General features: G+C 49.5%; 4 protein-coding genes across 9 annotated transcripts; 1 reads left to right on the top strand and 3 right to left on the bottom strand.

Moving 5' to 3' along the window:
- Nucleotides 1-14026: 14026 nt before the first annotated feature.
- LMF2 (lipase maturation factor 2) lies at nt 14027-21532 on the bottom strand. Its single transcript, XM_043969047.1, has 14 exons — nt 21360-21532; nt 20349-20602; nt 19988-20016; nt 19381-19577; nt 18988-19166; nt 17359-17500; nt 17136-17270; nt 16868-16973; nt 16555-16651; nt 16283-16465; nt 15566-15734; nt 15298-15409; nt 14995-15091; nt 14027-14697 (listed from the first exon to the last, which is right to left on the bottom strand). The coding sequence occupies exons 1-14, from the start codon at nt 21451-21453 to the stop codon at nt 14395-14397; spliced, it is 2097 nt and encodes a 698-aa protein (XP_043824982.1). The 5' UTR covers nt 21454-21532; the 3' UTR covers nt 14027-14394.
- Nucleotides 21533-21947: 415 nt separating this feature from the next.
- Nucleotides 21948-32477, top strand: NCAPH2 (non-SMC condensin II complex subunit H2). Of its 4 annotated transcripts, none has more exons than XM_043965938.1 (20): nt 21948-22193; nt 24224-24325; nt 24421-24476; nt 24748-24832; nt 24951-25019; nt 25204-25283; nt 25445-25578; nt 29143-29238; nt 29420-29523; nt 30064-30141; nt 30325-30391; nt 30692-30799; nt 30901-30954; nt 31076-31146; nt 31357-31447; nt 31538-31594; nt 31722-31774; nt 31864-31965; nt 32085-32234; nt 32337-32477. In XM_043965938.1, exons 1-20 carry the CDS (start codon nt 22086-22088, stop codon nt 32475-32477), a joined length of 1806 nt encoding a protein of 601 aa, XP_043821873.1. In that variant the 5' UTR covers nt 21948-22085. The 4 variants fall into 4 exon arrangements, with proteins under 4 accessions (XP_043821873.1, XP_043821874.1, XP_043821876.1 ...); XM_043965939.1 differs by lacking the exon at nt 21948-22193 and adding an exon at nt 22253-22393; XM_043965941.1 differs by lacking the exon at nt 21948-22193 and adding an exon at nt 22270-22504.
- A 231-nt stretch (nt 32478-32708) lies between these two features.
- LOC122727982 (protein SCO2 homolog, mitochondrial) lies at nt 32709-34969 on the bottom strand. Its single transcript, XM_043965946.1, has 2 exons — nt 34380-34969; nt 32709-33599 (listed from the first exon to the last, which is right to left on the bottom strand). The coding sequence occupies exon 2, from the start codon at nt 33583-33585 to the stop codon at nt 32839-32841; it is 747 nt and encodes a 248-aa protein (XP_043821881.1). The 5' UTR covers nt 33586-33599; nt 34380-34969; the 3' UTR covers nt 32709-32838.
- Nucleotides 34970-35100: 131 nt separating this feature from the next.
- LOC122727981 (thymidine phosphorylase) lies at nt 35101-44180 on the bottom strand. 3 transcript variants are annotated; one of them, XM_043965943.1, is made up of 11 exons: nt 43981-44180; nt 43843-43882; nt 43593-43706; nt 43244-43446; nt 42811-42909; nt 42504-42633; nt 42238-42356; nt 38202-38364; nt 37880-38110; nt 37519-37659; nt 35101-35576 (listed from the first exon to the last, which is right to left on the bottom strand). In XM_043965943.1, the coding sequence occupies exons 2-11, from the start codon at nt 43868-43870 to the stop codon at nt 35422-35424; spliced, it is 1383 nt and encodes a 460-aa protein (XP_043821878.1). In that variant the 5' UTR covers nt 43871-43882; nt 43981-44180; the 3' UTR covers nt 35101-35421. The 3 variants fall into 3 exon arrangements, with proteins under 3 accessions (XP_043821878.1, XP_043821879.1, XP_043821880.1); XM_043965944.1 differs by having other exon boundaries at nt 43843-43879; nt 43981-44154; XM_043965945.1 differs by having other exon boundaries at nt 43843-43879; nt 44097-44154.
- Nucleotides 44181-68383: the final 24203 nt, after the last annotated feature.

Raw genomic sequence — 68383 nt, 5'->3', positions numbered from 1 at the left:
CAGTCATCTCAAATGAAACACTCTCAAAACAGAATTTATTATCCTCCTTCCCCTAAACCATCTGTCCCCTCAAATCTCCACCTTTCTATTGAGGGCACCAGCATCTTTCTAGTCACCCTGTTTTGTTACATCAGATTCAGCCTTCACTCTTCCTTCTCTCTCACCCCAAATACCTAGTTGTTACTACCTCCACAATATTGCTATCATTTATTCTCTTCTCTCTATTTGTATGGCTCTCACCTTCATTCAGACCCTCATCACCCTTATCTAGATTATTGCAATTGACCTAAGTTGGTTTCCTTTCTAATCTTTCCAATCCACTCCATGCATTCCACAAAGTAATATTCCTAAAACATAGGACTATGTTACTCCTCTTTCTCTATACTCAAAAATGTTCAGAATTTCAATATTACCTCCAGGAAAAAGTACAAATTCCTCACTCTGACATTTAACCCCCTAGACAAACTCTTTCCTGCCTATATTTCCAGACTTGTTTCATGTTGTTTTTCTTTAAGTGCTACATTTTTATTAGCTGGCCTTTTTCTTAGCCTTCTGTGATTTGGTTTTCATTGTTTAGTAGTTTTCAGTCATGTTCAACTCTTCATGAAAACTTTTTGAGATTTTCTCAGTAAAGATACTGGCATGATTTGCTATTTCCTTCTCTAGCTCATTTTACAGATGAGGAAATTGAGGTAAAATGCATTAAGTGACTTGCCCAGAATCACACGGGTAAGTATCTCAGGTTGGATTTGAACACAGAACCTCCTGACTCAAGGCCTGACACTCTATCCACTTATCCACTGCACCTAGGTTGAAGGCATTAGAGTTCAACTATGGTGGTTCCACTGTGACTAATGATGAAAATTTTTTGCTGAATACATCTAATGCCATCAAAGACAAAACAAACAAGCAAACAAAACCAAGTTCTTATATGTGCCAAAAGATTTATAGTACTACTTTAAAAAATCATAAAAGTATTTTATTATTTTCCAGTTACATGTAAAGATAATTATCAATACTTGTTTTCATAAGATTTTAGTTCCAAATTTTTCTCCTTCCCTCCCTTCCCTCTCCCCTCCCCAAGGCAGAAAGCAATTTGATATGGGTTATATATGTAGAATGATATCAAACATATTTCTGCATCAGTCATGTTGTGAAAGAAACATCGGAACAAAAGGGAAAAACCTCAAAAAACAAAAAAACAAAAACAAAAGTAGAAACAGCCTGGTTCAATCTGCATTCAGAATCTTTTTCTGCATGTGGAGAACATTTTCCATCCTGAGTCCTTTGACATTGTCTTGGACCATTGTATTACTGAGAAGAGCCAAGTCTATCACAGATGATCATCACACAATGTTGCTGTTATTGTGTACAATGTTCTCCTGGTTCTGCTCACTTCACTCAGCATCGGTCCACTTAGGTCTTTGCAGGTTTTTCTGAAATCTTCCTGCTCATCATTTCTTACAGCACAATAGTATTCCATTATATTCATATACCACAACTTGTTCAGCCATTCCCCAATGGATGAGCATCCCCTTGATTTCCAATTCTTTGCCACCACAAAGAGAGCTGCTAGAAATATTTTTGTACATGTGGTTCCTGTCCTCTTTTTATGACCTCTTTGGGATACAGACCTAGTAGTGGCATTGCTGGGTCACAGGGTATCATAATGCTTTTTGTACCAGTAAAGAACAGGAAACAAAATTCCCTTCAAAGAAGTGATGACTAAACAAATTGTAGTACATGAGCATAATGGGCTGTTGTTGTGTATCAGAAGCAGTGATTGGGATGAATCCAGAGAAGCAGGAGAAGATTTATGTGAAATAAACAAAATCAGGAAACAATAGATTCACTATAACTGCAGAAATGTAAATGGAAAGAATGTATAAGAACACTGTGAACACTGTGTAACTCTAGTGTTGAAGCAAGGCCCAGAAGAAGAAAATAGACCTTCCTGCCTTGTTTGCAGAAGTAGAAGAGAATTACTGTAGAACACTGTATCAATCCTTAGATTCAGCTTTGCTGCACTGCTTCTGTCTGTCCATCTGTCCGTTGTCTCTGTTATCTCTCTGTCCTCTTTCTCTCTCTTCTGTCTCTCCCCCCTCACTTTTATTTCTGTTTCTTTCTTCTCTCTCTCCTTATGTCTTTCCATATCTCTCCTCTCTGTCTCTCCTCTTTTTATTTCTATATCTCACTCATCTCTTTGTCTCTTTCCTCCTTCTGTCTCTGTATCTTTCTTTCTCTGTTTCTCTCTTCTCTGTTTCTTTTTAAAATATTTTCTCTGTCCCTTTCTTTGTCTCCTCTATTTCTTTCTATGCCTCTCCTCCCTCCCTCCCACTCCCTTCTTCTCTCTTTTCTCTATCTCCCCTTTCTCTCCTCTATCTCTCCTCTCTCTATCTCTTTATCCCTTTTCCTCTCTCCATCTCTGTCTCTCTGTGGAGGGAGAGCAATAATTGGAAATGAAGGTGATGTAAAAATAAGGATATCAATTTTTAAAAGAAAGAATAGGGGCAGCTAGGTGGTGCAGTGGATAGGGCACTGGCCCTGGATTCAGGAGGACCTGAGTTCAAATCCAGCCTCAGACACTTGACACATGCTAGCTGTGTGACTCTGGGCAAGTCACTTAACTCTCATTGCCCTGCAAAAAAACAAAAATAGCAAAAACAACAACAAAAACCAAAACAAAAGAAAGAATATAGTTTGCTGGAGAAATGTTGATCAATCTGTTTCATTTTTCATTTGTTTGTTGTCCTCCTTCCTCCTCTTACTTCCATATGTAAATACTCTTAGATTGATTGGGTCTGTTGTTTTCCTTCTGTAGACATGTTTTCCTTTCAGCATTCTTCATTGTGTTGTGAAATCATATTGCTCATAACCATATTCTCTCTTCCTCTATAATATTTCACAATTGAGTTTATCTTTTAAACAAGTGTTGTCCTGAGCTGCCACAAGCTTGCTTGGCAAGAGGATCAAAGATTTGTTGTCTGAGGTAATCTCTGAGGTTTTTTTTGGCTTCCTTGTTGTGATAATTGTTTTATGTCTCTTTAACTTCTCTAGGAAATGTTGATAATCAGAACCAATGTCTTATCCATTTCCCATTTTTTAGCATGAATGATTCATTTGAACAGGTCAGTCTGGACTTGTTATAATTGGCTAGAATGTCTTCTCTGTTCTTCCAGATTAATGTCAATTTTGTAAAACCTTTGCTGTATTCATTGATGGTCTGAGTACAGAAAGACAGCTAATTCAGAAATTACTCTAGCCTCAGTATCCAATTGTTTGCTGTCTATCTGTTCAGTCTGTCTTCAATTTCATTATTTTGGCGATGCATGGAGCTTGTCATGTTCCAAGAAGACTGTTCATCCTCTCCAGGAATTTGGATTCTGTTTGGTCTAGAGACTCTTGGCACCTTTGATTTCTTAATCTCAAATCATGTTTTCCAGAACATTTGTCAAAACCCTTTACTTCAAAGTCCTTAAGTATCAATATATATGTCGGCTTGGTTTTGGAGAGTGTTTGTTTGTTGCATTTCTATCTCTTTACTCTCTGCAATATATGTTGGTTCATGAGGCAAATAACCTTGTCGGTCATCTTCTTGCTTGCTTTGTGGGAATGATACTAGATGAGATTGCCAAGAGTCAGGTAAAATGATGTCTTCATGACTCTGGGTGTGCCATCAATCAATCAACATTTATTAAGCAACTATTGTGTTTTGTGCAAGTTAATCAGTTCCTGACTTTGAGGAGATTACACAGTAACAAGGAGATAGCACACACACATGTGTACACACATGTGTATAGTCATACTTATATGTAGTACACACATATGTGTATATATGTATGTGTACACACATGGGAACATACAAAATAGACACAAGGCAAGGCCCAACCATTCCATTCTGCCCCCTCCAAGTAGGACCTGAGAGCCTTCCTTCTGTCTAAGCCAGCTTCCTTTTGTCACCTGGCTTCCCTTAGACTGAGGATGGCAATATGGATATAGCTAGATTCTATCAGTAGGACATGAACTCATTGGTTGTTGGACAGGAATCTCAGAGGGCCAACAGTTATAGATGATCCAAAGAATGTAACTCTTAACATCTTCTGCTGCCTTTCTACTCACTCATCCACCATCCCTCAGAGATCTTCTCTGGGGGCAGGGGGAAGAGTCCCCAGAGTCTGAGGACTAGGATTGTATTTTTCTTTGTTTCTTGGGTTGCTATGGATAAGGAATTGATCTCCTTATGGTCAATCTCCTGGTGATGAGCCTTGGAAAGCAGACAGGGACTATACTGCAAGCCTTTCCAGCTTGGCCAAAACCATCACCCTAGACTCCCAGGTTTGTAAATATAGTGTCATCCATGACTCCTCACTCTCCCCCTACCCCCACTACACACAATCAACTGTCCTTTTCTCAAGTCTCCCCACTCCAGTTCATCCTCATTGAGCTGCCAAAATGTTCTTCCTAAAGCACAGGTCTGACTATGCCATTCCCTCCACCCCCACCACCTGTATTCAGTAACCTGCTGTGGCTACCTATCACCTCCAGGATGAAATATAAACTCCTATGTGTGACGTTTGAAGCTCTTTGTCATGTAGTCCTTTCCCATCTTTTGAATCTTCTTATATATCGCTGTCCTTCACATACTCTACCATTCATCTACACTAGCCTACATGCCATTCATGACACAATACTTCTGTCTTCCATCTCTCACCTTCATGCCTTTGCTCTGGCCATCCCCTGTGGCTGTAATGCTCTTCCTCTTCCCCTCTGCCTCTTTCAAAGCAGAGCTCAAGCACCAACCCCTATACAAAGCCTTTCCTTATCACTGTCCATTCCTCCCCAAACCTCCTTGTATTCATTTGGTCCATGTTCTACATATACTTATATCTGGACATGTTGGCTCCTCCATTAAAACGTAAGCTTCATTGCTGTCTAGGCCTGGTCATGCCTAGCATAGTTGCTGGCACAGAGGAGATGCTTAATAAGTGCTTGCTTGATGAATGGATCAAAAACTTGCAGTGCTTGCACTCCCCTGGTAGCACAGCGGGGTCACCTCCAGGCCATGATGGAGTCAAAGTCATGTGGCTGATTAACATTAGGATTTGAACTCAAGTATTCTGACTCCAAAGCCTCCAATGGGCTCTCTCCACTGTGCTTCTTAAGCCATTCCATTTAGTTGAATGAAGACCTGCACTAGGCTAGGGGACTTGGGGATGGAGAAGAGAGAACAGATGGTAGAAGGTTCTCTTACATTCCCTCCCATGATCCCGTGACCCCTAGGGCTTCTCAGCTGGAAGGCAAAGGGATGGGTGAGGGATGTCCCATCTTGTGTTGGTTTATGAGTGGATGGGAACTCCTAGTGCAGAGAAAGGGGCTCTCAGTGTTCCCACTTTGCCTAGTTGAGTGAACCCCTCCCTTTGACACCCCCTCCCTTGGGTCACTGATATTTCTGAACTGACTGGGCTTCTTCCCTGCGATGGGGACTCTGGGTCCTTGCCCAGGGCTATGAAGGGGAAGGCGAGGAGAAGGACTGGTGGGTTTGGACGTGACTCCAATGCAGTTATTCCCAGTCTCCTAATTCCTGTGCCCACCCAAACATCTGGTAGCCCCCTTCCCATGTGCCCCATCTAGACTTTCCCTTCTGAGGGGTCATTTCCCCCATGCCTCCCCAGTTCTCATGTCAGTTCTGCCCCCCAGCCCTGAGGGTAAGTCCTCTCTCAGATTATTTGTCTTCTCTGAAATTCCCCCCCTTGGATAATGGGTGATGAGTGTGGAGTCTGGGGAGGGTGAAGCCTGGGGCTGACAGGTGCAGATGAGGATGGTGATCACAGGAGCCTAGCTCTTGAGCTGGAAGTAGTCCACCCCCTCCCCCATTTTACAGATGAGGAGAGTGGGACATAGGGAGGTTAGATAACTTGCCCAGATTAACTCATAAGATCAGAGATCGAATGATTAATAATAATTAATTGGGAGCCTGGGGCTCAGAAGGTTCAGGGCAAAAGGCTCCAGTGGTCCTGGTATTAGTGAGCCCTGGGCCAGGAGTCCCATGGCATGGGGGCTTGGCTAGGGAGGTGGTCAACAAAGAGATGCTGGGAAGACAAAGAACAACAAAAGACAGTCTTTGCTTTCAAGGAACTCATACTTTAATGGGGTAGAGAACAGTCAAACAACTATGAACAAACAAGCTATATTCAAGAGAAATTGGAAATAATTAATAGATAGAAGGTACTAGAATTGGGGGGCTCAGGAAAGGCTTCCTGTAGAAGGTAAGCTTTTATAAAGACTTGATCCTCAAATGAAATTATTACCCCGGGGCAGCTAGGTAGCACAGTGGATAGAGCACTGGTCCTGGAGTCAGGAGGACCTGAGTTCAAATCCAGCTTCAGACACTTAACACTTACTTGGCTGCATGACCCCGGGTAAGTCAGAACCCCAATTGCCTCACCAAAACAAATTTATTACCTCCTTTTTACAGATGAGGAAACTGAGGCAGATGGTGGTTAAGTGATTTGCCCAGGGTCATATAGCTACTAAGACAGGATTTGAACCCAAGACTCCCTGATTCCAGGTACAGTGCTCTACTCGCTGCTCCTCTTAGCTTCTTAGTCCTCCCCCAGCCCATCCTAGTACCACTTTACAGAAGATGGAAACCAAGGTACAAAGAGATTAAACCACTCGCCAAAGGTTACAGAGGGAGTAAACACCAGAAAGGGGATTTGAATCCAGGCCCTTATTTTATTCTTATTCCCTGTGTGAATTCTCTGGCAAGTGGTTTTAATCTCCTTCCACCCAAGCTTCCCTATCTGTAAAGAAGGATGAGGCTCATCTGGGAGCTGGGATTTGAGTTGGGATCCTCTGGCCCCCAGTTCCCCCCTCCTTCATTGGCTAATGATTCTCGTGACCTGCCATGTCTTCTGGACTCAGAGATGCTAGGGCCTAGAATCATCTCCTTCCCCTCTCATTGTCCTCATGCTGGAGAGACCTCTGGGGATGGGCTGGGCTGGACGACTCAGCTCCAGAGAGCCTAGCTCTGGGTGGGGAGCTCTTGTTCTGTTCTTCCCTCCTCTCTCTAGCCCCAGGGGTAGAGAAAGCATTTATAGAGCACCTACTGTATGTCAGGCACCGGGCTAAGGACTTTACAAATATGATCTCATTTGACCCCCCCCCATCACCTCTTCCAAGTAATTATCAATGGGGATGAATGGAGGTGGGGGTCAGGGAGTCCCCACAGCAAATCCAGACACCTCCAGAAGAGAAGATTCCCCCCTTCCAGTGCCTGATCACCACTTCCTCTCCCCTGGACGACCTCCCCTTCTTCCTCATTGTTTGCCTTTCCCAGGACCTCCCCCACTCCTACTCCCATCCCTAACAGCTTCTGAGGTTCTGGATTAGTGGGCCCTGAAGGGGGAAGCAGTGATGGGTCTGGAGCCAGGGGACTGGCCTACATGACCCTAGATAGGGGAGGGGGAATCTGTAACCCAAAGTCAAGGGAGGCAAGGTCTAGCTCCGCCCCCCACAAAGGAGTATTTCTGGGCTGCTCTAGTTTGGGAGGTGTGAAATCCTCCCGTGAAGAGAAGGAAGGGCACAGCACTGAGAAGCTCAGGTATCACTTCTGGCAGTTTCTGCCCCTTTGCTCTCCACCTCTCCCCCCACTGCCCCATTGCCCATCCTGTCCTCCCTGCTCCCCTGTCATCTCATTTATCCCCACTCATTGCCCACCTTGTCTTCACTGCCCCTGTGTCCTGTCATTAATCTCACTCCTCATCCTCTGATCCCTATGATTTCACTTACCCCAGGCCCCTGTCCTCACCAACCTCCCATCATCCCTCTAACCTCCCTACTCCTTAGTCCCTCCTTTCTAGTGGGATGGGGGAGGGCAACTCCCTAGGCTAGGGGGTCGAAGAGACAGGGACTTTTAGGAAGTTGAAGGAAGGAGGTTTGGGACCCAAGCCTATGAACCCCTCTCTACCCTCCCACACCCATTCTGTCCCCAAACTTTCCCTCCAGAGCAGCCTGTGGACCTGACACCTGTAAGCCTCCAGGCCCCTTTGCCTTGACCATGATACGGTCTCTTCCGTTGTCCATCCTCCTCCTGGGCCTTCTGAGCCTGTCACTGTTTGGAGTCCGGACCAGGTCAGTCCAGCCCCATTGTGCCCCTCAGGCCTTGGGACCCCGAGAAATTTAATCTCTCATTCTAGAGATACCAAGGACCTTCCCCCGGCCCCCTTCCCCCAAGAGTCTCCTTTTCTTCCCTGTTAAGACAGTTGGTTCCCCCAAACCTTCCCCCAGTCTTGGCTGCAGAGGTACCATGTCCCCATTACCCAGAGCTGAGGATTGGGGGGACAAGGCAGGGATGGGAAAGTGGGGGTGAGCAGGGGGCTATGGGTCCAGTGATACCTTTAGGAGGCCTGCCCATTTTGGGGTAGACAGGGCAGACCAGTGGTAGATACAGGCTCACAGAGGATGGAAGGAAGGCTGGACACTTAGAGAGAGTGAGGATGAAGGGGCTCAGAGACCAGAACAAGGGCCCTGCAGATCCTGGATCCAACCCCGCGTCTGGCCCATGCTGTCCCGCCTCTCGAAGACGGGCCCAAAGGATTGGATGGGAGGAGGGCAGAGGATGGGAACAATAGCAGCAGCAGGTCTGAGGCCCCGCTGCCTCCCTGCCTCTGCTACACCTCCTCTGGGGGCCCTACCCGGGGGACTGGATGGGAGGCTATTCCTGGAGGTTGGGGCCCATGTGCAAATGAGCCTGGAAGCCCAGGGGCTGGAGGCCTGCCCACAAGAGGCTGGGAGTGAGCTGGAGACTGCCCTGCCCCTCCAAGGTAGGCTGACACAGCATGCTGAGGGGCTGTGGAGTTCAGAGACCTGGGAGATTTACCCCTGGAGGCTGGACAGCAGGGAAGAGAGTTGGAGCCTAGGCCAAGGGGAGGAGCCGGTTCTGTGAAGGAGGCCTGGCCCGAGGTGCTGATGGAAAGGGCCTGTGGGCCTCCTTTCCCTCCCAGCCCTCTCCCAGAGAAGGCGCTGGATGATGCTACCAACTACCTCCCAGCTAGTGCCCTTGAGTTGGCTGAAATGCCCCCCCTTCCTGAAGGAGGCCGAGAAAAACGCTCCTCCAAGAAGGGCTGCTTCTTCGAGATATGTGATTCCGAAGACCCAGCCAGCGACTGAGTGGGGCCTGAGCCCTGACGCTCCTGCTCCCGGTGACCTCGGCAGCCCCAAATCCTTTGGCTAAGGTGCCTCCAGAACCTGGCTCTGGCTCCTCAGCTCAGGTGGGGAGCTGGGCCCAAACGGGATGAGCCACTCTGGGCTGACCCAGAGCAACCCGTCAATAAAGACTCACCTGTGTGTATGCATAAACATGAGTGTCTTGGGGAGACTTGGTAACTTGGTGGGGGAGGGGCTCAGGGTGCTTGGGCATCCAGGGATGGGGGGGGGAGGTCAGGAATCAGGTGTCTAAGGGAACAGGAGGCTCAGGGGGTTTAGGGGATCATGGCTTAGGGGGCCCAGGGGCCTTGGGGGTTCAGGGAGCAGGAGCTCAGGGCTCAGGGGACTTGGGGGATCATGGATCAGGTGTTTGAAGGAACAGGGGACTCAGGGATTAGAAATTAGGAGGCTCAGGGGATTTAGGGGATCAGGCGGCTTGGGGGTTCAGATAGCAGTGGGTATAGGGAGCAGGGGACTCAGGACTTGGGGTCAGGGACAAGCAGTTTGAGAGAGCAGGGAGCTGAAGGATGGATTATGGGGCTCAGGGGGTTTGGAGCTTCAAAGTTTGGGGGATTAGGAATCAGATATCTGAGGGAGTGGGGGCTCAGGACTTGGGGGGGTCAGGGGGTTGGGGGAGCCCCATAGAATGAGAGCTTGGCTGGGTAAGTGGAGTCGTGGGTCAGGAAGGGATCAGAGGGAGGTGGTCTAGACATGACCATTATTCTTATTTCCTAGAACAAGAAACACAAAGCTGGCAGCTGGGAGGGAGGCAGAGCCTCAAGCCACTGCAAGGCCTCCTCAGGAAAGGCTGCTGGCTTTGGGCTGGGGCTGGGGGGTAGGGCAGAGAAGGGGCAGAGGCAGGGGTCTACAAGGTTGTGGGAAACATGAGCCATTTGCTATCTTCCTCTTTTACTTAATTATTCTTGCTAAGGAGGTACTAAGCTCAGGTCTGCTATTTATACCTGAAAAAACTTCTTGTAGTCAGGCCCCTTTAGATGTTGGTGTCCTTGGGCAGAGGCTCAGTTGCCTCCCCTAGGTATGTCTCTGATGGGGCTTGATACACACAGAGAAGTGGGCTATGGGAGACACACAGTGGAAGACTTTTGACAGATAGAACGCTGGTCAAGTTTGTGTTTTGTCCCAGAGGCAAAGGGGAGGCCTTGAGGGCTGAGGAGTGAGGGAGTGCTATGATCGCACGTGTGCCTCCGAAGACTGTTTTAGAAGCTTTGTGGAGGATGGATTGGGGGGCGGGGGAGACTGGAAGTAGGGAGTCCAAGGAGGAGGCAATCGTAGTCGTGCAGGCAGGAAGAGGGGAGGGAGTTGGTAAAGTCCTGGCTGGCTGGTGAGGGAAAGGGAAGAGGCTGAGGTTAGCAAGTCAGGTGACTAGGAGCATGGGGGTGCCCTGTATGGAAGAGGGGAGCTGTGGGGGGAGGCTGGGGAGTATGACCGCTTATGTTCAGGATGTGCTGACTGTGAGAGATCCATGACACACGTTGTGTGTGGGGGTGTCGAACAGGCCTTGGTGACCTTGGCCTGGAGCTCAGGAGAGAGGTGCCATGTGCATTTGCAGGGCTGGGAGCTAACTCGGAGGGAAGCCCCTTCAGCAGCCTTTCCCTGATCAATCCAATCCGTTCAACAGAACGTGCATCGATGGACGTGTGCTCCGTCTGTCCCAGGGGCTGGGGGTTTCTCAGACAAAATCAAAACGGCCCCTCCCCAGAAGAAGTTTGAATTCTTCTGGGGGGAGCAGCCTCTCCCAGAGTCATGGAGCTCAGAGGCTTTCAGCCAACTCTCGTGTGACCTCCCTGGGCCTCAGTTTCCCTAACTGTAAAACGCAGAGACTGGACTGGATGACTTCTGAGGTGCCTCCGAGGAGCCTCTATATGTGGATGGTTCTTGTCCCCTGGGGCCAATAACTCGCCCACATGACAGTGGCCTCTATCCTGGAAGATGGCTCTCACATTATCTGTGCTCCTATAGGCCGTGGGAGATGGTGGTACTGAGTGATACTAAGGAGTTTTTTGAGGGACGAGTCTTGTGTACCCATTGTATATACCACCAAGTCTATCATTACTTTACATCCTGCCCCACCTCCAGCAAGGCTCTGTACCCAGAAAGAGCTAAGTTAGTGTTGCTTATCACATAAGGGCTCCGGCTGTGGGACGGAGGGGGGGATATGCAGCTGCTGAGACCAGAGCCAGCTGGGCCACCGTGGGCAAAGGCAGAGGTGGGAGCCCCCAACAACGCAGGTGGGAGGGAAGCTTTCTCTGTGCACTCCCTGCCTTCCTCTCCCAACACTGTGTGACCCCTCCCTCCTCTTAGCGTTCAGCTGCATTCTAATGTAGCGGCTTCTCTTTCTTCAGCCTACACACTGTAGGATTTTTTTTTTTTTTTTAGTGAGGCAATTGGGGTTAAGTGACTTGCCCAGGGTCACACAGCTAGTAAGTATTAAGTGTCTGAGGCCGGATTTGAACTCAGGTCCTCCTGACTCCAGGGCCAGTGCTCTATCCACTGCGCCATCTAGCTGCCCAACACTGTAGGATTTTAAAGCCTGTTGAATTGAACCTCGATGGGACTGGCTCCCACCCCCACCCCCGCAGCAAAGCAGCTGACTGGGGACCTTGAAGCCCAGGGTGGGCAATGACTTGGCTCAGGCACAGCAGCTCCTGGGGAGAGAGAGAGAGAGAGAGAGAATGTGTACACACACACGTGTATGTCTGTTACAGGGGGTGAGGTCTGAACGAAAACTGGGACTGGTTAGACAAGGTGGCAGGGCACAGTGCCTCCCCTGAGGCAAGCATTGGGTCCAGAGGAGGCTCTGAACCCTCTAGGCCGAGGTCACGGTTGAGAGCTGGCATCCCCTAGGCTGCTTCCCTCTCTTGCCTTGAGGCTCAGACTCTCAGGCATATCCTAAACACTTCCTGGGGACTTGGTCCCTTTATCCATCTGGTTCTGAAACCACACTGACTTTGCCAGTGGCTCCCAGGAGCAGCTGCCCATGGGTCTCGCGCTGGGTTTAAATGGGTAACTCTTGCCAGGGTGCCCCAGGGACCTGGATCAGAGATGCCCAAACCCAAGGCCCCTAAGTCTAACCTCATGGAGGTGGGGCACCAAGGACTCCAAGCCTGTAGGAGGGCCCAGATCAGAGCCCCTCCTTGGCCCCACGAGGCTAGCCCTGTTTGGGCTTCCTGGGTCTGGTGAGGAGTTTTGCAGAGCCTAGACTGGGCAGTATCATCCCCACTTTTTTCTTTCCTTCTCACCTCTGCACCTCGACTGAACCCCACTGCAAAGGCTCCTTGCTACTGTGTCCTCAAGTCCCATGCTTCCCAAGCCAGCACGGCTAGGCCCCATGCCCACTTATGCCCTGGGGCACAGCCTCCCTGAATTGTCTTGAGTGTGCTTGGCCCAGCCACCCTTGTGGGTGACCCAGGTCTTGTAGAGGCCCTTCTGGGCTCTGAGCTCTGTGGAAAGGCTGGGGCAAAGCAGCTGCCTGAGTGCACTCAGTCGCTGGCCTCAAGCCTTGGGCAGGGCTGCCTAGCCCAGGGCTTTCACATTTAGGGACCCCAACAGCCCTTCCAGCCTAATGGATACAGGGTTGACCCCCTCTTCACAATGCAGTCAAGTTCATTTGTCCTCTGTGTGTGTGAGAGACCCAGAGAGATGCAGGGGAGAGAGGAAGAGACAGAGACGGACCGCTTCCCTCTGCCTCTCTGGTGGCAAGGTTGGCTGCAGAGGATAGACAGAAAACCAGACTGATGCAGTCTGTCTCCAAGACATGGCTGGAATCTTCCCAGGCCAGAGCCACAGAGACCAGCATGGGGGTAGAGGGGTGGGGGCATCGTGTGCCAATCACATGAGCCATTGTGGATTGACTCAACAGGCTGAACTTGCAGGTCCGGGGTGGTCCGACGGCCCCTTTGCCCTGGTTGGGCCATCTCTGGACGTCTTCAGTTCCGGGGGACACCTTTTGGGGAGGATGCTGGGCAGCTAGAGAGATCAGAAGGTGGCTGGCGGAGAAAAGGCCTTCAGCCCATTCCACACGAGGGTGTCTGGCCTGGTGAAGAGAAAGCTCAGGGCGGGAATCCTACCTAGCATTGCCGGCAGGGCTGTCTCGTGGCAGACACAGACTTGTTCTGCTTGATCCGAGGGCGACCCAGGAGCAATGGGGAGGAGGGAGGTAGCTGCGGATTTAGGCTGAATGGTGTCTGAAAGAACTGCCTAATAACTAAAGCTGTTCCAAAGTAGGAGTTGCCTAGGGAGGGAGGGAGGGATCCCCATCCCCAGGGATCATTTATGGGATGGGCACTTGCCAGGGAGATTGCAGTGTTGGACTAACTGTGCCCTGGACTCTCTTCTATCACATAACTATCTTTTATCTGATATGCACAGAGATGGGGCTCCTGACTTGAGCCCGGTCCCCTTTACACTCAACTGTGTGATGACGCTGGTCTGTCACCAGCCTGGACGCCCCCCCCCCAAGTTCAGGCCCTTGTCCTTGACCCCCACAGTGATGTGGGGCCTGAAAGCCTGCACCTCTTCAAAGCCCATGCTCCAAGACCCTGGGTAGGCTGGCAGAGAGGCCCAGAGGCTGAGGAGAGCAGAGAGCTCTAGCTCCGGCGTCAGGCAGAGATGGGACCGAAGCAGGCCTTGTGTGGTCCTGTCCTGCCCTGTTCAGGCAGCAAAGGCCCCGGCTGAGGGAGAGAGGCGCCAGCTAGCTCCTAGGCAGCCCAAGCCGTCTCTTACTCCCCAGAGGCCTGACTGGCTTTTCTCCCCTCCTAGGCCTGCTCCACCCTCCTCCGCCCACAGGCCTAAGGCTGGATAAAGGCCAAAGATGTTTCTTTCTTTATTTAGAAAACTTGAGGAAGATTCCGTTCCTCCATCTTACACGCCAGCAGGAAGGGAGGGTGTCTGGCCTGGGTCCAGAGAGCCCTGGGCATCCCAGGCCAGCCCAGGGCAGTCAGACAGTCTCACTAAGGCATTTAAGCTGGTCCTGAGGAGCTGGCCCAGAGCGCAGCGGCCGGGAGGGGCTGAGCAGGTCCTGAGCTGAGTGGGGGCTGCTGGTGGTACCCTGACCACACAGATGCCCCAAGAGCACTCCGTCCTCACCCTTCCAGCCCCTCAGGCCCCCGCTACCAGGGGCAGGGGAGCCACACCTGAGAAGCAGCCCGAGATCCAGGCTGGCCAACGTCACTTCTTCCTCCGGGTGCCCCTGGAGTTGTTTCCAGCCCCCTCTGAGCTCTGGGCTTGGGACCGTTCCTTGCCCCCCTTCTCCTTTTGGGAAGGCAGCTTATTCTTCTCCCCAGCTGCTGCTTCAGACCTCCGGGGCCCAGGAAGCAGCAGCGCCCGCAGGAGGTGGATGGTGCCCACCGAGCATATGAGGCCCCAGAGCAGCGCTGGGGCAGCCAGGGGGGTCAGCTGTTCCCGCAGCCCGCGCAGGGCTCGAGGCAGCAGGCCAGCTGAGCCGTGCGGGGCACGGCCTGAGCTCTTGTCCTGGAGGGGAGAGGGAGATGGAGATCCTGCCAACAGCCCCCAGTGCCCACAGGAATAAGGATGGGCATTGGGGTGAGCTCCGAAGGCTTACCCAAACTGTCTCCATTTTCCATTTGGAGAAACAGAGGGCACTTGCTCTAAGTCAGACAGTAAGGGGCGGAGCTGGGGTGCCTGGCTAATACTCTCTGCCTGCTTTTGCTGGGCCCAGCTCTGGCCTTGCCGCACAAAGGGGTGCTTTCCCAGGCATCTGTCCTGCCTCCCTTCCAGCCCAGCTCCAGTCCCTGACTCCCTCCCTACCTGGAGGCCAAACTGTGTGAGCAGTGACTCCAGCTTCGGGTCCCCCAGGGATACCGGGGGGAAGAACTCCTCAGACCACTTTCTCCGCCACCACTGGCTAAAGTTTAGATGGGAAAAGAAATGGAGGTTGGCAGGGGTGGGGGGCCACTTCATACCCTGTCCCCTTGCCAGACTGTGATTGTCTCTGCCACTCTCAATGGCCCCTCCTTGGGCTGAGTCCTTGTATATGCTCCCAGGGCCCCATCCTGCCCCTGGCCCTGCCCCCTGCCCAGACCAGGCCCCATCCCTGCCCCTGGGTCTCACCCTTGCTCCCCAGGCCGTGAGAACCAGTACTTGTACAGCTGGGCCCGGATATAGGTGGGTGGCTGCTCCCAGAAAGGGTACCGAGAGATGTCCACTTGTAGCAGGCGGATCACTGATGTGGGGGAGGGAAGCTACTGAGGATGCTGCCCCCAGCCCCAGGACCTCCTTAGCCCCTTCCTCCCTCTGTAGCAGAGAGCTGCCTCAGAGGAGTGGGGGGAGACCCAGGAACCTTCCTCCCGCACTAGGCCCCCTGCCCCCTGCCGCTCACCTGGGGCCTTCCCCTGAAGCAGGCGGTAGACGAGACTGGCAAACCAGGGGCTGTGGGTATGATGGCCCAGAGCGGCAAACCACATCTGCCAGTCCAGGCGGGGCTGGTGGGGGACCACGATGGGCGGTGCCACACTGACGTTCCCCGGCTTGTACATGAATTCGATCTCCTTGGGGAAGCCAAAAGGACAGGAGGTGAGGGCCCCGCTGGCACCCCTGCCTCCCTCTCCCCTCCCCCAAGGGCTTCCCTCCTGCAGTGTCCTATGCCGGCCAGCTGTGGAACACACAGCTCCCTCTCTCTTACTGGGACGACAGGCCAAGGGGTCACGGGGGAAGAACGGCAGGTCAGTGAAGCCCTAAGAATTAGGCAAACACTTTCTTTTGCTAGGGGAAATCAGAGAGGGCTTCACGAAGGAGATAACACGCCAAGTCAAGGATACCAGGAGAGGAGATGCCAAAGGTGTCCATCCCCGGGGTGTGTGGTGGGGAGCCAGGGAGGGGGACAGCCTGGGGGATGCCCAGAGACAGGGAGGGGATGAGTGGAAGGCTCAGAGCCCTGACTTCTTGCCCACTCCCTGGTACCCGCCTCCTGACCCCAGGCCCAGACTCTCTGGCATCTCTGGCCTGGCCTGACCTTTGCTGGCCCTCTGCCTGCATGCCCCTGCCCCCTCCCCAAGCACCCCTCCAAAGCCCAGCCTCATATCCCCAGCCCCCTCACCGTCCAGCTCTGCCCATCATAGCTGCCTTCCACAACCACCTCGGGCCGCCCGCCCAGGCCTGTCATGCGGCGGAAGAGGCCGTAGGAGTTAGCCAGCTGCAGGTGCTCCACGGTGCTATAGAGGCGGTGGGCCCCAGCCCAGAGCTGCCTGTTGGTTCCCGGCTCCAGATAGGTATAGGGCACCTGAGGCAAATTACAGCAGGTTGGCCGCCAGCTCGGCAGTGCCAGGCCCTGCAGCACAAAGGCCTCCTTCTGACCCAGTCCCCACTCACCAGGCTGATGGTGAACATGGCCACAGTGGCCACACCGATAATGGACAGCTGCACAGTGGCCTGGAGCTTTCCCAGCCACCTGCGGATCCGGGCACACCTGGGGGGCGAGAGGGGCACACGCTGACAACCTTCTCCTGTCTTGTCTTGCCCTCTGTTGGACAGACCCCCTGGGCCCCTGGCCAGTGTTAGCATGGCCCCCCCCAACTGTCTGAGGCCCCCCAGAACCCTGCATGCATGAGGGGGCTTTCCTCAATCTCTCCTATGATGAATGGAGCTCGAGAAGGGGCCCAGCCCGGCCCGGCCTGCTTGGTACCTATAGAGGGCGGTCAGCAGCACCCAGAGCAGGGAGGCCACGCCCAGCCACACAGAAGGCATCGTGACCACCTTCAACCACTGGGAAAACTCGTGGAAGGTGAAGGCTGTGGGGAAGACAGAGAAGGGGCATCAGAGAGGGGAGTGGACAGTGAACTCGGAAAGGCCCGAGGCCCCTGCCCAGCCCCGCCATCACACCAGGATGTCTTTTTCCTCCCCTATCCCATGCATCCCCACGTGCTTCCGGCCCTCCTTGCTCTCTGGCCTACCTGTCTTGGCCTGAATGCTGCCCCAGTCTTGGCCCAGCTCCAGACCAAAGTAGTGAGCTGTTCCGTAGGCCAGGAGCCCATAGACGGCCACCTCCAGAAGCAGGGACAGGCCGGTCAGCAGCCGCTGGGCCCAGGCTGCAGAGACAGGGACAGGACCGGGGGTGTGTGTGGGGGGAGGGCTGGGGCCTGCTGGGCCAGGGCCACGGGGGCAGGCAGCACTTACAAGCAGGTGGCTGCTTTGTTCGGCCTGTCCCGAGCCACCAGGCCACATGCTGATCGTCCAGCAGGGATGTGGTGAGCACCAGGGTGAGCAGGTTGAAGAAGTTATAGTTCCCTGTGAGGATGATCAGAACCTGGAGCAAGGCCTGGGGGAGGGAGACAGAGAGAAAGTCAGGTGGGGGGAGGGGCAGAAGGGAGGAGGGAAGGAGGAGGAGGCTGGGGAGAGGGAGAGAGATGGCAGTTAGGGGGAGAAGGGAAGAGGGAGGGGGAAAGGAAATGGGGGAAGGGTAAGCGATGGAGGAGAGATGGAATAAGTGAGGGGGCAGCAGGGGAAGAAGGGAGGGAAGGAGAAGGCAGTGATGGGGAAAAGGGAAGGAAGAGGGGGAATGGGGGAGGGAGCGAGGGAGCATCAATGACTTCCTAGCAGCTGGGAACAGAATGGGGCCTCCCCACGCCTCCCCAGGTCTCCCCAGCCCCAGTGGAGGGTGAGATCTGCTCTGCCCCAAGGCCAAGCAGGCTAGTCTTTGATGGCAGCTGTGCCCCATACTAGAAGCTCTCCCTATATAGGCAGCTCTTCTTCCCACTGCTAGTTCTGCCCACTGGGGTCAAGCAGGCCGACTGTAATCCCCCTTCTACATCACAGGCCATCAAATGCCCCCACCAACCCCCATCCCTTCTTGTATAGGGCAGCCATCCACAATTCCTTCCACTGACCCTTTGATGACATGAACCCCTGATCTCTCATCATCCTGGGTACCCTCCTTGCCAATGCTCTCCCATTTCTCCAAGTCCTTAAGCTGAAGCAGCCAGAGTCAAACCCAACAGCTTTGAACAACTTTGGTTGCCACAGAAGACTGTTAACATGTTGCAAGCTTGTGGGGTCCACTAAAACCCTCAGATCTTTCTCCAGTGAACTCCTCAGTCATGCCTTCCCTATCTGGGACTCATGAGGCTGACTTTTGTCAGCTTTTCCACACGAGACTTGACCTACATTAAGCCAATGACAGTTATCTCCCTGGGTTTAGTCCAAAGTTCTGGCATGTGAGATCTTTGTGAATCTTGGTCGATACCCAGTGAGTTAGCTAGCCCTAAGACAATGACACTTGGGACAATGTGAGCCGGCCTTGAGCTTCTCCACTTCTCCAGAGCTGACCGGGAACCCACCATCAAGGACCACTCTTTGGGACCATGGGTTTAGACCGCTCAGAATTCACCTGGAGCCCAGCCTGCCTCTCTCCATCTCCTCTGAGCCATGGTGTGGGAGGGCTTGTGTCCCCTGCTTGGCTGTGATTAGTCTAGGACCTTGCCCATCTCTCCCTGCCTTGCTCTGTTCTTCCCAAGAAGGCCCCACCGTGGGGAAGTGAAGCTTCCAGTGCTCCTACAGACTGTGCTCCTCAGAGGAGCCTTACCCTCTCTTCCTCTTCACTGGGGCTCTCGTGGGCCATACCACCTCACTCTACTTGGCCTTTAAGAACACAAACTCCCTGAGGGCAAGAATAGGGTCCCTTCTCATTCTGGCAGCACAAGGCCTCAAACACAGCAGGTCCTTAACCAGTGCTTGATGAGCGATGGCCAGGGGAGAAGGCAGGCCTCTCCCCACCACCCCACACCCCAGGCCCTGCTCTGTTCTTACCTGGGAATAGAAGGCAGTGAGGCGGAGCCGGCGGATGGGGGCAAAGAACAAGATGGGCACGGCGATCTCAATGAGGAAGGTGGCCACCACACTGAGCTTGTGCAGCCAGACGGGCAGGTGGTGGGCAAACCAGGCAGCGGGTGTAGGCAGACACTGTGTCTCATAGTGGTAGGTCAGGGCTGGGGGAGGTAGAGCTGGGGCCTAAGCAAGGGTGCTCTGGGGCAGGGGCTTGGGCCAGGGTCCCTCAGGCCAGGACAGATGGTGGGGCTGGGGCACAGGACCCTTCACGGGAGGGTGGTGGGGATGGGGCACAGGACAGCTCAGGACCCTGATGCCAGCATGTCAGGGAAGGCAGAGGGCTCAGGGTCCCTTGGGGTAACATGGCTGGGTCACCTGTGAGCCCCCACCAAGTAGGGCAGCGGCTGGTGAGCTTGACCACCCCGGAGGCAAACATAAGGCGGAAGAGGAGCCACCGGACCAGCCAGAAAGGGGCGTCTGCATGTGGCGGGGCGCCCATCTCCTTGCCCCACGGGGGCCGCAAAGGGGCTACCAGCACTGCCAGAAAACCGGTCTCCAGCAACAGGGAGTCCCTGGAGGGGCCAGGGGGTGGGCATTACTGCATGGGATACCAGAAACCTGGCCATAATCCCCCATCAGGAAAGAACCCAGCTGTGTCTCTGGCCCAAGGTCTCAGTGGGCCTGGCCAGTGTGGGCTCCCCGCAGATTGGGCCCTCAGTGGAAAAACAAACAGACCCAGTCTTCTGGCATGAGCTCACCACGGAGGCCCCGGCTCCCTCCTCTGCCCCCCCAGCCCCCCCAATTAAGTCCCAGTCCCTATCCTGTCCTTCCTCTGGCCTGGACCACGATGCTCCTTGAGGCTAAGGAATGCCCATTGTGGTCAGCTACAGCCTCTGAGGACCTCCCAGAGGCTGCTGGGGCATGACCCCATCCAGGACACACAACCTCCTCAGGAAGGGGCATGTCCAGCCGGGGCACTTACCACTGGAAGTACAAGAACACCTGTCCCACCTGCAGGAAGACAAGAAGGCCCGCAGGGTGGCCAAGTTGGCACTTGGGGCAGCTCCCTCCCCCTCCCTCCCCAGGGGGCTTCTGCCAGGGTAGGGCTGGAGGGGAGGTGGGGGGCCCTTGGGGGTGTGAGAAGAAGCTTTTTTCCTATGTTTTTCCCCCAAATCCCAAGGGGAACGAAGGGAAGGGAAGGAAGCGAGATCCCATGGCCTGCAGAGCCTGCAGAGCGGGGCAGGAAGTGGGCGGGCTGGCCAGTGGCTTCCCTCCAGAGCAGAAGGCAGGGAGGGGGAAGGGCAGGGCTCAGGCTGACAAGGGTCCCCAGGGCCCCTTCTCACCTGGTAGAGGGAGAGGTAGAGAGCCCAAAGCAGCAGGTAGAGCAGGCTATGGCGCAAGGGTGGCAGCAGCAGGGCCCCCAGGCTGCACAGTGTCCCCAGAAGGCTTAGCAACTCCATGCCTTGCTCTGTGTCCAGACCCAGGCGTGGGGACAGCCAGAGCAGCGTGGGGACCTCCCACAGCTGCTGCCACAGACCCTTCCCCAGAGGCCGCAGCATCTTCCGGGCAGGCAGGATCCCATCACGCCCATATAGTCCTGGGGGGAAGGCTGCTCAGAAGGGGAGCTGGGCCCCACTGAAGGTGGGTGCGAGGTGCAGGTCAGGGGCTGGGAGGAAAGGGCAGGACTGTGCCCACCCCCTAGCTCAGGAGCCAGCTAGAAAGGGCCCATTAGGGGGAAGGATGCTAAGGGGGCCGGCTGCAGGTCCCTGGAGAGGGGCCCAGGGAGGAGTCCCCGTGGGCCGGGTCTGGGCAGGGGAACAGGGAATGGGAAGGGGAGGAGGTTTCCACGGGTAAAAGGAGAGGATGCCAGGGGGGAGATCTGGCTAGGGGTCCCCAGGAGGGGGGGAAGGGGCTGAGGAAGGTTTGGAGGGGAGGATTCCACGGGGAAGGGAGGAAGGTATCCAGGGGGAGGGGAGGATTCCATGGGGATGGGGGGGTGCTGGTCGAGGAAAGGGCATTGCAAGGGAAAAGGGGGAGGCCAGGAGGGGAGAGAAGTCCCCAGGGGGAGGAGAGAGGGGCTGGGGAGAGTTTGGAGGAGTGGATTCCAAGGGGAAAGGGGGAGGAGCGTCTGAGGAGTGTTCAGTGTCCAAGAGGTAGAGGGGAGGCCAGGTGGGGGAAGGAGTGCGGGCGGGGTAGGGGCTGGGGAGTGTTTGGAGGGGAGTCCTAGAGTAAAGAGGGAGGGCCCCGAGGGGGAGATTGCAAAGGGAAGGGGGGAGGGTCCCCAGGGGCAAGGGGGAGGGTCTCCAGGGGGAGGGTCCCCCGGGGGGAGGTGGGCAGGGGTCCCGCGGCCTCACCAGGGATCTGCGCGTAGAGCGAGGCGAAGGCGAACATGAAGGCAGCCGCCACGCCCTGCAGGAACAGGCGCTGGGGCTGCCGCGAGCCCGCCATGGCGGACCGTCCGGGTCCGAGGCAGGAGCTGCCGAGACACGTCGGACCGCCAGCAGCTGGCCCCGCCCCTCTCCTCGAGCCCGCCTCCGAGTTACGTCACGAAGCTCTAGCTCCGCCCTCGGTGGCCGCCCCGAGCGCGAAGGGAGCAAGCTTCGGGCTCGCCCCTTCGTGACGTCACCACCACGCCCCTCCCTGGTCCTGCCCCTCCCCGGTCTCGCATTCGTGCAAGCCTCGCCCCGCGTGGTGGCGTCAGCCAGCGTCCCCGCCGTTCCCCCGGGCCTCCGCCGATAAAAGCTCCACCTCCGTGGCCCGACGCCCCGCCCGAGGAGGAGCCTCCCTCCCCTCCTGGGGGCCGCCCAGCTGTGTCTCGGGAGGGAACCTCCCGGAGCCCTCCCATCCCCTTGGTTCCCGCCCTCTAGGTGGTGGTGCCGCCAACGCCCCGCCCCCTCCCTCCCACAGGGCCGCTCGGGCTAGACCCGCGTGACGTCACGGACGCGCGCCGGGCGCCGCCTTTGGTCGTCACGAAGTGTCGTGAGCGGGAAACGCAAAAATGGCGCCCGACCGAGCGGCCTCTCCTGTGGCCTGAGCAAGAAGGGGATCCCGGAGCTGGAGACCCGGCATCCTGCTCGTCCATGGAGGACGTCGAGAGCCGCTTCGCCCATCTCCTGCAGCCCATCCGCGACCTCACCAAGAACTGGGAGGTGGATGTGGCGGCGCAATTAGGAGAGTACCTGGAAGAGGTGACGTTAGGGCGGGGCGATGTGACGTCACTGCGGGGGGTTTGTCGAAGGTGACGTCATTGAGGGCCAGGGCCGGAGCAGGGTCTGGGCGGGGACGTCACCAAAGGCCTGGACGGGAGTTCAAGGGAGAGTTGGAATGGAGCTCGCTCTCCTTAAGCAGCCAACATTGCTTGAGCCCCTACTGTGTGCCGCGCCCTGCGGTAAGGGCCGGGATCCCTGCCCTCCTGGAGCTGACAGTCCGCTGGGGAGACAAGCAGCGGCTACTCCTGGAGCTGCTGTGATACGCGGAGTTCCGCGATGTTATTCGACATGTACATTACATTTTGTATATTACACGGTATCTATTTGAGAGCGGGCCAAACATCCCTTGGTGGTCCCTGTCGGAGAAATGCGCCCCCGTTTCCGAGGGAGGGGCATCGAGGCCTAGAGGGGGAAGGCTTCGTGTAGAAGCGAGGATTTTAGGGGGTACTTAAAGGAAGCCAGGCAGGTCAGTACGCCGGAGCGGAGGGTGACGATGCCCAGAGATGGAGCAGGCGGGAAGCCAGTGCTACTGAAGGGTCCAGGTGGTTCGGGGAGTGAAGTGTAAGAAGGCTGAAAAGGTGGCAGGGCTTCGAATGCGGGAGAGGGCTGCCTCAGGGGCATTCCCCTACAGAAGAGGGGACCTGGGCTGAGTCTTGAGGGAGCCAGGAGGCAGAGGGGAAGAGAGGATACAGACACCCAGAGGTCAGATCTAGGAAACTGGAGAGCCTGGCTTAGGCCCCTCCTCCCGAGTTTGAGCTGTCCAGGGTTTCTGAGTCCCTGACAGAGTGCTGGACTTGGAAGTGGGAAGACCCCAATTGGAATCTACCCTCAGACACGTATGAGTTGTAGGACCCTGGGCAAGTCACTTAATCTGCCTGTGCCCTGGTTTCCTCATCCATTAATTGGGGATAACGATAGCACTTGCCTCCCATGGTTGTCTCAAGGATCAAAAGAGTGTAAGGAGCTTTGCTAGCCTGAAAAGGCCAGAGATATTCTACCATTACTATTAACCACAGAAGGACCTTGGAGGTGGCCAGCCAAGATTGTAGTGAAGGGAAGACAATGTGTTTTAAAAGTGAGAGATGGGGCTCTGTGTTTTTTGTTTGCTGGCTAGGTACAACTCATAGAATCATCTTTCTTCTTTTGAGGGGGGAGGTTGGGGTTTTTTTGGGTGAGGCAATTGGGGTTAAGTGACTTGCCCAGGGTCACACAGCTAGTAAGTGTCAAGTGTCTGAGGACGGATTTGAACTCAGGTCCTCCTGAATCCAGGGCCAGTGCTCTATCCACTGTGCCACCTAGTGGCCCCGGGATCATCTTTCTTTATGCTCTGGTGCATATATTTGTCAGTGGAAATTTAAAAAATTAATATTTTTTAAATTAAAAACTGAGTCTCAGAGGCTGACCGAAGAAGGGGCTTGGGGTCAATCATTGTCCTTATTCACTCAGGTCAGAGGTAGCTTGGGTGGCCAGGACAGTAGGGAAGGTTGTGAGAGTGAGGACTGAGCCACCCAGTGCAGGCAGGAACTGGAGGAGGGAGATCAGGAGGCACCAGGCCCAGAAGGCCACATTCTGGGAGGGCATTGAAAGTCTCCTCTGCCTGGCTTTTTCTTTTTTTTCTTTCTTTTTTTTTTTTTGTGTGTGTGGGGCAATGAGGGTTAAGTGACTTGCCCAGGGTCACACAGCTAGTAAGTGTCAAATGTCTGAGGCCAGATTTAAACTCAGGTCCTCCTGAATCCAGGGCCAGTGCTTTATCCACTGCGCCACCTAGCTGCCCCCTGCCTGGCTTTTTCTTACCTGCCTTTTGAGCTTTATCTATTACTCTTGTGCTACAGAAACTCTGCACTCCAGCTAAACCAGCCTGGGCAGGACGTGGGCAGGAGATGGGGTGAGGGGGCATTCCTGGTGGTTGGAACAGTGTGAGCAAAGACTTGGAGGTGGGATTGAACATATTGGGGCTAGGGTCTTACTCACTTCCCTTTTTTCTGTGTCCCTTCTCCTGTGTCTTAAAGCTGGACCAGATCTGCATTTCTTTCGATGAAGGAAAAACCACCATGAACTTTGTCGAGGCTGCGCTGCTGATCCAGGGCTCTGCCTGTGTCTATAGTAAAAAGGTAAGCCATTGGCCAGCCGGGAGCTGGGGCCAGGTACTGCCCTGGCATGCCTGGGCCATCGGCTCTTCTCCTCACCCCGTGTCTTCATTTGGCAGGTGGAATACCTCTACTCGCTGGTCTACCAGGCACTGGATTTCATCTCAGGCAAAAAGTAAGGACAGGAAGAAACATGCATGAGCCGGGAAGCCTAGAAAATCCATGCCCAGTCTGTTGTGTGTTTCTGTGTTCTGCTTCCCATATACAAGCACCCGTCCCCTTTGGGGCTGTTAACAATAAGATCCCTAAGGACAGGAGGGAAGCCCAGGAGGCTGGGCATCTTCACCCAGGAGCAGCTGGCCACTGGCCCCACCTGTTCTGAGGACCTGCACAGCCTCATTGGTTAGGAAAGGCTGACTGATGTCCATTTGCCTTTCCTCTCGCAGGCGGAATAAACAGCCCACATCAGTGCAGCCAGATGGGCACGATGGTGATGCCAGCTGCCGAGCTCGTCCAGAAGCTGAGGAAGAGGTGAGGTTTCTGGTGCCCAGGCCTCGCTGAGGACGTGTGCGTGCCCTCTGCTCGAGCCTGCTTGGGCCTTCTGAAGCCACTGCAGGCCCTGCTAGCTGTGGCCTCTGTCTCCTTACAGCTGCTGTCCCTTGATGACCTCCCAGATCCCCGGACAAACATAGACCTGAAGAATGACCAGACCTCCAATGTACGTGGTGCCTTCTCCTCACTCACCTTCTTGGTTCCTTTGGGCAGCCAGAGATGGGACTGTCCCCATCTTTGGTGCTGTGGTGATGGGAAGTGGGGAAAGGCAGGGAGAGAGGGTCTGGGAGGGGCCCAGCTCTGGGGAAACCCTCATTCTACATTCAGTGACTCTCTGTGTCCCTTGACAGGCAGTACCTATCATTCCCTTGGTGCCCATGGCCCTGGTGCCCCCTGATGAGGAAGAGAAGAAGAGCAACCCACTCTATAGGTACAGGTGACCCCCCCCCCAACTTTTCCTGCTTCCCCTGGGGTCTTGTCATTTGCGAGACCCTCTTCTGTGTCAGCCCTTGAGCCTGTGGCAGGGCATAAGGCAGGGCAGGGCACTCCCTCCAAGGCCTCTTCTCAGAGCATGGTTATTTGCCAGCACAGCTGCCGAGGGGAGGTCCTGGCCAGCCGCAAGGATTTCAGGATGAACACCTCCACCCCCCACCCCAGCGGTGCCTTCCTGTTGGAGCCAGGGGGCCTGTCCCCTATGGAACAGATCCTGCTGAGGGCCCAGCCAGGTGAGAGGGGCACATGGGCAGAAGTCAGGGAGGTGGGGATCCCTTGCACTGGACTCAGGATCCAGCTGTACCCAGTGCACCAGAACCCTGGGAAGTAAAGGTCAAGGGGCAGCAACGATCATCTTCCCGCAGGAGGCATTTATTAGGTACTCGCTGCGTGCCAGGCACTAGGCTGGGTGCTGGGGAGCCTGCCTCCCGGGAGCTTGTTGTTTTGAGGAGGGAGCAGGGAACACAGCTAAGGAAGCACCAAATAAACAGCAGGCCCCCTTACCAAAAGGAAGTGAGGCCTGACCCCTTCACGTCAGGGAAACCCTCTTGCCCATCTTGGATTCCAGTTGTAGGGGCCAAATTTAATATGGGGAGAGTTAATTGGGTGGCTCACCAAATATTGGGGTTCAGAAAATAATGAGGGACCTCTAGGCCCAAAGTTTCCTCCCCTCCGAACTACCTTTTTTAGTTATTTCTCCCAGGCCAATGAGAACGGAGATTAACAGCCTCTTTTCCACAAACAAATCAGGTTTTATTAATGGGAATAAAATACACAGCAAAGGTGAAATTAATAAGGTCAAGGAGAAGGGAATAGGGAAAGAGGAAAATGGATAATCTCCCTGGCTCTAGCAAAGGCTATCCCAAACCCAAACTCGCTTTCAGCTCAGCTAATTCAAAGAGCTGGATTTTATTTATTTATTTATTTATTTATTTATTTTTTTGAGATATTTTATTTTTTCTGTTACATGTAAAGATAGTTCTCAACTTTTGTTTATACATGCTTTACAATTTCAGATTTTTCTCCCTCCCTCCCTCCCCTCCCTCCCCCCTCCCCTAGACAGCAGGTAATCTGATATAGGTTATATCTATATATATCTATACATATACATATAGATATATATATACACACACATATATATACACATAATAACATTAATCCTATTTCTGCATTAATCCTGTTACAAGAGAAAGAATCAGAGCAGTGATGCAAAACCTCAAAATAGAAAAAAAAAACAACAGCACCCAAAACAAAAGAAATAATATGGTTCAATCAGCATCTATACTCCACAGTTCTTTCTTTCTTTTTTTTTCTTGGATTTGGAGATCCTCTTCTATCATGAGTTCCCTGGAACTCTTCTGTACCATTGCATTGGTGAGAAGAATATAGTCCATCACAGTAGGTCAACACTCAATGTTGATGATACTGTGTATAATGTTCTTCTGGTTCTGCTCATCTCACTCATCATCAGCTCACGTAAGACCCTCCAGGTTTCTCTGAACTCTTCCTGCTCATCATTTCTTACAGCACAATAGTATTCCATTGTATTCATATACCACAACTTGTCCAGCCATTCCCCAATTGATGGGCACCCCCTCAACTTCCAATTCCTTGCTACCACGTAAAGAGCAGCTATAAATATTTTTGTACATGTGGGTCCCTTTCCCCCTTCCATGATTTCTTTGGGCAAAAGACCTAAAAGTGGGATTGCTGGGTCAAAGGGTATGCACAGCTTTATCGCCCTTTGGGCATAATGAGCTGGATTTTATTAACTCAGCACCAGGGTCAGTAATTTCTATGGGAGTCAGCTGTTCAGCCTGTCTCCAGTCCGCTCCGAAAGCTTCTCCCAGGGGTGAGAGAGAGGGAGGGGGAGGGGGAAGGGGAGGGAGAGAGAGGGAGAGGGAGAGGGAGAGGGAGAGGGAGAGGGAGAGAGAGAGAGAGAGAGAGAGAGAGAGAGAGAGAGAGAGAGAGAGAGAGAGAGAGAGAGAGAACGAGAACACGAAACCTTTTTCTACTTTTTTCTCCCTCCCCCAAAGGGGAGGTCCTTCCAGTTGTGTGGCTGAGACTGGCCTTCTGTTGATAAGCAGTCCACAGCCTCTGAGGACTCTCCTTCTCAGGGTTGGCCAAGTTGAACTAGGTTTAACAGGGTGGGCCAGATGTGGCTCAAAATCTAATCATCTTAAGTGGGTACTTAGTAGTTTTTCATTCATATGCAATTCAAACACTACTAAATCGATCAAGTCAGACCCCTGGACATCTGCAAATTCCATTATTTTACTACATAGTGAAAATGAGAAAGGATGGCATTCTGGCCATGGGTCAGCTCATGCCAGGATACATGGAGGGCACCTGAGTTTGGAGCACAATAGAGTGTGATCAGCCTGGGAGATGACTGAGATGGATGTACTGGGCTAAGGAGCCAGCCTCCACCCCCAGGCAGGAGAGGTCCTTGGCCAGGAGGTCCATTTGGCAGATGGGCACCCATGAGGTCCAGACCCAGGACATAGTAGATGCCAGCCTGTGAGAAAATAATGGGATTTGGCAGATGTCCAAAGACTCCACCTGAAGATTAATTTAAAACTGATTGAATTAATTGAGACTGACTGATTGACTGCTGATTAACCTACTTAAAGTTAATTCAATTTAAAGCCACTCCTGGCTGGCTTGCCAAATGTGATGTTTAAAATCTGAATGTGTGGTTGCCTTAAATTAGAAGCTTTAGCACCAGTCTTTGGGCATTAAGCATTTATTGAAGCATACCAGGTATTAGTAAAAAGAGAACGCATGGAGTTTAGAAAGTTAAAAAAAGGCCTATCTAGCATAGAGCTCCAGCCTAGTCTTGCTGACTCCCAAGAGGCTGTGGACTACAGCATCACCACAAGACCACCCTCAAGTCTAGCGAACCAATGGATTTGGATGACACTAACCAATCAGCTTGAAGCAGTGTGTAAAGACCGCCTCTCCTCCGGACCTATAAAAAGCTTCCACATGCAGTTTGAGCAGCAGTTCATGGTTGAAGCAGGCTCATGGTGGAAGACTTGAGGAAGAACCAGACCAAGCTGGAGCTCTAAGCTACATAGGTCTTTTCTTAACTTTCTGAACTCCACGTGTTCTCTTTTTACTAATACCTGGTATGCTTTAATAAATGCTTAATGCCCAAAGACTGGTGCTAAAGCTTCTAATTTAAGTCAACCACACATTTAGATTTTATTTTATTTATTTATTTATTTGGTGGTTTGTTTTTTGGTGAGGCAGTTGGGGTTAAGTGACTTGCCCAGGGTCACACAGCTAGTAAGTGTGTTAAGTGTCTGAGGCCGGGTTTGAACTCAGGTACTCCTGACTCCAGGGCTGGTGCTCCATCCACTGTGCCACCTAGCTGCCCCTCACATTTAGATTTTAAACATCATAAGCCGGGGGCAGCTAGGTGGCACAGTGGATGGAGCACCGGCCCTGGAGTCAGGAGTACCTGAGTTCAAACCCGGCCTCAGACACTTAACACACTTACTAGCTGTGTGACCCTGGGCAAGTCACTTAACCCCAACTGCCTCACCAAAAAACAAAACAAAACAAAAAAATCACAAGCCTAAAACAGGTCATTGGGCTTCTGGGGCAGTGCTTCAACACATGCCTGTCCTAAACAGGGGGGCTGGTCTTTGCCTGGATGGCGTCTGGCCTCCTCCCAAGGCTGAGTCTTGAAAGCCCCTTTCTCCTGAAATGTGGTCTTGGCTGGGTGAAGGGGTTTGGGCATGCCTGGCACTGAGCTCGGCTCCTTCCCCTTCCCATGCCGCTCTCCACAGGTGCTGAGAGGCCTGAGGAAATGCCAATGGATGTCTCTGTGTGCATGTCCCCAGTGCCAGTGCTCAACTTCTCCCAGGAGGACAATGAGAAGCCAGGTGGGGAGCTGAGGCTTAGGAGGGGGAAGGGTCGGGCCCTCCCTCCCCCCAGAGTGCTCCTTGGGCACAGATTTGGCCGTGGTGGCCCCTGGGCACCTTTGTGGGGACTCCTCAGCAGTGTTTCCTGGCTGGGCAGTCCCAGACAATCTGGCCTCATCCTCTCCTCCCTGCCCTTCTCTAGAGGGAGAACCACCTGAAGGTGAGGAAGAGGCGGGAGACTTGCTTCTTGACCCAGAGGGCCCTGAGGCATCTCCAAAGCCCCCACAGCAGGGGACTCCACAGGAGGTAGGGGGTTTTCTCAGCTGGGGCTCCAAGGCGGGTGGGGTGTGGCGGGGGCCAGGGGCCAGGGGGTGTGAAGTGACTGCTTCTGTGACCAGGTCTCTGTTTCCTCACTTGTAAATGGGGACAGTGATACCTAGAGAGCCTACCTCACAGGCTTCTGGGATTAATGGCTCTAAAACGTTTTGTAAACTTCCAAGGTGTCTTGAAATATCAGCGATTGTTTCAATTGCTAGAAAAGTCCAGGGTGTCCAGCCCTTGGGGTGGGTGGGCCCTCAGAGCTATGGGCAGAGTGAGTGGGCGGAGGGGCCTCCCAAGACTCCCTGGGCCTGCCTGAACTTTTCAGCATATTTTAGCCCCAGTGCCACGGGGAAAGATGGAAAACACGTGGAGTACAGTGTATTCCCACGCAACCCCCAGGAATCCTTGGGGACCGCCCCTGCCCTCCCCAATGTCACTCTTAGGAGCTGAGCCAAGTCCAGAGGAGCTGGTCTTCCTCTGCCTCTGGGGGGCAGCAAGGGTGACAGCCTCAACTCTCCCCCCTAGGAGGCCCTGGAGTCAAGGAGGTACACGCTACGGGGCAGGACCGAAGCTGCAACCCCCCGCCCATCCTGGCACCAAAAGGCAAGAAAGGCCTGGGAGGTCTCCTTCCCTGTCTCTTTCAGGGGGCGAGACCCACATCCTTTCTGGGGCACCCTTGTGGGCACAGCTCCCTCATTGCTCTGCAGTGAGGCGGGTAGCTCAGGAGCTGGCCTCACTGGCGGTCACGGTGCCAGCTCAGTGTGCTCTCTCTGTCATGTGCTGTAGGAGCCCCCAGATGCCTGGCAGAGCCTGGACCCCTTCGACTCTCTGGAGGACAAGCCCTTCAAGAAAGGTAATTAGGGATGGAGGTGGGCATTGTGGTGGGCATTGCCAGCCAAGCAGAGGCGATCCAGGACACAGTGTGCTGGGAAAATGCTGGCTTTGGAGCCCCTGCCCAGGGCTCTGGTGGCCTAATGTGGCAATGGCTGGGGCCCAGGCCCCAGGCCCCAGTGTCAGCAGGTCCTGCCCAACCCGCTCCCTGGGGAGGCTGGGTTTGAGGGCACCCACACCTTCCGGTGTCCATCCCTGTGGGTAGCCACTTCATCCCTGGGGCCAGGTCCCCATCGCCTCACTTCCTGGCTTTCTCTCCCAGGCACCCCTTACTCTTTGCCACAGCACCTGGAGGAGACCACGTCTGGCAAACGAAAAAGGAAGACCTCCACCAGACTCCAGGGATTTCACGAGTGGTACCTGGATGCTTGTGAGTCGGGCCCTGCATGGGCAGCAGCCCCATGAGGGGCATGGGCTGAGGGGGCATACAGATGCTCGTGTGATCAGCTGACCACTGATTTCTTTCCTTAGACAGTGGCTGTGCCAGCTCCCAGAAACCTCGGCACAGAGGCCCCACGTTTGCAGGTGAGGCTGGAGAAGGTGCTGGGTCCATCTTGGGGAAGGGTGCTTGGCCTGGTGCGGCACGGGGTGGGCTGGGGTATCCCCTGGGACCAGAACTAAGGGCCTGGGCAATGTCTCTGCACAGACCTGGATGCTCTCTACTGGAAACACGTCAAGGAGCAGGCGGAAGCCCTTCGGAAGCTGCGCAGGGGAGAGGTGAGGGCAGCAGGTCCAGCAGGGACCCCCAGGCCCCTGGCCAGCCCTCTCTGTAAAGGTGGTCCTTCTGGGCCTTCTGCCTCCCTTTTCCCAGGAACGGAGCAGGCAAAATGACTTGAACTGCCTTCATGCCCATGGTGGGTAGGGCAGGAAGGTTCAGATCCCGGTGCCCAAACCCTTGGCAGCTAACCTCACCCTGCTTTTGCCCAGGTGGCAGAGCAGCGGCTATCTGAGGCCCCAGTAGGGCTGTGGGCCCTAGAAGAGGAGCGTGTGGAAGACTCCCTGGAGCACCCTGGAGGAGGTAGCCCTGGGGCCCAGGCCGGGGGAAGGGGCACTCGGGCCGGCAGGCTCTGTGGATGGGGCTAGCCTCCTCTCTTTCACTCCCCCTCAGACAGCTTCCTGGAGCTTGAGGACGCCGAGTCTGAGGAGCCGCTGGAGGATGTTCCAGGTAGTTGTGGGGGTCAGGGGCGATGCCTGACCAGGCTGGAGCTGCTGGGGATTGGGGGGCTCTGTCTGCAGCCTTGGCCAGTTGTCCCAGCTTGGAGCCAACTCCTGTCCCTCCTTCCCTCCCCTAGAACCTGAGGCCATCCCTCCACTGAGCTATGAGGAGTTGGTCCAGAAAAATGTGGTAGGTGATGCTTGAGAGCCAGGCTGAGGGGTCAGCGGGGTCAAGGCTCTGGGCCCAAAGACAGACTGATCCCCCTCTTCTTCTCTCAGGAATTATTTATTGCCAACTCTCAGAAGTATGTGCATGAGACTGAGCTGTCTCAGCGCATCCGTGACTGGGAGGACACCATCGGGCCCAAGCTCCAGGAGCAGGTGAGGACAAGCCCGGGCCGCAGGCCTGCTCAGACCCATCACCCTGCAGGCCTTCGGCCTTTCACCCACCGGCGGGTGGCAGAGGCCGGCAACAATCGGCCCTTCCTCCCTCCTTCCAGGAGGAGCACGTTCCATTCGACATCCACAATTACGGCGACCAAGTGGTAGCGAGATTTCGGCAACTCAATGAGTGGTGTCCCTTCGCGGAGCTGGTGGCCGGCCAGCCCGCCTTTGAGGTGTGCCGGTCTATGCTGGCCTCCCTGCAGCTGGTGAGCGGGGCCTGGGCCAGGCGGGACTGAGGCTCTTGTTTGGAGACCTGGAGAGGGTGGTGGGGAGGAAGTTTGTTCCCACCCTCCCCTTCCTCCCACCAGGCCAACGACTACACTGTGGAGATCGCCCAGAAGCCGGGGCTCACTGAGGCTGTGGACACCATGTCCCTGAGGCTCCTCACCCGCCAGCGAGCCCACGAGCGCTTCCAGACGTACACGGCCCCTTCCATGGCCCTGCCCTGATGGAGGGGCAGCTGCGTGTGTGTTGTGTCTGTGTGTGTGTGTCTGTGTGTGTGTGTCTGTGTGTGACTGGGCTCCCCCTTTACAGCTGTTTTTTTCCATGTTTTGTCCAAAGTTTGGCCTCTGCCCTTCCCTGCCCCTGGTGCCTGCTCCCCCCTCCCCCAGGCATCTCAGCGCTAACCCAGACTTCTATGGGCCCCTCAGGTTTGTTGTTTGTACAACAAATACATTTATTTCCCACTGCCAGGTTGAGTGGCATGTGTAGAGTATCATTATCAGAGAATGAAGGTATCTGGCAGGACAGGGTTGCAGGCCCCCCGGCCAAGCTGGGGGTGGGGGGCGCAGCGGTGCTGGGCCTGGAGGCTCAGCCGAACACACTGCGGAATCGGACCATGTGTCTCCGCACGCTGTCCGTGATCTGCTCCTCGGTCTTACTGCGGTTGTAGTAGTCGGTGAAGAGCCCGTCGGGGTTGAGCAGGTAGATGATGATGGAGTGGTCCACTATGTAGTCTTTGTCCTCGTCCTGAGGCCCCTTGCTGTAGTAGACCCGGTAGGCTTTGCCGGCCTGGCTCACCTGCTCCGGGGTGCCCGTCAGCCCCAGCAGCCGCGGGTGGAACTCACGCACGTAGCGTGCCACGGCAGCCACGTCATCCCGCTCAGGGTCCACGGTAATGAAGAGGGGCTGCACAGGAGGCAGCCCCCGCTCGGCTTCGAGCCTGCGCACCACCCCGGTCAGCTTCTCCAGCTCCTCAGGGCAGATGTCCGGACAGTGTGTGAAGCCGAAGTAGAGGAGCACCCACTGGCCCGCGAAGTCCGCCTTGCTGCGAGGCTGGCCCGTGTGGTCCACCAGGTGAAAGTCGCCCTGGCCCACGGCCGCGCTGCGCAAGGCCTCCATCCGCTGTAGCTGCTGCCGCCGCTCCTTCTCAGCACGGGCCGACAGCCACACCACGGCCAGCCCCGTCCCGAAGAGCCCGGTGACCACCAGCCGGGTGCGCAGGCTCGGGGGGCCCCTGCCACTCCCTGCCCCCTGGGAGCCAGAGTATGGCCGGGCAGCCCGGCGCAGGTGGGCCAGTGCCAAGCGCCAGGGGCCCTGAGTCCGGAGAGGCCACATCTCACTCCTGAGCCCTGGAAGACGGGGGAACAGAAGGTGGAGGCGGGCAATGATGGAGCAAAGTTGGGGGGGCAAGCAAAGATGAAGGAGCAAAGTGGGGCACAGAGGGTGGGGGCGGGCAAAGATGGAGCAAAGTTGGGGGGCAAGCAAAGATGAAGGAGCAAAGTGGGGCACAGAGGGTGGGGGCGGGCAAAGATGGAGCAAAGTTGGGGGGGCCAGCAAAGATGAAGGAGCAAAGTGGGGCACAGAGGGTGGGGGCGGGCAAAGATGGAGCAAAGTTGGGGGGCAAGCAAAGACGAAGGAGCAAAGTGGGGCACAGAGGGTGGGGGCGGGCAAAGATGGAGCAAGGCGGGGAGCTGGCAGTGGGGGAAGGGAGGGAGTGGGGATGGCGCTGAGGGGCTCCTGACACCTTCGGTCCCCCCAGGACCTCACTGCCTTCCTCCCTCCCTCTCTCAGGCGACTCTGTTCGGTCCCCGCCCAGAGAAGCACGGGCTTGTGTAAGTTCCCACTTCTGGGCCTTTACCCCGGTCGTGCCCCCCACCCCCGTTCTCGGGTCAGGCCCGGTGTTGCTTCCCTGTGGTCTCCAATCCCTTAGACTGGAGCATGGGCTCGATACACAGTAGGAGCTTAATGGGTGCAGTCATTGCAGGAATCTGAACTTGGGACTTAGGCTGGGGGGCGGGGGTGCAGACGTCCAGAAGGACCCCAGGCAAGCAAGGCTAGTTCCGCCTCTCGCACCCAGGGGGTAAACGAGGATGGGGGGGCGGGGGAGGGAAGGGGACGCATGCGCTCACCTCTCCCACGCCGTTTCCGCGGGGGACCTGTGTCCGGAAGCTCTTTTTATCTCGCGAGACAAATACACGGGCGATCGAGTCCGGAAGTTTGGCTAGATGAGCGCCGGACTTGCGCTCAGCCGGTAACTGACGAAGTCACCTTTGACTGGAGCCTAAGGAGCCTGCGCAGTGTGTGGGGCGGGACCAGCGGGCTAAGGAGAGCGTGCTGCCTCTACGCAGGAGCGCAATACAACTGCGAGGCGACGGCCAGTTCTGCGTCTAAGCATGCGAGCGCCCCCTGCTGCCCGTGCAGCGTACTGTACCTGAGTTGTCAGTTAAAGACCATTCTCATTGCTCCTAATTCTCCAGCTCCCACTTTACTGATAAGGAAACTGGGGCTGAGGAAAGTGATATGATTTGCCTGGGTAATTATCGGCACTTGAGGGCGTCTGAGGCAGGATTCGAACTCAAGCCTCCCAACTGTACCCCTTGCTATATGTATGTATGTATGTATGTATGTGACCCACCCTCCCCTTCCCCGCTTTCTTCGAACCAGCCAGGCGCCCCGCCCCAAGCTCGGCGAGAGGGAGGACCAAATCTAGAACCCCATCCAGGCGTGCGGAAATGCCCTTGAACTTGGGGGCTATGACGTCATCGCCCTGCCCACGTGGTGTTCCCTCCCAGCTTTTCCGGGTGCGCGGAGATCAGACCAGTGGGGCCCAGCCCCCAGGAGCAAGCTGAGTCGGTGCGGAAACGAGCAGTTTATTCCCGGGGAGGAGACATCCCCCACCCCCAACCAAGGGGGTCCCGGCTGCAGTCGCCGCCGCAGCGTGTGGAAGGCTCTCGGGGTTCCAGGGGGAAGGACGTCCGGGCAGGGCCGCTGCCTGGGCGAAGGGCAGAGCCAGGGGGCCCGTTTGGGTGGGACGTCCGCCAGGAAGGAGTGGGAGCCGGACTGGGCACAAGACGGGCGGTGGTTTGGCCGGCCGTGCCTGCAGAGGAGGCGCTTCGGGCGCCTGCAGTCGGGGCTCTGCCGGGGTCCGCGTGCTCCCGGGGCTGACCCCGCTCAGCCCTTCATGGAGGGGGGCAGGATGAGCTCCCGCAGGCAGGGATCTGGCACGAAGGGCTCCCTGCCGGACAGCCTCAAGGCCTCCTGCAGTCTCTGGCGGTGGCTCGGACTCAGGCCTGGGCCCCTGTGGTACACTCGAATCCAGGGTGTCCCTGAGCAGGTGGAGGCAGAGCTGTCACCCCAAGCCCGCGGGCAGGCGGCCACAAGCAAAGACAAGCGCTAAGAAAGGCAGCCCCTGCCTTCAGGGAGATTACATTCTAAAGGGGGGAGACAGCGCACCCAAGGGGACCAGAAAGAAGGGGGTGGGGGAGCCCACTTAAGGGCCAAGCCGACCTGAAGCCCCAGGCCCTGATCCCAGCCCCCTCTCAGTCTCTTTCCTTTTTGACTTCAGACCATTCCCCTCCATCCGAAGCTGCTGCTCCTCCTGCAGTGAGGCTCAGGCCTCTAACGACCTATAGCCTGCCTGCCCTTGACCCTGGTGCCCCGCCCCCCAGCTGTGGGTCCCTCCGTTTCCAGTGTCTCTGCAGCTCCCTGGAGCTGCCTCCTGAGCCTCCTTTCAGGCCTCAGCTGCTCCTTGTACTCCAGTGCATGCTCAGTGACCCTTAGCCAGTCACTTGCCCATTTCTTCATGGCTGAGGGGGAATCCAAATACTTTGCTCCCTTCTTCCAAGGGCACCTTAGACCTGGGAGTTGCTTTTATTATTGTTTTTTGTCCTTGGCCTTCAGGTTCTCTGGGAGATCCATCAGCATTCATCCTTGGCCCTTTTCTGTCTCCACTGGCTCTGCATCCATCCAAGACCACCCCAGTGCAGATGACTCCCAAGCCTGGATCTCCAGCCTGGCCTCCCTCCTGAGCCCTAGGCCAGCATTGTCACCAGCATCCGCCCATCGGCCCCATCTGACACGGAGCTCTATGACCCGTGAGGGCCCTGATGTTCACCCTCTCCACAAATAGCTCCTTTGTATTGGCCCCCTGGCACTCTGCCTGGTATGCTCTCTCTTCATGTCTTTTAAATAGCCAGCCTCCACAAAGACCCCCAGGCTGGCCTGACCCTCAAGAACTGGACTCTGTTGATGTATCAACCCTCCTCTCCTCCTCTACTAGGAGCTCCTGAGACTGGGACCTCTCTGCCTCTCTACTGTGACCCTCATTGCCCAATGCAGGGCACGGTATGCAGCAGGCACTTAATGTGTGTGTGTGTAACTAGCTCAGAGTTCTGTTCTGCTTATAAGAGTCAACAGAGTCAGGAAAAGACAGAGGGAGACAGAATCAGGGTGGTGGTGAGGAGGTAAAGGAGGGGCAGCCAAGCCTCCAGTGGGGTTTGGGAGAGGATGTGATCACAAGGAGCTGGGTCGGGGATCCTTCCTGAGGGGAAAGAGGCTCCCTTGTACAGAGGATGGCACTGTGCTAGCCTCTGTGCTGGGGCCAGGAGCTGAGGAAGAGCACCAGGCTGGCCAGGGATCAGCAGCCAGAGGCAAAGGTTGTAAGGGAACTGTTTCAGCCAGAACCGAGGGTAGATTGGGTTTCTGGCAGGCCCCTGGGCCTCAGTTTCCTGATCTGAAAAATGAGGAGGTTGGGCACTCTGAGGTCTACACCGAGGATCCCCATGGATTAAAGGTGATCCAGAGGGAGCCAGGCTGGAGGGAGGACAGATGGGAAGGACTGGGAGGAGGTCGCTGAACTGTCAGGACCACAGAGAAAGTCTGGGACCAGCGGGGATTTGGCTCTGGGAGTGTGTACTAAGGATCTTAGGAGACTGGATGAGTGTGTGTGTGTGTGTGTGTGTGTGTGAGAGAGAGAGAGAGAGAGAGAACTTCGGCCAGGTATAGAGCTCAGGGGACCTTCCATGCTCCTAGAATGCTTGCTCTTTGTCTTTCCTGGAGTGTATTTGGAAGGGGAGTGGCAGGGTACTGGTCCGGGACACACCCCTGGGCACCTCAGGTAGCCAGAACAATCTTCTCTCTTGGTCCCTGTGTTGGCTGCCCCACTCCCCTAGCCACCAGGGAGGGAAGGGCCAGGGGCTGGGGCCATTCCTCACGAGAGGTGTTCTGCAGGAACCCTGTACCCACCCCACGACCTCCCCAGGCCCTCACCTGCACTGACTCTTTGTCCTACGCTCACCAGCAGCTCCAGCCCCACATCAAAGTGAAGGGGGTCTCCTGCTCGCTTCCGGCCAGCCCCCAGCTCATGGAGAACTTGGGCCAGGGGTAGTGCCCGGATCTTCTCCACGGTGCCTGATGAGGGAGTTTTAGGCAGTGTGTGTGTAGAGAAACAAAGGCAGCGATAGAAATGGGCATGGGGAGCAGAGTGGGAGTGGTGGGGCATGGGGAGGGGAGTGGGAGTGATGGGGCATGGGGTTAATGGACGCAAAGGTTAAGTATGGGAGTATGTGCTTTCCATGGAAGACCTGCAGGGGGCAGTGATGAGCCAGACTGAATTTAGGGTTTTCCTCACCCTCTGAAGCTGTTTTCAGCTCCTCCTTGGTGGGGGCTGTGGGGAGCAGGCCTTGGCGCTGGGCAGGAGATCCTGAGCACAGGGCTCGGGCCAGGTCAGAGGCCACCCCCTGGGCCTCCAGCATGGCCTGGAACTGGCCCAAGGCAGAGCCATTGTCCAGAGTGGCCCCGATCTGGGCTGCCCCCTGGGCCAAGGTTGGGGCCTGTCCATTCAACCACAGCAGAGATCCTCCTGGGGATGGGGGTTAGGTAGGGCCAGTGAGCAGAGGGGCACAGGGAGAGCCCCTCCCTCTCCACATTTCCCTCTCTCTCCCTACACACACCTAGCTGGGCGATGAGGTCCCGTAAGTCTGGGGGGCCTCCTCCCTCCAGGCACCGTAAGGCCTCCTCCACTTCAAGCCCGTGGCCCACACAGCATCCCAGAGGGCTGTCCATGGTGGTCAGTGCAGCTGCTACTCGGAGCCCGAGGCGGGCCCCCACTCCCACCTGGAAAGACCCATGCCATTGTCATCCTCAGGGGAGAGACCCAATTCATGGCCATCCTCTGGGCCAGCCCTTAACAGTGCCCCAGGGAGATAGGGTGGCCATCCTGCCTGCCCTGCCCGGCCTCCCCAAACTATCTTCTAGGTCAGGCTGGAAACCTCCTCATCACATTGGGCTCCTTTCGCCTTTATCAGCCACATTCAGTCGACCACGAAGTCGTACTGATTTTACCTCCACAAATCTGCCCTTTCCTTCCCTTCTCTCCCCTTCCCTCCTCTCCCCTTCTCTCTTCCTTCCTGCCTCCTCTCCCCCTCTCACCCCTCCTCTTCCCTTCTCTCCCCTTCCTTCCTCTTCCCTTCTCTCTTCCTTCCTGGCTCCTCTCCCCCTCTCACCCCTCCTCTGCCCTTCTCTCTTCCTTCCTGCCTCCTCTCCCCCTCTCACCCCTCCTCTTCCCTTCTCTCTTCCTTCCTGCCTCCTCTCCCCTTCTCACCCCTCCTCTGCCCTTCTTCCTTCCCTTTCCATTCCCTCTCCTCATACCCCCCCCCCCATCAGAGTCACATCTCTGATAAATGCTAACAGCCTCCCAACAGGTCTCAATGCCTCTCACCCCTCTTCTCTCCCCTGGCCACCCTGCACCATAAGGTCACCCCCCACCCTGGCACATCTCACTTCCTATCAGCCTGTGCCTCAGTCTCCTTCCTGTACCAATTGACCAATCGATCCACAAGCATTTATTATGTGCCTGCTGTGTGCCAGGCTGGAGATACCAAGACTAAAAGAGTGACCAGTTGTGGTCCTCACAGGGCTTACATTTTTGGAGGAGGGGAAGGGAGAGATCATGCCCATATATGCTTTGTCTGGGGACTCTACTGGGGAAGAGGATCTAGAGGAATGCCTGCTGAAAATATTGCTGATATGGTTTTTTTTTCCACCTCATGTCTTTTTTCCCCTTCTTAATTAAATACCCTTTAAAAAAATGAACTCAAGCTAATGTTTGTCTGGGTAATAACTGAATACCTAGTCCCAGACTGACTTCAGAGGCCTTCAGGTTTACACTGGGGCATGAGCTGCAGCCATGATGGGTGCACAGAGCAGAATTTGAGTCTGTGAAGGACTGATGCTGGCTGGCCCGCAGACGACACATTTGTTAGGCACCATCTGTGTTCAAGGACCCTAGACAATGCTTCCTTCCTTCTTATAATTCCTCTCAACAAACTGGCCTGTGACTATAACTTCTGCTTGTCCCTGGCCAGGAAACCTTTAAGTTCAGGAGATATCCAGACCACATCAATTTCTAAACCACTGATTTCCTGTTAGGAGAGTTTGCCAGACAATTTTGTTTTCTGAGTTCCTGCCCATGGCCCCAGATTCCTTTGGATATGAATAAAGGCTGCTTTTGGTCAACCATAAAATCAGAAATGGATGATGAGAGATCTTCCCAGTCCCCCTCATTTTAGATTCTAGGGAGTTTCCATTTTGTTTCTAATTTGCCACCAGCCCATTTAAGTCTTCCCATGGCCTGTGCTGATCTTAACACCAGTCTCAATCCATCTCTCTTCTCTCTGTCACTGCTACACTTTTACCTAAATTCACTGCTCCATCACCCATTGCCTGTCAAGTTAGGTAGTGACCTCCCTGTCACTCGAGGTATTCAAGCAATGGATGGCTTGTTGAGAGATGTTGTAGAGGAGATTCTCTTTCATATAGTGGTTGGCACAGAGACTTCTGAGGTTCCCCCATCCATGTCTAGGTGCATCCTGGGTTCTCACCCCACTGCAATGTGGCTTCCAACTCAGCTATTCCTGAAGTTGGTCTTAAAGGTCACCAGTGATGGTTTTTTTCTCCACTTGCTGATCTCGGCAACCTCTGAGCCCATTGAGCATCTTTCTGCTCCGAGATGTTCTCTCCTGCCATTTTTGTGACTATTCTCACAGACCCTCTCTGCCTTGTTCCATGGTCCTCTCCTGGCTTTCCTTCTCCCTGCCTTTAAGAAGGGGGCTCTTATTCAAGCCTTCAACCTGAAATCTCTCTCCCATGTCCATTTCTCTTCTCTCTGGTGGCTTAAATGGTTAGCTCAGATGAGTCCCGAGTCCAACCCTCCAATTCTGACCACAAGGCATGCAGCTCCACCCACCTGCCAGTTGGACCCACCCATTGGGGGGCCCAGTGGCACCTCAAACTCCTTATGCCCTGAACCAGGACTTCTTGGTTTTGTTTTTTTGTTCTGTTCTGTTCTGTTTTGGTGAGGCAATCAGGGTTAAGTGACTTGCCCATAGTCACCTGGCTAGTAAGTGTCGAGTGTCTCAGACTGGATTTGAACTCAGGTCTTCCTGACTCCAGAGCCAGTACTCTATCCACTGAGCCACCTGGCTGCCCCAAACCAGGGCTTCTTAATCTGGGTCTATGGACCCCCAAGTGGACCTCAGGATGGATTTCATGGAAAACAACTGGGAAAAGTACTACATCATTTGTTTCACTCTCACTTTCTCACTTTTCTCAACCTTTAGCTGAAATGTTTCCTGAAACTTTCCTTCAGTTCTGAATGTTTAGGAAGTGTCATTCCAAGACAGAGCATGGAGACTTCATCGGATTGCCCGAGACTGTGGTTCTGCACTGCTCTCAGCTGCCTCCCTCCAGTCTTGCCTCCTGCAACCACCCGTAAAAAGCTCTTCTTCCTGTTGATATCCCTGGCCCTTCCCTGGCAAAGCCTCCCTGCCCCCCCGGCCACCCCTCTTCCACAGCCAATCAGTTGCCAGGTCCTAACATAGACGTGTTTCCAGCCATCTCTGGGCTCCATCTTCTCTGTATTATCCAGTAGGTGCAGAGTTGCGTTGGCCGATGGGCTGAGAGGCTGAGCTCCTTTGGAAGGCAGGGACTATGTTTTTGTCTCTTTGTATTGAGCTTGGCACATGGTAACTGAGCCATCCATGTTTGCTGACTGACTGACTGACTTCATCATCCCCCTCCTCCCTTTCCAACAAATTCTGGCCCTTGTTGCCTTTTCCCTGAAGGTAATGAGCACCTGGTCTCTCTATTTTTCATCACTCCTTCTCTCATCAGCCCTAGGAACGATCATTCGAACTCACCACTTCAGCCAGGTGATTTTCCTGCTGCAGAGCTTGCAGTGGCTACCCATTGCTATTGATGGAACCCCAAAATTTCCACCTGGCATTCAAGGCCTTCCACGCTGCTGCTGGTCAGCCTTTCTGTTGCCCTTCATTCCTTCTGTCCACGCCCTGCCTGACCATTTCATGCCCCTTTCCACCTTGATGCGTCGTCTTTCACAGCCCTAGTCCTGCTAATGCCCTTCCCTCTGCCACTCTTTGTCAGTCCTACTTATCTGCTGCTGAAGGTTTGGAGTAGGAAAGGGGGAGAGGGAAGGAGGAGAGAGGAGGAAGAGGGGAGAAGAGAAGAGAAGAGAAGGGGAGGGGGAGGGGGGAAGAGAAGGGAGGGAAGAGGAGGGGGAAGGGAGAAGAGAAGGGAGGGAAGAGGAGGGGGAAGGGAGAAAGGAAGGGAGGGGAGGGGGGAAAGGAAGAGGGAAGGGAGGGGAGGTAGGAAGGTGAAAAGAAAGGGGGACAGGGGAGGAGGGGGAGGAGGGGGGAGGGGAAAGGGGAAGAGGGGAGGGATTCTATCCCTTAGCCGTAGATGATTTTGACTGAGCTGGCAGTTATGGAATTAATAATAAAAACTAAATTGTAAAAACTTCTGCTTGCCTTTCAAGGCCCTTTCCTAGACCTTGAGTTTTGGCCCCTGTAGTGTTAACAGCAGAGGTCTGGGCTGGTGACTTCATTGGCCCTGGAAGCTCCTGAGGAGGGGTCACTGCAGTAGCATAAGGAGCGTCAGTGGAAGTCAGGCTCCTCGCTTGCACTCACTCACCAGGGCCTGGGCCAGCTCTCGGGCTCTTTCTTGGCTGGGGAAGATGGCTGCTTCCCCAAATTTCACGTCCACCACCAGGGTTGAGAGCTGCTCCACAGCCTTCTTACTGAGGATGGAGGCTAGAGGGGGCAGAGAGTGGGGTTTGGGCTAGAGCCAGGGTTCCCTGCAGCAGTCTAGCTGGAGGCAGGGGAGCATGGTGCTGCTCTAGCCACCTGGTGTGTTCCGGGGACCAGACTCCAGCTGGGGGGAGGCGGGGGGGGGGTCACCTGTGATCAGGGGGAGGCTGTCCACTGTGGCAGTCACGTCCCGAATGGCATAAAGGATTCCGTCTGCAGGGACCAGCTCCTGACTCTGCCCCACAATGCAGCAGCCTGCCTGCTCCAGCAGCTCCCGCATCTGACCTCCCGGTCAGGAAGAATCCCCCATGAGTGACCGCAGGACCCCAAACAATGATGCACCCTCAATCAACGACCCCTAGGGATTTGGAGCCAAAGATCTCTCCCATCAGTCATCTTCCCCACCCATTAATGATTGTTTATCAGGGGCCCCCAGTCAGGGTCCTTTGCCCAATACCTGCTCCGGACTTTGTACCACTGAGAAGCCTGGGATAGCTTCCAGCTTGTCCAGTGTGCCTCCAGTGTGCCCAAGGCCCCGCCCGCTGATCATTGGCACCTGCGTGGGTGAGACCCCAGCCTCATACCAGCACAAGAGCTGAAGCCTCCCCAAGCTCCCTCCTCTTCAACTTCAGCTCTCATCCCTGGTCCATGACTTGCATGCTCAGCCCACCCCAACAACTCAGGCCCCCGGTGTGAGGTGGCTCAGCCTTCTCTGAAACGACAGGGCTGATCTGGGCTGGAGCTCTGAGCGAGCAGAGTTCAATGGACAGTGGGGAGAAGGCGCAATAGGAAGTACCCACATTTCCATCTTCCCTTCTCCCTCCTAGCCGCCCCAGGGGTAGCCTGTTCCCAGCCCTCAAGCCCCTAGGGACAGGGGGCAGGGGGCTGACCTTGCAGCCGCAGGCAGCCAGAGCAGGTGCCAAGATCAGGCTGACTTTGTCCCCCACACCCCCTGTCGAATGCTTGTCCACCATCAGCCGCCGCCAGGCCTCGGGCCACTGAAGCTGCTGTCCAGACTCAGCCAGTGCCCGGGTCAGAATCTCTGTCTCACCCAGGTCCATGCCTTGCAGTCGGATGGCCATCAGCATGGCGCCTGTGGACACAGGGTGAAGCAAATGAGGCAATAGATGCTGCCCAAGGTTGGGGAGTCCTGCCCAGGGACTGGAGAGGGGCTAGGGCTGGGCTGGTGGCCCTGGGTCTTGGGACAGGCAGAGTCAGGTGTGGATGTGTGTGTGTCACCTATTTGCGCCTCCTGCACTGTCCCCTCCGTCACCCCTTGAACAAAGCTCCGAATCTCCACCTCCTCCAGGCGACCCCCATCTCGCTTCTTCCTAATCAATTCCGGGATGGAGGCTGGAAGAGGAGAGGGCTGAGTCACAGAGGCCACTGGGCACAGTAGGGGCGCCCGCAGTGCCTCGGTTAGGGAGTCCCAGGACGGGGCATGGCAGAGACATGGCCCACTCCACAAAGACCTCTGAGATCCCCTCACCTGACCCTGTTCGGTCTGGCGCTGCCATCCTTGGGCTCTGCTAGAAGGGAAAGTGGAAGGTGTAGCCCGGTCTGTCTGTCCCCTTTCCTTGTCTCCTCCCATGGCCAGCTCAGTTCCTCTCTGCCCACCCCCTCTTACCTTCTAGCTCCTTTTCTCCCCCCTCCAGTCAGTTACTTGTTAGTTCTTCCCCAGGCTCCTGCCTCCTTAGTGGTCTCTGAGTGCCTCGCCCCTCCCTGTCTCTGGCTCAAACTCGCCTTTTCTCTTGTTTTCTGTCCCTCTCCCAGACTACTTCTTCCTCCCTATCTCTGTGGTCCCTTGGCTTTTCACTTGGCACTGTCTCGGTCTCGGTGGGGATAATGGAGAGGGTGTGTCCTAGTTTGGACCAATCCTGGTGCCCAGAGTGTGGGTGGGGAGGGGAGGTGTCTCAGATTCTGAAGTTGGGAGGGGCCTTGGAGGCGTCTGCTTACACCCCTCACTTTCTTCAACTCACCTCCTCCAAGAAGCCCTCCTTCCTTGTTTGACTAGCCTTTTCACCTGACATTGAGCTTCCTTAGTTCTTGGTGAAATTCCAAGATGTCTGGTCCAGCAGGGAGCTCAGGAAGGTGTCTGAGCGGGAATTCTTTCTGCAGTAATTATTGCCTTTATATCTTGGTTTCTTTCCCTGACCTCCCAGGGAGGCTGAGCAATGGACTAACTGTGTCTGCTGGCCAACGACCAGCTTAGCCCAGTCCACCACTACCACTAGCCCAGCGACTGGCAAAGCAATTAAAAAAATAATTCAGGGGCGGCTAGGTGGCACAGTGGATAAAGCACTGGCCCTGGATTCAGGAGTACCTGAGTTCAAATCCGGCCTCAGACACTTAACACTTACTAGCTGTGTGACCCTGGGCAAGTCACTTAACCCCAATTGCCTCACTAAAAAAAAATAATAATAATTCATTCATCCAATAGATATTCATTTAAACACCTGTGATATACAAAGAACTTTATGTTCTTTGGGGTTGTACTGGTAAATGTTTAACAACCAACAGGAAAAAAAGGCCTTTTCTCTAAGAAAGAAAGTGTCCTTATATCATACTTTTTAAAAGAATGCTTTTATTTTATTTTTCTCAATTACATGTAAAATGATTTTTTAAAACTTTTTTTGGGGGGGCAGGACAATTAGGGTTAAGTGACTTGCTCAGGGTCACACAGCTAGTACGAGTCAAGTCTGAGGTGGAATTTGAACTCAGGTCCTCCTGAATCCAGGGCAGGTGCTCTATCCACTGAGCCACCTAGCTGCCCCCTAAAATGATTTTCAATATTCATTTAAAAAACACTTTTTGAGTTCCAAATTCCTTTTGTCCCCCCTCCTTGAGAAGGCAAGCAATTTGATGTAAGTTATATACATGTACAATCATGCAAAACATTTCTATATTAGCCATGTTGAAAAAGAGAACATGGAGGGGCAGCTAGGTAGCGCAGTGGATAGAGCACCGGCCCTGGAGTCAGGAGTACCTGAGTTCAAATCCGGCCTCAGACACCTAACACTTATTAGCTGTGTGACCCTGGGCAAGTCACTTAACCCCCATTGCCTCACTAAAAAAAAAAAAAGAACATGGACCAAAAAAGAAAGAGAGTTAAAAAAGTTTAAAATCTACATTTAGACTCCATCAGTTCTTTCTCTGGAGGTAGATAGCATTTTTCTCATAAGTCCTTCTGAATAGTCTTGGATCATTAAGAATAGCTAAGTTATTCACAGTTGATCATTGGACAATATTGCTATTATTGTGTATGCTGTTCCCCTAGTTCTGCTTACTTCACTTTGCATCATTTCATGTAAGTCTTTCCAGATTTTTCTGAGAGCATCCTGCTCATCATCTCATAGTATTCCATCTTGTTCAGCTGTCCCCAATTGATGGGCAGCCCCTCAATTTCCAATTCTTTGCCACCACAAAAAGGCTTCTATAAACCACATCATACTTTCAAGGTTCATGTGAATTACTGACATTTTCTCAATCGCTTTCTTTAGTCCAGACAAGGAAAAAATAATCAAGCAAGCCCTTATTTGTAGCACTAGCTGATTTCTGAGGTATGTGTTCACACTGAAAATTTAACTTTTGGAGGCTTTAGGAGGGGTCAGTCTGGTTCTTGGGGGAGAAGCACAGTTCAACTGATACCATACTTTCCTTCCTGGAACTCACAGACCAGTAGCAGAATGAGACACAAAGCCAAAAGGACTAAAAAGCTCAAGATAAAGGGGCACAAGGGGCAAAGGGATGTCTGAGGTCCCAGTGTAATTACAAACCAGAAAGGCACCAAGGAAGGCTTCCTGGGGGTGGTGGCATTTGAGTCAGGATTGAAAGGAACGCTTGGAATTCAATAGGGAAAGTCCGAACATTTTGGGCATAGGGAACAGCCTGAGCAAAGACATAGAAATGGAATAAGGGGGCAGCTAGGTGGCGCAGTGGATAGAGCACTGGCCCTGGATTCAGGAGTACCTGAGTTCAAATCCGGCCTCAGACACTTAACACTTACTAGCTGTGTGACCCTGTGCAAGTCACTTAACCCCAATTGCCTCACTAAAAAAAAAAAAAAAAGCAGTAGCAAACCGTTGAAGGCTTCAAAGCTAACTCGATCAGGTGATACTGGCAGGGCAGATTAGCCCCAGAGGAACAGGAAGAGAGGGGACCTATCGACAGAAGTACTTTAAATGACTGATAGATACTTGAGAGTGTAACCCTGACCCATTAGATCATACATGATTCCATCTAACAAATAAATCATCCCTCAAAGGAATTCTACTAACCTTGGTGTTTTGCCTTACCCGAATAGCTATGGTTAACGTATTCATTGGTTACTAGGTTTAGGGTAGATTAGGGTACCCAGCTCCTTTGGTTTACCTGGGTTAAAACCAGTCCCTGGAATGTCTGGGGGCTATCATGAGCTAGTCCCTTGCCTGGGACTCTGGTTCAAAGGTGTGTGGCTTCATTTCTCTGCTCCAGGGCTGACAGGAAGGTGCAAGGAGCCCAGGCCTCATATCCTTTTTGGGAGAGTGTGTTCTCATGGTCTGTAAATGATCAATAAACCCCATATTTAAATTAACTTAGAGATTTTGTCTTAATTCCTCAAAAATCACTCAATTGGACAGTCAATGACCAGATCTCTATGAAAGGCCATTTATTCTGGCCGCAAGAGATGAGTGAATACTCTTAAATCATCTGGCCTCAATGGATCTGGTATGACACTCTTTGGGGACTTGGTTTTTGCTGTACTGCTTTCTGTGACTGTGTTGGTTCATTTGTTTTGTTTTCTTTTGTTGAGGTGATATTGTTCATAATCTTACATTCTCATTCATAATATTTTGCAAATGAACTTGTACTCTAAACAGTGTACATGGTTACCATGTTGCCCTGACTTTGCAAGATTATTTGTTATTTGTTATTTGTTTACCAAAGCATTTTTAGGGTTATTAATTATCCCTCAACTCTCAATCATTCAACAAGTATCTACTATGTTCCAGGCACTGTGCTAAATACTGGAGATACAAAAAGAGGCAAATGAGCAGTTCCTGCCTGCAAAGAGCTTACAATCTTTTTTTTTTAATTAAAACCTTTTTATTTTCAGTTACAAATTATCTTTCTCCTCTCCTCCCTCCTCTCCCCCCCACCACATTGAAAAGGCAAGAAAAACAATACCCATTATTTATAATAAGTCGTGCAAAACATATTTCCTGAATTAGCTCCAGTGTGGAAAAAAGCAAGAAAAATAAGGGTGGAGATCTTATTCAATTTGCTCTGTCTATCCATTCCCTCTCTGGAGGGAGAGAACATTGTTTCTCATAAATCCTATAGGATTGTTGTGTAATAATCAGAGTAGCTAAGTTTTGCACACGCTATTTTTGTTTCCATGTTGCTAATACTGTATACAATAACTGTGGAGCTCACAATCTAATGGGGAGGTGGGGGGTGGGGGTGGGTACAACATGTAAACAAATACATACAAAGCTATATACAGCTTTGTACAGTATACAGCTATATACAGATTAAGTAGAAAATAACAGAGGGAAGGTACTAGAATTGAGAGGGATTGGGGAAAGCTTCTGGTAAAAGGGATTTGGGGTTTTTTTTGGTACTGATTAAATTTTTCTAGGGAAAAAAAGTCTGAGCCAATGTCCTTTTGTCCATTTTTTAAGGTTGACAGATTGTTAAAAAAAAAAAAAAGAAAACAGGTTGTATGATATTGGAGCAGTAACACTATATTATCCTTTTGCTTCTTCATTTCAGTTTTGTCCTTTCTTCTAATTCAGTATTTACTCTGACCTTTGCTCAATTGATTGATGATCTAATTGTGCACATACAACTTATGCTGTAAGAGGAGCAGCTGAACAGAATAGAAAGCTTGTTGGCTTTGGAATTAAAGGGCCTGGGTTCAAATCCTGTCTCTGCTGCTTAATACATGTGTGAGCTTCAGCAAGTTGCTTTACCTCTCGAGGGCTCAGTTTCCTCACATATAAAATAAAGCAGGGGGAAGGGGGGAGGGGGGAGGGTTGGTCTAGATGGCCTTGGAGGTGCTTTCCAGCTCTAGACTTAGGATCCTGGGAAAGGGTCACTACATTAGGTGCCTCCTGTTGGGATTGGCTAGAGTGATGAGCTCAGAGTGCATCTATGTTAGTTGGAATCCTCAAACAATATCATGTCACATCTTCCCAGAGCCTCAGTTTTCTTGTCTGTAATTTGGGAATAATGCTGCTAACACTACTCTACCTTACAGGGTTGCAGTGAGGAAAATTCTTTGTAAAACTTAAAGGGCTCAGAAACATTATTATCTGTAAAGCTCCCTCAAACTCAAATTTATTCTGCATTCATTCTCCCTAGTGGAAGGTAGGCTTCCTGGGGGCAGAATCTGTTTGGGGGCATTGTCTTTGTTTCCTTAGTACTTAGTACAATGCCCTGTACATGGTAGGCACTTCAGGAATCTTTGTTAAATTAAATTAGTTTAAAATGTCTGTAAATGGAGATGCCCAAAGTTCAGATCACCACCCAAACAAATGTCTCAGAAGTCTGCATGTTTTGTGCTTTTATTGTCCTCAGGAATGTCTGACTATTTGCATGTCAGCCAGGTACAATCTCTGTTACCATAAGGGACCTTTGATTTGTTAGGCCAGGTTTTTGTACAGTTCCTTTGGACAATAAGGGAATTCTAATAAATGTTGTACAAAGGTATATGACCCAAAGATCCCAACTACTGGGGCAAAAACTCATTATATGACCAAAACTGCTGGGAAAACTGCGAATCAGTCTGGCAGAAACTAGTTATCTTTTTTTTAATCATAAAAGTATTTTATTATTTTCTAGTTACATGGTAAAATAGTTTTCAACATTTGTTTTCATAGGATTTTGAGTTCCAACTTTTTCTCCCTTCCTCCCTTCCCTCCCCAAGACAAAAAGAAATCTGATATGGAAGGGGTTCTCCACATGATTCATACCTGCTTGTTCTTGGGACAAATGAACCAGTACTATGTTTTTCCCTAGAAATTCTCTGATCTGTTTTTTTTTTTCATAGGAGGACAGTTATGGAAACAAAATTTGACAACATAAAGGTAAGATCATAAGCAAATTAGAGGAGAGTGGAAGAAATTACCTCTCAGATTATGGATAGAGGAAGAGTTCATGACCAAACGAGATAGTTCATCTGTGGTAAAACGGACAATTTTGAAATGTCCCGTATAAGGGATCAAGGGTGTTGGGAAATGTGTTCTGGCAGACAACTCTCACTTCCTTTGCTCCTTAGTGACTTCTGTCCAGAATCCTTTTACAAGCTTTGGGAAAGAGGGAATGTGAGAAATGAGTATTAATTAATTGATAATTTCTTGGGGAGATTCAGAGCTCCCCTCTCTTATTCCAAAACCCTGATTTTTCAAAAAGTCCAGTTTCTCCTTGATAATAAGATTATATTAACTCTCTTTATCTTGGCCAAACTCCACCCAAACATGCAAGGAACTTAATCTAGAGTGGGGAAGTTCATTGTGTTCTACTCAAATTTGGGTGGAGACAGATCCTTCAGCTATGAAGGCCTCCCTTTCCAGGGAGGGGTCACTGGGTGGGGCATTGGAGAGGGAAGATGTTCTTTGAATTGATTAGCCCAAGGCTGGAGATTGTCTCTCTGTGCAGACTTTTTCTATCAGCCCCATAGACCACAGACTGTTTTTCAAAAATATATAAACAGTGAGTCCAGCCTGCCTGTCATGAGGGTCTTTGGTCTGAGAAAGATGGCCAAATCACCATGCTTTTATTAATAACCTGGCTTTATTACTAAAATAATTAAATTACCCAGAAACTATGTCTCTCAAATTTTTAATGATCACAGAAGCCATTTCCCAAACTGTGAGTTGGGTGATGTTCATACCAGGCTTCTGGAAGCAGATGGGAGCACCAAATGCTGGCGACTGTCTATGAAACTGCCCATAGACCTAGAGCAAACTGGGGGAGGCCCAGCAGGGCTGAAGACTTAGGCAAAAGCTGTTGTTGTTTGTCCTTCATTCTCAAAGAGGACCATGACAGATATCATGCCTTGCACTGAATTGGAAGGCCTGTGGAAAGCCACCAGCCTCACTTTCCTCCTCCAGAGCCATCTGAGTCCAATGGTAAGATACGATGTTATCAGGGTGACAGGAGATGGCCTTGGATATTTAAGGCAGTTGGGGTTCAGTGACTTGCCCAGGGTTACACAGTTAGGAAATGTCTAAGAACAGATTTCGACTGAGGTCCTCCCAACTTTAGGGCTAGTGCTCTATCCACTGCACCACCTAGCTTCCCCTAGGCAGAAGCAGCATAGATTGAAAGGTGCTTTGTGGACCTGCTGGAAACAAGACTGGTGGACAAGGAGAGCCACACAGGGTCATGGCAGGAGAGCATGTCCAACCCCATCTGCTTCATTGCTGTCTTCCTCCTGTTTCTTCACTAGCTTTAAAGCTACCCAGTTTTTTTTTTCTGTCCTTCCTCCCACCAGCTGTGGAGAAGAGGGTGATGGGAAAGGAAAACTCAGCCAAGCCACAGAATCCTCAAGTCTTAATGTTTGTTTGCCTTCCAGTTTGGTGGGGCTAAAGCTTCTTGTGCTTGGTCATTGTCTCCATATTAGACAGGGACCTCCTTGAGAGGGTACTAGAGTTTTATCGTTGTATCATCAGTGCTTAGCAAAGGCAGATAGCAAGCACTTAATAAATGATCATTAACTCATTTGAATACTGTGGGGAGAAAGAATTCATTTGGATCCCTACTCTATTCCAATCACTAATAATCAGGTGGCTATGATTCCATAGGGGTGGTGGTTATAAGTTCTGTATATTAAGCCCCAGAAATGTGAGCTGCAGACTGAAAGTTCACTTGTTTAATCATAGGTAGTTAACTAGAGGATCTCCACCCTTTGTTCTAACTTGTTGTGGTGAACAAGCCCAGGGTTGCAGAGATGACTCGATTACATGGAAAGTCCTCCAACTTATTTCTGTACCTCTGGAACACTCTTTCTTGTCAGGTGACCATCTTATGACCACTTAGTCAGTTGGAGATGCCCCATGCTTTGTCCAACCCAAGACTCCTTTGCTGCCAGAGCAAGATCTATCAACCAGTGAGATTCTCTACTTTGTATAGCCTCTTCAGGTATCAAATCTGGTATCAACCCTTATAAAGATAAGGTCCTGGAAGAAGGGGGCATCTCCAATGATGAGGAAGATCTAAGGTCCACTTCATTAAAGGGGACAATGGACCCTTTAATAAAGTGGCATTGGTTCAGGGTCTGCCCAGGTCTTTTTATTGTAGGTTGGACAATTTTAGTCCTCACATTAATGGCACCTGGAGATGAGACTGTGATGAGTGGACCTCAACCTCTTTAGGCTGGCCCTTGCAAGGGGCCCAAAAAGGAAATGCCAGGTTGAATTTTTGCCTATGGCTCCCCCATGGACTCTGGCACTGGAAGGTTGGACTCCCCTCATTCTGTACTCAAATTCTTTGAGCCTGAGGTAAGTTTCTCTAAGCTTAAGATTGGTGAATATTCCTTGATTTACCCTAAATTACTTTTCTTTAAGAAGGGTTCCTGATTGAGCTAAGAGGAACTGTTTGAATTTGGAACTAATAGGTATAAATCTAGAAGCTCTAGAACACTCAAATTCTATTTTAATAAAAATTGTATGGCCATAATTTAGCTATTTCTACACAGGATTCTGTTATTTTCCCCTCCATTTTTCTTGCTTTCATTTTGTTAAGACCAGAGAAATTCAGCAGTGGAATTGCTAGTTCCTCATTTTCAGCCAGTTAACCCCCTGGCTAATTTGAGAACTTCCTGTTTGTTTACAGGGTTAAAAAATACATACTTTTGCCTTTAAATTCTTTTAACAAGGAGTAATCATTCTTCTCATTAGTAGAGAAATATCTTAAATTGGTTGTGGGGGAATTTTTGTTTGCTCAAAGCAGGGTGAGGAACCCATCTAGAGGACCCTATGACCAGTCCCTGCATGGGTAGGGCTTGCTGGAGTGATTGCCCACCCGAGTGCTCTGACGCCGCCTGGATAGAGAGATGATTTGGGCTACACCTGACAGCCTTAGCAGAGAGATTCCCCATCTCAACAGTAAGCTGCCAAGGCCTTCAACCACCCTGGGAATAATCCCATTGTCTTCTGATTTGAGAAGAAGGCTCATTGTAGTTTTTTTTTTTTTTTTAGTGAGGCAATTGGGGTTAAGTGACTTGCCCAGGGTCACACAACTAGTAAGTGTTAAGTGTCTGAGGCCGGATTTGAACTCAGGTACTCCCGACTCCAGGGCCGGTGCTCTATCCACTGCGCCACCTAGCTGCCCCTCATTGTAGTTTTATAAAGATGAGGAAAGGAGAAGGTTGTTTTATTATATTTGCCTAGGATTAAGTCAGTTATTGACAGTCAGAGCTAAATTTTCAGGAAGGTTTAAAGAAAAGGAGGTAACATTTTTGCTAAATATTCACTTATAAAGGGTCTATCGACAGGACCCTAGAGGTTAAGCCAAGAAATAATTAGAAAGTTTTGGAAAATTTGCCAAAAAGAATTCCTGAAATTTTGAGAGGGAAAAGCAAGACTTGCAAATTATTTACCAATACCTGTGACATCACTAGGGCATAGTTGGGCTTTAGCAGATCCTCTTGGGCATCACCAAAATAACTGGATAAAAGCTTTCCTGGCATAAAAGAGGTTAGCTTAGAGGAAATAGATGATTTCTTCTCCAAAGTCATCCTGTTTACTGAAATCTCTGACACCCTACAATGAGGAACTTGTGCTGAATGAGTTGTCTATTTGCCTATCAAAACTTTTTTTTTTTTTTTTTGGTGAGGCAATTAGGGTTAAGTGACTTGCCCAGGGTCACACAGCTAATAAGTGTCAAGTGTCTAAGGCCGGGTTTGAACTCAGGTCTTCCTGAATCCAGGGCCTGTGCTTTATCCTCTGCCCCACCTAGCTGCCCCTGCCTATCAAAACTTACAAAAACGATGTGATTGTAACCAATTCTAATAACCCAAAAGTCCTTAAAGAAATTGGTAGGAAAAAAACAAAGAAAAAAAAAGAAATTGGTAGGAACTGTGCATTTGTAACCACTAAAGAACCAAAGAGGGGTTTACTAGAGGAATTAAGTAAGTAGAAGAAAGAAAGAGTGGTGTTGCATAAGGAATTAAGAAAAGTGAAGAATGAGTAGATAGATTCGTAAAGAAAATTGGAGTCTGCACTGATGTGTAAACTTGCGGTTTGAAAGTAAAGAATTTTGGAGTTTTGAAAAGGACATTTCAAAGAGAGTCTTAATCCCCCTGAAAAAGAAAAGATTTAGGAATTTTTAAAAGCAATGCCCCTTTGACAGTTGCTTCTTGTCTTCCTTCCCCAATCAATATAAGATGATAAAATGAGTTTCATAACATGCATATTAATTAACTGATTGATAGAAAAAGGATTATCTCTTTGTTGTGGTTTAAATAGTTATGCTGAAGGATCAGTAATTTAGAAAATTTAAAGGAATTGGTTTGGCTCTTTGGGTCATGGGAAATTGGGGATGTCACTATAAATTTTTCAACATGAGATAACTAAAAATAATGGAACCTTGTCATTGACAAAATATTAGGAGACCCTCTATTTTCTAGGACTAAGGCCCAGTGGGCAAACTGTGAACTTGGCAGGACAACAATCCTTTGGGATCACTCTCTGGATGATCTCACCCTCTGGCAAAATCCCATAATTCACCAGATGTTCTCTGAGCTGGACAAGCACAGGACAAACTCAGGAAGTCCTGCAATGAATCAAACATGTCACATTCTTGCTGTTACCCCTTATTGTCAGGGCAGCCGGCAGCCACCAGTATAAGTATTGAGATCTCCCCACACTGCCTCAGCCCCCCCCCCCCCAAAATGGGTGTGTGTGTGCCCAGCACGTGTCCTTGCTTGTAAGCCATCTTCTTCACTGTGAGGAAATGGGATATAACCATTCAAATTACACTCCTCCAGACCTGTTTGAGGACAAAGGTCTCAGTCCCCCTTCCCTCAGGCAGACAGATCACATGGTTCAAGTAGCCCATAGCTGGTCTCAATGAGGTCCTCTACTGAGCTGTGTCCATATAAGGGAAGATAGAAGGAATGTCCCTGTGTCACCTCCCCCATTGACTGAGAACCCAAAGAATAATTATGGAAATTAGGGTTAAGAATGCTTTGCTCCAGTTACCTAGCTTTTGAGAGTCTAGCAATAATCATAAAGGTTCTCATTTTTATAGGATTTTATGTCCGCAAAGCTCCCTTTATATATATATTTGGTGAGGCAATTGGGGTTAAGTGACTTGCCCAGGGTCACATAGCTAGTAAGTGTTAAGTGTCTGAGGCTGGATTTGAACTCAGGTACTCCTGACTCCAGGGCCAGTGCTCTATCCACTGCGCCACCTAGCTGCCCCTGCTTATTATTTCTTACAGCACAATAGTATTCCATTACACTCATACACCACAACCTGTTCAGCCATTCCCCAATTGATGGGTATCCCCTCAATTTCCAATTCTTTGCCACCACAAAAAGAGCAGTTACAAATATTTTTGTACATATGGGTCTTTTCCCCTTTTTTATGATCTCTTTGGAAAAAAGACCTAATAGTGGTATTGCTGGGTCAAAGGGTATGCACAGTTTTATAGCCCTTTGGGCATAGTTCAAAATTGTGCTCCAGAATGGTTGGATCAGTTCACAGCTCCACCAACAATGCACTAGTGTTCCAATTTTTCTGCAGCTTCTCCAACATTTATTATTTTCCTTTTTTTTTTGTCATATTAGCTAATCTGATAGGTGTGAGGTGGTACCTCAGAGTTGCTTTAATTTGCATTTCTCTAATCAATAGTGACTTAGAGTATTTTTTCATATGGCAATAGATAGCTTTGATTTCTTCATCAGAAAACTGCCTGTTCATATCCTTTGACCATTCAAAATTGAGAAATTATAGACTAAACATTTAAAAGTATGACTAAAAATAGGCTTAAGCAAATTTCAAGACATAGAAAAAGCCTGGCATGAGGTGGGTACTACACAAACTATTATGAGTAGCTTGAAAATGCCAGGGGTAATAAGTTAAATGACATTCTATGAAGTGATGCTTTTTTTTTGTATTTTTTTTTGCAGGGCAGTGAGAGTTAAGTGACTTGCCCAGGGTCACACAGTATAAAGTGATAAGTTTGAAAAGTATTTACCTGAATTTTTGTCACCTGATTGGTGATGTTTTAAATGCAAGAAGGCTAACAGAAGCTGTTAAAACAAGTTTAGTGGGGCAGCTAGATGGCGCAGTGGATAGAGCACCGGCCCTGGAGTCAGGAGTACCTGAGTTCAAATCCGGCCTCAGACACTTAACACTTACTAGCTGTGTGACCCTGGGCAAGTCACTTAACCCCAACTGCCTCACTAAAAAAAAACAAACAAAAAACAAGTTTAGTCCCCTTTTCTTTTTTTTTTGGTGAGGCAATTGGGGTTAAGTGACTTGCCTAGGGTCATGCAGCTAGTAATTGTTAAGTGTCTGAGGCCGGATTTGAACTCAGGTCCTCCTGAATTCAGGGCTGGTGCTCTATCCACTGTGCTACCTAGCTGCCCCAGTCCTCTTTTCAATATGAATACTGTTCCATTATAAATATAGCATTATTAGAGTATTTTTTCTTTGAAAAAATTATAAGACAATGATAATAATGGTAAATGACTAATTGCTGAGAGAAAAGCATGGAAAATCCCCTTGCCAGAGCTTTGTCTGTGAGGTTCCTTGGGATGAGCTGTGCTGACAGGGTATTGTGAAATTCTGAAGGAATTAGGAAATAGAAACTTTGAGGAACTAGAGCCTGTCCCACCCAAAGTGGAGAAATGAAACTTTTGAATAGTAAATGGATGTCATTTGGGAACATTTGGAAACTTATGCAATTGTATCTTTCCCAATAAGTTTCATTTATTTATTTATTTGTTTGTTTAGAATTTTATTTTCCCCCAAATACATATAAAAATTTTTAACATCCATTTTTAAAACTTTGTGTTCTAAATTCTCTTCCTTTCTCCCTACCCCACCTTTTATTTTATTTATTTATTTATTTTTGTGGGGCAATGAGGGTTAAGTGACTTGCCCAGGGTCACACAGCTAGAATGTGTCAAATGTCTGAGGCTGCATTTGAACTCAGGTCCTCCTGAATCCAAGGTCGGTGCTCCATCTACTGTACCACCTAGCTGCCTCCCCTACCCCCCCTTTTAAGAAGGCAAGCAATTCAATATAAGTTATACATGTGTAGCCATGCAAAACATTTCCACATTAATCAGGTTGTGAAAGAAAACAGACAAAAAAATCTCAAGAAAAATGAAGAAAAAAAAATTATGCTCCAATCTGTATGCAGATAGCATCAATTCTTTCTCTGAGGTTGGATAGCATTTTTTATCATAAGTACTTCAGAGTTGCTTTGGATCATTTTGTTGCTGAGAATAGCTAAGTCATTCACATCTGATCATTTGACAATATTACTGTTACTTTATATACAGTAAATTTCACTTTGCATCAGCTCATGTAAGTCTTTCCAGGTTTATCTGAGAGAATCCTGATCATCATTTCTTTTTTTATGTGTGTGTGTGTGTGTGTGTGTGTGTGGTTTTGTGGGGCAATGAGGGTTAAGTGACTTGCCCAGGGTCACACAGCTAGTAAGTGTTAAGTGTCTGAGGCCGGATTTGAACTCAGGTACTCCTGACTCCAGGGCCAGTGCTCTATCCACTGTGCCATCTAGCTGTGCCCCCTCTAATCCTTTAATGTAGAAGCTTCTAAATCTTGTGTTATCCTTTTTTTAAAAAGTGTCCTCTTGGGGCAGCTAGGTGGCGCAGTGGATAAAGCACTGGCCCTGGATTCAGGAGTACCTGAGTTCAAATCCTGCCTCAGACACTTGACACTTACTAGCTGTGTGACCTTGGGCAAGTCACTTATCCCCCATAGCCCCGCAAAAAAAAAAAAGTGCCTTCTTGACTGATGAATTTTATTTTTTTAAAACAAAAAACCCTCTTTATTTCCAGTTGCATTGTACCATCATAACTTTCAAATAGGAATAAGTTTTAATTATTTGTTTTAAAATTTTTCTAATAATAAATTTTTATTTATAGTTTTGAGTTCCAAATTTTATCCTTCCTTTCCTCCCTCCCCTCCCCACTCTCTGAGGTGGTAAGCAATCAGATATAGGTTATACATGTGCAGTTATGTAAAACATTATCATATCAATAATTTTGTACAAGAAAACTTGAATAAAAGAAAAAAAAATGAAAGAAATTGAAAAATAGAATGCTTCAATCTGTGTTCAACCAGTACCAGTTATTTTTTTGGAGGGGGATATTATGTTTCATCATTTGTCCTTTGGAATTGTCTTGGATCATTGTATTGCTGGGAATAGTTAAGTCATTCACAGCTTTTCCTGTTCATATCCTTTAACCATTTATCAATTGGGAAATGACTTGTATTTTTATAAATTTGACTCACTTCTCTATATAATTGAGAAATGAGGCCTTTATCAGAGATACTTGTTTTTAAAAATCCTTTCCTAGTTTTCTGCTTCCCTTGTAATCTTGGTTACATTAGTTTTGTTTGTGCAAAATCTTTTAAATTTTATATAATCAAAATTATCTATTTTGTGGGGGTTTTTTTGTTCTCTATATCTTCTTTGGTCCTAAATTCTTCCTCTGCCCATAAATCTGACAGATAAACATCAATCCCAATTTTTGAGTTATTTTCTTCAGTGATCTTTTGTACCTCCTTTTCCCTTTGGCCAATTAGGCTTTTCAAGGCACTTTTCCTCATTGACTTTTTATACCTCTTTTACAATTTTGCCTTGTCTATTTTTAAGGTGTTATTTTCTTCAGTATTTTTTTGTGTCTCCTTTATTAACCTGTTGATTTTTTTCATGATTTTCTTGCATCAATTTCATTTCTCTTCCCATTTTTCCTCTACCTCTTTTTATTTTCGAAGTCCTTTTTGAGTGCTTCTTTGGTCTGAAACCAATTCATATTTTTCTTGGAAGCTTTGCATGTAGGAGCTTTGACTTTATCTTCTTCTGAGGGTGTATTTGATCTTTCTTGTCACCATAGTCACTTTCTATGGTCAGAATTTTTTCTATTTGCTCATTTCCCAGCCTACTTCTTGACTTATAACTCTCTGTTAAAGTGGAGCACTGCTTCCAGGGTGGAGGGTACATTGTCCCAATCTTCATGGGGTTTGTGCAGGGATTTGTAAATTTTCAGTTCTTCCAAGGTGGTATGCTTTAAGGAGAGGTATGTTTACTGCTCTCCTGGTCTGTGCTCTGGTCTGAAAGCAACCACAAGCCTGATTTTCTGCTCTGGAACTATGAGGAGCATTCCACTCCACTGTGGCTGTAAGCTCCAGTGTACTCTGTCATGGCCTGGGACTGCCATGCAAGATTGTGACCTGGATCTGAGTATAGGCGAAACAACAAAGTCCTGCCTCACTTCTAGCAAAAAGACACCTGTTATCTCCTTCTGGACAATTGTTTAACTCCCTTACCCTCTGTGGGTTGAGTTCCAGAAGCAGTTGCTGCTGTTGCTGCTGATTCAATGGCTCCCAAGGCCTGTTCCTGGTTTGCTGAGTTGGGTCTGTGTTGGCACACCTGTGTTGGACTGCACTCCATTCTCACCCAGGTGGGACAGACCTTTTTTTGCCAACCTTCTAAGTTGTCTTTGGCTGGATAATTATTTCACCCTGTCCTTTTGTGGGAATTGTCTTATGTCATTATTTGAAAGTATTTGGAGGGGTTTTGGGGAGAGCTCAGGTGAGCTGCCTTTGATCCGATATCTTGGATCCACCCCCCACTTGTATCTTTTAATCCTATTATTTGGAACCAGCTATTGGCTATATATGAAGTTGTGGTGAAGAAGTGGAAACAGTCATATAAGGCTAAACACTTGGGTCTGGGTGTGACTGAGGAAGGTAAGCCACTCCTTCTCAGTCCTTCTATCACCAGGTAGACTTTTTTAGTTCATAAGGGGGTTCATTGTGGCACACAAGGAATAATAGATTCAATTAAACAAGAGTTAGTTACTCCAGCACCCAATGGCAACTTACATAACAACCAGTTGTCCAATTTATGTAGCTTTTAATCAGTTTGCATTTCAAGTCATGTTCATTGGTGGCCATCTACTAGCTTGCACCCCTCTTTGAGTACTTAGAGAAAAAGATGAATATTATTAGTCAGTCCTTGACCAAGGTTGAACTATTCCCTAGTTCTGACACCACAGCTCCCTCTGATATCCTAGCTTTCACCAAGGAAATTGTGCCCAGGTATGGCCCAAGTGTCTACATGGACTCTGATAGGCATCTCCTCTAATTATATTCTAGAAATGGTCTGATGTTCTCCCTTTAACTTTATCTGCAGACCAATTGGGGGGTAAAGGTAGTTGTAAATAGATAGAATTTATTAATAGATGACATTTTGAGGCTAATTCATAAGAAAAATTATCTAGCCCTAATCTGTAATTAGCGAAATCTTGCTGTTTGAGGAAGAGTCTCTTGGGATTTTAAATTTGCTGTTATTCTAAGTCTTGCATCCAGGTCTAAGTGTCTGATCCCACATAAGGCTGCTGGTTTATCCTTCGAGGGAAATGCCTTGTGCCCCTGCAGTCTGAGGATTGCCACAGGTGGATGTCTGTCCCTGAGAAAGTCGAGAGAATGACCTCGCAAAGGTCTTGACCTATCCCCATGTTAGTAAATAAGACCTTTTCCTACCTGGTTAATTCTAAACCTGACTCAGGCATCCTGTCTTACAATTGGCCGCCTATGACTTATAACTGAAGTCAAACAGAACTAATGCTGCAATGTTCCTGCCTTTCTTCTCACATAGCAAATTCCATTGACTAGGGCAAGTGTAAAAGAAGATGAACCTTATTGGTGACTTTTAGTCAAATTATAAATATTGGTATAGTGAGGGATCATTTTGAATTGCCATCTGAATCACAAATAATAGAGACCATGAAGCTTTACAACTGATGGGTTATTTAGTTTATGAGACCACCCTACAAAATTCTTTCATCATGATTTTATGATTGAGATGTTACATCATTTTCGAAATTGGACTAATAATTTTATTTATAAAAATTATTTGAAACATCTATCTAATAATCATGAAAGACAGAGACTCATTTTCCAATTCAAGCCTTCATGATGTAACAATTAAAATTCTCTCAAGTTCAGGTGAATTATTTATCTTTAATATTCTTCTTTCTACTTATAGCTTTATTTGGGGGGGGGTGTTTTCCTACATGATCTTAGAACCTGGGAAGCAAATCTGGAAGGAAGAAGCCCCTTTGGAGCTGATCTAAGAACATAGCTTGTTTTAGAAATATAAAATTATGGGCATTACATTTTTTCATTTACATTAAGGATATGTAACCCTTCCCAACTGAATCCACCCGAAGCTCTGAAGCTATGACTGTTGGAACTTGCTGTTGGACCTTATGGGACTGTAATCAATATTATTCTGAGTGTGATTCCAAGTATGATCATCAAGGAATCCTAGTAGGCCAATCATCCATGATTTCAGTAACCCTATGGGGTTGCCATTCATGAATTACAGGTGGAGTTCTTATGGGAAAGGCTGGGAGAACAACTCTTGGTATGAGCCGAGGTAGGTTTCCCCCGACTTGATTTCCCCATTATAACATTTCCTCTTTTTTTTTTTTTGGTCAGGGCAATGAGGGTTAAGTGACTTGCCCAGGGTCACACAGCTAGTAAGTGTCAAGTATCTGAGGCCCGATTTGAAGTCAGGTCCTCCTGAATCCAGGACTGGTGCTTTATTCACTGCACCACCTAGCTGCCTGATATTTGCTCTTGAATGGACAATATTGCACCTTTTAAGCTTGGCTCAATAAAATTGGCTATCTATATGACTCTAGCCTGGAATTGACATGGTTAGGGAAGTATTACTGTATTATGTCCCTATTTTCTTCCTACGGCAAATTTCTATAATCATTGAAGGTTATCAGTATAAATACAATAGTAAATCTTTATTTCATTGGTTAATAATGGAACACACCTGAACTATTATATTAAGATATAGCTATAAGATTTGAGTTATTTATCTTAAAATTTTAGTCCTTCCTAAAATTAATATGAGAATAATTGGGTATTATAGAACAGTTTATGGTAGCAGACTGTTGTTCTATTAATTATTAACCTTAAAACAGAAATATCTTCAGTTTTGGTTTGAAAGAAAAAAGGATGTTATAATATCCTGTGTTACCTAAATGGAAAAAAAATAAATTTTATTTGGGTTTATTATTACCACTTGGATATTGAGCATGTCTTGAAAGGTAAACATGTTTTATCATAAATTTTTATTATAAATAACTTATTTGTTCTACTTTGTTTTGAAGTCAACTATTCAATGTATTTATACATCCCATACCAGAACCCTTTGTTACAATTGCAATTTTTCTGGCAACTTTTAAATAAATTCAGTTGTGTGTCAGGGATCATCATTATATATTATTTATTTATTTATTTTTGGTGAGGCGATTGGGGTTAAGTGACTTGCCTAGGGTCATACAGTTAGTAAGTGTAAAGTGTCTGAGGTCGGATTTGAACTCAGGTCCTCCTGAATCCAGGGCCGGTGCTCTATCCATTGTGCCACCTAGCTGTCCTCCATTTTATATATATATATATATATATATATATATATTTTTTTTTTTTTTTTAATTACTTACTTAACCCTTCTCAGCAATACAATGATCCAAGATAATTCCAAAGGACCCAAGATGGAAAATGCTCTCCACATCCAGAAAAAAAGAACTGTGGAATCTGGATGCAGATTGAACCATACCGTTTCTACTTTTTTTTTCTTTTTTGAGGTTTCCCCCTTTTGTTCTGATTCTTCTTTCACAATATGACTAATGCAGAAATTTTTTTTTAAAAGTTCCCTAGTAGAATCTCATTCTCTAAGGATAATAGCTAGAGTAAAATGTTTCAGAGATTGGACAACTGTATGAGATGGGACAAGGTGAGTTGTTCCATAATAGTTGATTTTTCTTTTTGTAATTTGTTGTGGGTTTGCTACAGGCTATCACTATGAGGCTCTGTGTTGTAAAAGTTGTGGAAATATTTTTAAAGACTATTTCAAGGAAGCCATATAACCCCATATGTTGCTTCAACAATAATTCTTGCTACTCACCTCAGTTGTGCTGCATGTCACCTCAAAAAGTGCCACCTTAAGGGCATGCACCTTCGAGTCTGTTAGGTTGTATAGATCAGTGTCATGAAATTTTAATGAGAGGTCTTGATGGTAATCTTCTACCATCAATACCATCTCATACTCTTCCTTCTGCACTTGTTCTTGAACCTTCAGTGGCTGGAACTTTGAATACTCTTTTTCAGTCTTCTACTCCACCTTTTGCTTCACCACCACCACCAATGACTGATAATTCCTTTGTTCATGGAATTCAATTTAGTCCTTTTTTTCCCCCTACTCCCTATGCTATAGCCATCTAGATCTGTGTTGTCTGCAGGGATGTTGTCTCTCATCACCATGATGGGGTGACTGTTTGTCAAAATTGCTTGGATCCTTCTCATAAACTAAAAAAATTCCCAGAACTTGTATATGGGGCAAACAATGCTTGCACTGCTGTGCTTGAACAAATTCCTTATGGCACCCTAGTTTTCATATCTTATAGGGCATGCTGGTTAGGAGGTATTGTCTCTCATATTTCTTGGTTAGGGAGTCACCTCAGACATTTATTGCATATTTAATAAATTGTGAGTTAATGTTCAATCAAATGGAACATAATCAGTATGTTATAAGTTGTTCCCATGTCCCTCTTCTTCAATGTTACCCAAGTAGTGAACTGCAGGTTGTAAGTTCATTTGCTTAATCTAATCATAGGAAACTAATTAGACATTCTTTACCTTTGTCTTTCCTTCTTATGGTGACCAAGCCCAGTGTGGCGATGTGACTCAATTTTTTTCTTTCTTTTTTTAAAAACATATTAATATTTTCTTTTTCCCCAGTCACATGCAAAAACAATCTTTAAAAATAGTATTTTTTCTAATTACATGTAAAGATAGTTTTCAGCATTCATTTTTGTAAGATTGTGAGTTCCAAATATTTCTCCCTCCCTCCCCTTCTCCCTTTCCAAGGCAGCAAGCAATCTGATATGTTATACAGTACGATTATGTTAAACATATATCCACATTAGTTATGTTGTAAGAGAAGAATAAGAACAAAAGAGAAAAACCACAAGAAAGAAGAAACAAACAACAAAAACAACAGCAAAAGTGAAAATAGTATGCTTTGCTCTGCATTCAGACTCCATAGTCTGAATCCAGTTTCTCTGGATGTGGAGAGCATTTTCTATCATGAGTCCTTTGGAATTGTCTTGGATCATTGCACTGCTGAGAAGAGCCAAATCTATCACAGTTAATCATCACACAATGTTACTGTTACTGTGTACAGTGTTCTCCTGCTTCTGCTCATCTCACTCGGCATCAGTTCATGTAAGTCTTTCCAGGTTTTTCTGAATTCTGCCTGTTCATCATTTCTTACAGCACAATAGTATTTCATTACATTCATGTACCTCAACTTGTTCAGCCATTCCCCAATTGATGGGTATCCCCTCAACTTTCAATTCTGTGTCACTAGAAAAGAGCTGCTATTAATATTTTTGAACATATAGGTCCTTTTTCTTTTTGTTTTTTATCTCTTTTTGGATACAGACCTAGTAGTCATATTGCTAGTCAAAGGGTATTTATATATAGCTTTATAGCCCTTTGGGCAAATTCCTCTACAGCATGATTGAATCAGTTCACACTTTCACCAATAGTGCATTGTCTCATTTTCCCCATATCACTCCAACATTTGTCATTTTTCTTTTCTGTCCTATTATCTGATCTCTTTCAGAAGATGATTGATAGATAATTTTACCCTCTGGTTCTAGACTATCAGGGAAGTTTTCCTTGATAATCTCTTGAAATATGATGTCTAGGATCTTTTTTTTATCATGACTTTGAGGAAGTCCATTAATTTAAAAATTATCTCTCCTGGATCTATTTTCCAGGTCAGTTGTTTGTCCAAGTAGATTTTTCACAGTTTTCTATTTTTCATTCTTTTTATTTTGTTATATTGTTCCTTGATTTCTCATAAAGTCATTAGCTTATATTTGCTCAATTCTAATTTTTAAGATATTATTTTTTCAATGAGCTTTTGTACTTCCTTTTCCATGTGACCAATTCTACTTTTTAAGGAGTTTTTTTTTTCTTCAGTGAATTTTTGTGTCTCTTTTACCAAGCTGTTGACTCTTTTTTCCTGATTTTCTTGTGTGGCTCATTTCTCTTCCCAATTTTTCCTCTGCCTCTCTTACATGATTTTCAAAGTCCTTTTTGAGCCTTTCCATGTCCTGAGACCAATTCATATTTTTCTTAGAGGCTTTGGATGTAGGAGCTTTGACTTTGTTAACTTCTGAGTGTGTTTTGATCTTCCTTATTATCATAGTAACTTTCTATGGTCAGAATTTTTTCTGTTGTTTGTTCATTTTCCCAGCCTATTTCTTGATTTTTAATTATTTGTTATAGTAGGGCTCTGCTTCCAGGGTGGAGGACACACTGTCCCAAGCTTTAGGGGTTTTGTGAAATGGTTTTCAGAGATACTTCTAAGGACAAGGTGGTATGATCTAAACCAAAGCTTTTTAAACTGTGGTTCTTGACCCTATATGGGGTTATATAACAGAATGAAATAATTTTCCAGCCAGGACAGACTGGACCCCAGGAAACCAGGAGCAAGCCTTGGGAGTCACTGAATCAGCAACAGCAACTGTTTCCTGCACTCTCAGTCCACAGATGGTAGGGGAGTCACACAAGTGATCAGAAGGGGATTACAGGGATCTCTTTTCTGGCACTGGGGGCATGACTCTATTGCATTGCCTATACTTAGATCTCAGTTGCAGTCCTGGGTCTCAGGGCAAGGAAGAACACAAGCACACCAGAGCTCACTACACCGGTGGAACAGGGACCCTCAACCCAGTTCCAGGGCAGAAAAGAGTCTTGTGGTTGCTCACAGGCCAGAAGAATAGTAAACATAAATAACATTCCTTAGATCAGGACTCCTTAAACTGAGAAACTGCCTGAGAAATTTTTATACAACCCCAGATATATAGGTATATAAGACAAGAATACATAACCTTTTACTGTTGCTAATTTTTTTGTGACCCCCCACTTTCAGGTCCTCCTGACTCCAGGGCCAGTACTTTATCTACTGTGCCACCTAGCTGCCCCTTCCAACTTATTTTTGTACCTCTGGAGCACTCTCTCTTGTACAATATGAACAGGTGACCATCTTATGACCACTTGGTCAGTGAAGATGTCCTATGCTTCATCTAACTTAAGACCCCTTTGCTGACATACCATTTCTAGTTGATGTATCATTTTTGGCCCCCAAAGCAAGATCTAGCAACCAGTGAGATTCTGTCCTTCATGTTGCCTCTTTAGAATGTTCAGGTATCAAATCTGATATCAAACCCTATAAAAATAAGGACCTGGAAGAAGGGGGCATCTCCAATCATGATGATGATCTGAGGTCCACTTCATTAGAGGGGGACCATGGACCTTTTAATAAAGTGCCATACTTGGAGCTCTGCCCTGCTCTCTTTTATTGTAGGTTGTACAGTTTTTTTCCCTTTTTTTGGGGGGGGCAGGGCAACAAGGGTTAAGTGACTTGCCCAGGGTCACACAGCTAGTGTCAAGTGTCTGAGGCCAGATTTGAACTCAGGTCCTCCTATATCCAGGGCTGATGCTTTATCCACTGAACCACCTAGCTGCCCCGGTTGTACAGTTTTAATCTCCACACTGTGCTACATTTGAATTAATTAATTGAATGGGACAGCTAGGTGGTGCAGTGGATAGACAGCACTGGAACTGGAGGCAGGAAGACCTGAGTTCAAATCTGGCCTCAGACACTTACTAGCTGTGTTACCCTGGGCAAGTCATTTAACCTTGTTTGCCTCAGTTTTCTCATCCATAAAATGAATTGGACAAGGAAATGGCAAATCACTCCAGCATCTTTGTCAAGAAAACCCCAAATAGGGTCACAAGGAGTTGGACATGACTGAAAAACAACTGAACAACAAATAACAATGTGATAAGCTACATGGCCAGTAATAATGAATGTGTGTGTATATGCATATGTATGTATAATACATATGACAGCCAAAGAATATGAACAAATAGTTCTCAAAAGAATTTCAAAGTATTCACAGCCATAAGAAAAAAATGCTCCAAATCATTAATAATAAAACACATGCAAAATAAAACCATCCTAAGTTTTACCTCACATCCTGCAAATTGGTAAAAATGACAAAAATGGCAATGTTGGAGGGTTTGTGGAAGGATATTCACACTAATACATTGTTGGTGGAGCTGTGAAATGCAATAATTATTTTGTAAAGCAATGTTATTATGTAAAGAAAGTAATTATAATGTCCATACCCTTTTAACCAGAGACTCTGTTACTGAACTTATACCCCAAGGAAGCCATTGATAAGAAGAAAATTCCCATATATACTAAAATATTTATAGCTGTACTTTTTGTTTTAGCAAACAAAAAATTGGAAATCTGGTAGATGCCTATCAATTGGGGAATGGTGCAACAAATTGTGGCACATGAATGTAATAGAATAGTACTCTTCTATAAGAAATGACGTGTGTGATGAATACAAAGGAGCATGGAGAGATCTATATGGACCAATGCAGAGGGCAGTCAGTATAGCCAAGAAAACAACTACAATAGCCTGAATGGAAAGAACAATCACACACACACACACACACACACACACACACACACACATCAAAAGTAAATTAACAGAATTATAAAGCTCAAGCAGGACTCAAATGAAGACAGAAGATATCTCCAACCTACTTCTACATGGAGATTGGGGGTCCACAGGTGTTACATGTGGCACATGTTTTTGGACTTTTTCTATTTATAGATCAATTTTGCTGACTTGTTTTTTCCTCTCTTAAAAATACTACTTATCATATGGGGTGATTCTCTAGGAGGGGAAGGTAGAGGGCTACTTGGAATAACTATGGCAATGTAAGAAACAAAATAGTAAAAAAAATTTAAAAATAAATGCTAGATCATATTGCCAGGCTGGGCCAGAGACCAGAGCTATGATGAAGTTTCTGAAGCAGATTACTCATGGGCAGACAGGCAGTATTCCCCTCTGTGGGATATGTGATTGGCTGATAGTTTTTTTCTTTCTGTAAGAGCATAATGTAGGGGGCAGTTAGGTGGCACAGTGGATAGAGCACCAGTCCTGGATTTAGGAGGACCTGAATTCAAATCCAGCCTCAGACACTTAACACTAACTAGCTGTGTGATGCTGGGCAAGTCACTTAACCCCAATTGCCTCACAAAAAAAAAAAAGAGCATAATGTAGGGAAACCAAAACAGGTGGTTCCATCTGCTACCACGTGTACATTTTAGCACACATCCCTCACCAAGCTATTGCAGTCAAGTCTTTTATTTCAAAGTTTCTTTTTAAAAAACAAATTTTTTTTAATTTTAGTGAGGCAATTGGAGTTAAGTGACTTGCCCAGGGTCACACAGCTAGTAAGTGTTAAGTGTCAGAGGCCAGATTTGAACTCAGGTACTCCTGACTCCAGGACCGATGCTTTATCCACTGCGCCACCTAGCTGCCCCTCAAAGTTTCTTAAACTGTGGGTTGAGCCCTGATATGGAGTCATGAAAAATTCGGCAGTAAATATTTGATTTGTATGCCTATTTTATATACCCACGGTCATGTAAAAATTGTTCAGGCACAAAGGGGTTGTGGGTGGAAAAAGTTTAAGAAACCCTGTTCTAGGTGGCTTTCAAAACATTGACTTTGCAAATGTGATTTGGGAGCAGCTTGGTTAGATAGCAGTTTAGCAGGTTTTTTTGGGAGGGGGTGGAAGATCTGAGGGGCTTAGTGGGCAGCAAGCTTGATAATTATGTGGCAGGAAGAGAAACAAATGGGATGATCTTGGGCAGCATTGAG

Source organism: Dromiciops gliroides, chromosome 5 (genome assembly GCF_019393635.1).
Source record: "Dromiciops gliroides isolate mDroGli1 chromosome 5, mDroGli1.pri, whole genome shotgun sequence".
Taxonomy (NCBI): Eukaryota; Metazoa; Chordata; class Mammalia; order Microbiotheria; family Microbiotheriidae; genus Dromiciops; species Dromiciops gliroides.
Note: the sequence above shows the minus strand (reverse complement) of the source record. Positions and strands in the feature narration are given on the sequence as shown.

Coding starts and splice junctions, on each gene's coding strand:
- LOC122727982 (XM_043965946.1), bottom strand. CDS start 33,585: ATGTGGCCTCTCCGGACTCAGGGCCCCTGGCGCTTGGCACTGGCCCAC.
- NCAPH2 (XM_043965938.1), top strand. CDS start 22,086: ATGGAGGACGTCGAGAGCCGCTTCGCCCATCTCCTGCAGCCCATCCGC. Junction 24,326..24,420: donor CCTGTGTCTATAGTAAAAAG/GTAAGCCATTGG, acceptor TTCATTTGGCAG/GTGGAATACCTCTACTCGCT. Junction 31,448..31,537: donor CCTGGAGCACCCTGGAGGAG/GTAGCCCTGGGG, acceptor ACTCCCCCTCAG/ACAGCTTCCTGGAGCTTGAG.
- LOC122727981 (XM_043965943.1), bottom strand. CDS start 43,870: ATGGCAGCGCCAGACCGAACAGGGTCAG. Junction 38,365..42,237: donor GAGAGCTGGCCCAGGCCCTG/GTGAGTGAGTGC, acceptor GGGTCTTTCCAG/GTGGGAGTGGGGGCCCGCCT. Junction 35,577..37,518: donor AGGACAAAGAGTCAGTGCAG/GTGAGGGCCTGG, acceptor CCACCTGCTCAG/GGACACCCTGGATTCGAGTG.
- LMF2 (XM_043969047.1), bottom strand. CDS start 21,453: ATGGCGGGCTCGCGGCAGCCCCAGCGCCTGTTCCTGCAGGGCGTGGCG. Junction 19,167..19,380: donor TACTTGGTGGGGGCTCACAG/GTGACCCAGCCA, acceptor TACCTCCCCCAG/CCCTGACCTACCACTATGAG. Junction 15,410..15,565: donor GCTTCAGGGGAAGGCCCCAG/GTGAGCGGCAGG, acceptor CCCCCACATCAG/TGATCCGCCTGCTACAAGTG.